The sequence below is a fragment of the Poromitra crassiceps genome, assembly GCF_964638095.1.
Source record: "Poromitra crassiceps genome assembly, chromosome: 7".
NCBI classification, from domain to species: domain Eukaryota; kingdom Metazoa; phylum Chordata; class Actinopteri; order Beryciformes; family Melamphaidae; genus Poromitra; species Poromitra crassiceps.
Window position 1 is genome coordinate 12,016,550 of NC_139628.1, and position 63,075 is coordinate 12,079,624.

Sequence of the window (63,075 nt, forward strand, 5' to 3'; positions counted from 1 at the left end):
TACTCCGTCCCAGCTCCGACGATCCGGAGCTCTCCGAAAAAGATACGCAAGGGTTCTATTTTTCACGGATGACGGAGCAAAGCCGCAGCAAGTTGGGCGGAGCCAGGCATGAAATCAACAGGGCAGAGGTGTTTACAGCATTCAATATCAAGCCAGAGGACAAATATGTATGAGGAAAAGTTCATAATTGAAGTGGAAAACCACAAAATAATATATGACACAACACATCCTTTTTACAAGGACAACACCAAGCAAGTCCACCCCTCCTCTGCTCCTCCAGTTGGGAACAATGATCTTCTGCCTGTTTGTCGTTGTATTTATCCCACATACAAATTGTCTCGCTCGATTTTACAGTGATAACCTGTCGGTCTCGTCACTCTAGCTGTCTGGCGCAGCTGATCCGTGACGTGCTCTACACGCAGCCAGTGAGTGTTGCCGCAGCACAGAGCACGGAGTAAAACCGGAGATCAGCCGCAAAGCAACGCAATGCAACCAGTGGAATGCCGGCGTCTATGGAATGCCTGATCCTGTGTGAAGTCAGTAGTTCCCAACCTTGGGCTCGCAACGCCAGGTGGGGTCACCTGGAATTCTAATGGGGTCACCTGAAAAAAGTCTCTAAGTCCCAACCTTGGGCCGCCTGTTGTTGCCGTTTTTTTTAACACCACACACAATTTAAAACTACCGAAGGGAATTGAGGGCCACATGTGAAAAAGTTATTTGAGTTCTGAGTTTAAGTCAGGATTCAAAGGATAGTCAGGATGCTGACAATAAAGTTAGAATTGTGAGTTCAATGTCTGGAGAAAAAAAAGAAAGAAAAAGAAATCATGCTACAAAACTAAAAACTCCCCCATGCAGCCATGTCCTTGTATGTTGAGTGTGCACAGTCAGGCGGAAACCCACGAAGGCATGTGTCTGCTGGTGTGACGTCACTTGGCTGCACGGACACGGTCCTTGCAGATGCATCAGGTTTGGTTTGTACTTTAAGGGGGTAGGCTACCGGGGTGAGAGTGATATCTGGCGTCAGCACTTGTCTCTCCTTTTAATCTCTTCTACATGTTTGTTGTCATTGTATTTTTCACTGTGGTTTTATCACTTCCCTTTTTTTACATTTGATCACAGTGCAAATAAATGACATTAAATTGGACTTAAGAACCTCTTTCCTCAAAGCTTCTGCAAAGAAAACCACAGACACCTTCTGGCATACCGGTAGTCACACATGCACAGGAAGGGGTGGTCTTTATTTGATGCGACTGGTAAATTTTAGTGTTCATCTCATATCAGCGAGCTGTGCAATGGAGAGTACATCTCTACAATGGCTGCTCTGTAAGTGTGTTTTCTCTTTTTTTCAAGGACAATTTGGTAACATTTTAAATTGCAACCATTAATTATGCAGTAATGCAGCCTAATGGATGTAACTAGTTATGACTGAGTATTAGTAATGACTTAGGTCAGTGGTTCTCAACCTGTGGTACGTGCGGTACCACTGGTGGTACGTGACGCTTTCATACTTTCATAAGATTGGTCATTTCTGAGGTAACCACTGGCTTAGGTGAATTACATTATATTGTATGTATGTATGGAAGTTATTATAAAAACAGATAAATTCTACTGCACAAATTTGAAAACAAACTTAGAAGGATGAGCTAGTTTAAAAAGGGCGAGACACTGATTAGAGAAAGTGACGACACCTATGCCGAAACAATCTGTTTTATCACTGGGGTTTCATTTACAAAATAGAAAACAAATAACTAAAAACAGCAGACGTATTGAGACTAGAGGTCGACCGATAGTGGAAAAGGCCAATACCGATAGAATAACGATAGTTTATTAATCAGCCGATATCATACCCCGTATAAATACCTCAATAAAATAAATACATAAATTACCGTATAAAAATAAAACAGATGAACATATATTAAACTAACATATTGTGTATGTTTCTATATTCACGATTTAACTTGGCCTTTAATATGGGGGGGGGGGGGGGGGGGGTGATAGTGGAGTTGTTTTCTTAAGATTGTTGTTTAAATAAAAACCCCTCAGATAGGCTAAAGTTAACAAATTATCATTGACGTCTCAGAAGCTCTCTAATGTAATTTATCAGTCAACATCAGTCACGTGGGGTCACTGGGGAAGAAAACAAACAAACCCAGCAGCGTGCAGCATGTAACAGCAAAGATAATTGAGAAGGCAAGAGCGACAATGTCTTTTTGAAAATAGCGCTGCGGCCATTTTGGCCTGTCTGCTGTTACATCTTTGCAATAAAAGGTCACAAAAGAGAAGACGACAACTACTTTTCACACACTCCGTTTTGGTGGATTAAAGACTTGATGACAAAACAGCGTGTGATTTGGTGGATTATAGCGTTCATGACAGAACAGGACACCGTGGATTAACGTTACATGGATGTTATATAATGAGCGACTTACTGCCACAGTCTCTATGGTTACTGCACGTAACGTTTCACTTTTATCCTCCATGCATATTCCTGGGAGTGCTTATTCTTTTCGTAAATGGATTTATGTTACGTCGCTGGATTATTTGAAGGGAAACAAGTTGGTGAGTAAAGTAAAAGTTTAATGGGTTTTCCCACGGGGCTCAATATTTGGCAGATTGCAAGTTTTAGTTGAATCGAATGCATTGCATTGAAGGTTTTCCATTGAGCGAACTGCTTTCTGAAAACATATAGTTATCTGATGTAGTCTACATTGAAAAACGTAATTAAGTCTGTCTAAGGTCAACTGACCCCCCCCCCCCCCCCCCCCCCACCGCAGCAGCATGCTCGCGCTAGCAAAACACAGAGAGCATATAACGTTATCTGATGTAGTCTACATTGAAAAGCGTAATTAAAAGTCTGTCTACATAACGTAAACTGCCTGCATGGCTGCCTGCGTTCGGTAAAGCAGCTTCTTTCAGTCTAATGCTAGAATAAGTCTTCTTCAGTCTGCATTAATACTGCCATATGATGAACAACAACCTTATCTTGCCCACAATTTACTAATAAGGCTGTCCTAAAGTTAACTTCATTTAAATATCGGCAAAATTATCTCAGGTACACAACAATGACATTACCTTGACTTCCTGTTTGGAGTCTCCATGCAGAACGGTGATGTGCGTCCTTGCGTGGCCAGCAGAGGCTGCTCAGGCATCGGCCGCTATCGGAGCCAACATCCGCCGATAACGATAGTTTGTAAAACATGCTATCAGCGCCGATTAATCGGCCAATCCGATTAATCGGTTGACCTCTAATTGAGACAACTCAGTAGAGTTGTCTTCTCTGGCTGCAAAACCTCAAACTAACCTGAGTCTCTTTTCTCTTCAGTGCTGACCATGTTGCTGTGCTGCAGACCCACACAAGGTTGGTACACTTCACCATGACTGTTTCACACAGTTATGGTGCCCTTTGTAGGAAACCTAGAGAGCTAGGGCTTTATTCTCACCCTGGCCTTAGGCACTAAACTAATGTTAAACGCAAAAAAACACGCTTTGCACCTGCCTACCCGTGACTCGGGAGGATACCATCATGTTTTTACACCCCGAAATGCGCTTTACGCTGAAGAGGCGTGGCACAGTGCCAGAATAGGCCAGTATGGGCGTTTCAGCCTTAAATAACAGCCTAAAGCGATCTTCCCAACTGGCGTTCATTTTGCGGTTAACGCTTTTCAAAACCAAGCCTTATTCAGTGCGCCAGCTCCCCTACCAAACGCCACACACAGACACACATGTGCATCTCTCCCAGCATGCATTGGGGCTTAATACATTTTGACAAGTTAAAGCAACCAAATCAGCCTAAGTAGGCTAAGTGGTAGATATAAATAATATTTATGTTAACACAACATGAAATTCTAGAACATTTCAATATTGGACAAAATAAAACATAAAAATCAAAACACAACTCTATGTGAAACATGTAATCCAGGTCGTATATATATCCGTCGCAAATACAACATGTTATAGTCGAGTGACAACCGTAACACGGTTGTACTGATGTCCGCTCCAACAAGACTTAGCTTACTTGGTGCCATGGCACTAGTCCGACACCTCACGAGTCCGAAAAATGACCATTGGACAGACGTCTCATTAGTCCGACAGCTCGTTAACCTGACAACTTGCCATTTTGCCATGCTGAAAATGGCAAGTTGGATTGTTGGAAACTATTTTCCAAGGGCATGCACTGCCGCTAGCGTGGCCCATCGCAATTCCACAATGGAGACCTGCACCACCAGACACCTCTCACAGAAGGGAGGGGAGGCTGGCCAGAGTACACATAAACTAACCATATAGTTGAACACTTCCAACCTGCGGCAACCAAAATCCAGCTTGGGAAGTGAGTTTAGGGAGTTGCGGTCAGAACCCTTACTCACTGTTAGGCTTTGTGTTTCAGACTTTCTTTGTAATGCTTTGGTCCAAAATGTAAAGGATCATGACTAACTTGACCTTCCTGTTGCCTCCCCCCCCCCAGCCTCTCTGACTGTGAGTCCCAGTAGATCTCAGTTCTTTCGTGGACAGTTCGTCTCTTTGAGCTGTGACGATGACAGCTCTGCTAGACTGAAGGTGAGGAGGACGACAACCTATGAAACAAAGTCTGAGTGTGTTGAGTGGGGGGAATCAACAGGTTCCTCCTGCAGCATCAGTTTCGCAGTCCAAATGGACAGTGGAGTTTACTGGTGTGAGTCAAGAGAGGGCGACACAGTCAACATAACTGTCACTGGTAAGACAATACAGCATTCACTCATGAATAACTTAATAACTATTCTTTATTAATACATATTTACTCATGCAATGCTTTTATTTGTAGAATTCTCCTCAACCTTTAATACAATTCAACCACATATTTTAGTGAGTAAACTTTACTGTCCACTTTTAATATTGACACTGGCATGGTGAAATGGATAATATACTTTTTAACATGTAGGCCCCAGGCAGTCAGGGCTAATGATGCCCTATCTGAGAAGCACCTGTCGTCCACAGGCTCACCCCAGGGGTGTGTCCTGTCCTCATTCTGGTATGTTTATGCCTCCGCCGGCGATAGCCAGGCCGGAGGCATCATGGATCCGGGTTGTCTGTATGTACGTACGTACGTACGTACGTACGTATGTCCGTACATACGTACCATGTTCATTAATGCGATATCTGAGGAACGCCTTGACGGAATTTCATCAAATTTGCCTCAAACATCAAGTTGGACTCAAGGATGATCTGATTAGATTTTGATGGTCAAAGGTCAAAGGTCAAGGTCACTGTGACCTCTCGAACGCCATTTTGAAGCTTGTTAACGCGATATCTCAGGAATGCCTTGACAGAATTTTATCAAACTTGTCTCAAACATCGACTTGGACTCAAAGAAACTGATTAGATTTTGGTGGTCAAAGGTCAAAGGCCAAGGTCACTGTGACCTCTCAAATGCCATTTTCAAGCTTGTTAGCGCAACATCTCAGAAATGCCTTGACGGAGTTTCATCAAATTTGCCTCAAACATCGACTTGGACTCAAGGATGAACTGATTAGATTTTCGTGGTCAAACTTCAAGGTCACTGTGACCTCACAAATGCCATTCCCAAGTTCGTTAAAGCGATATCTCAAAAACGGCTTGATGGAATTTCTGCCAATTTGGCTCAAACGTCGACTTGGGCGCAAGGATGAAAGGATTACATTTTGGTGATCAAAGGTCAAGGTCACTGTGACCTCTCCAACGCCATTTTCAAGGTTGTTAACGCCATATCTCAGGAATGCCTTGACGGAATTTCATCAAATTGGCCTCAAACATTAACTTGGCCTCAAGGATGAACTGATTCCATTTTGGTTATCAAAGGACAAGGTCACTGTGACCTCTCGAATGCCATCTTCAAGCTTGTCAACGCGATATCTCAGGAATGTCTTGATGGAATTTATTCCAATTTGCCTCAAATGGCGATTTGGAGCGAAACGGTTTACGGCAGCTGTAAACCGTTGCTAGGCAGAGTGAAACGGTTTACGGCCGTAGCAACAGACCCAAAACAGCTTTCCTTGCTACTTTCTGCTCTTGCGAACATCTCTCGTTATATTCTAAGAGTTTGTTTGAAAGTAATTTTGTAATTTTGTGGTTATGGCCGACGTTGCTGCCGTAAACCATTTTATTTCACTTCCTGATCTGCCCGGCCCGCACACAGACTATAATCATCAAGACAACACTCGCCGATTCACTCGGCGTTGGTCTCATCTACTATTAGAGGTAAGATGCGAGGCATCAATATTAAATTTAGACTGTTTAATAGCAATCGAAAATCTTGCTCGTAGTTGCTTTAACATAACATTTATTAATCATCTACAAATGTATATTCATGTTTTGTAAATGGTTAGTTCATCATTAACTTTTTTTAACACTAGAAGGGCCGTCAAAGGGGTCACGTGACCCCTGTGAGTTAAAATAAAATATATCTTTGCACTCGATCGAGTTCCAAATCCCTACTTTCTTGACTTTTCCTAAATATGTCTGTTGTACGACCCTGTGTTCATACATTTTCAAAATCAGACCGATATCATTCACTATCTACGCTTTGATGACAAGAGCACAAGGGCTGCCGGCCTTGTGGAGGACAAATTTGCCATGATAGCAGAGACACCTCCCCTCTCCCCGGCCAGTACATTTAGCATTTGAATAGAATTAATTTCGCATTTGAATAGAATTGACAGGGAGACTCCACACAAGAGGTGCAAATGCGCAGCCTCTCATTCAAATGACTAGGGGTCAGTCGACCCCTCTTCTGGCCCTTGTGGTAGGTAAAAATGTCCCGGCTTTGCTAGTGTTAAAGGCTTATAAATGACTTACAACTGAACATTATTATATTATTTCCATCATGAGAGGCCCGTCGGTAAGATTTAACAAGCGGCTTTATTTAGTAAATGGCAAGCATGGCAACTACTTTGGCGTATGACTCCCTTGTCAGGTGACGCTCCTCTTGAGGTGAGAGGAGGACATCTGAATTAGCCTGGTAAACCGCCCGTCACGTGAACTCACATTTCATTTGGTTCTCCGTGACGGTCTGGACCCGCACAGGCAGTTTAAGATGATTGGTCGAGCCATGCCGGGCCGACGAATCAGCGGCGGCCGTAGGCGGGCAGGCTCGTCTGGGCAAGTAGTGGGTACATGGTCTTTGTAGTTCTTTTCACTCGTCAACATCGCGGAAGTGACAGGCAGTCTGAATGAAATTGAATGTAATGTTCCCAATTCTATGTATTAAATTCTAAAAAACGACCCTCAACATTTGGGAAGGCTAAGCCACACAACTAGTTCGTTATAATCTAACTAAATGCTTCGAAGGTGACTTTACGACCGCGAGGACTCAATCAATGAATACCACGGAGATCATCCACAGGCACCTTCCGCGATCTGATTGGTTGAAGTTAACACCCACCAGCGGTGATAGACAGATGGGTCATCCAATCACCTGCCAAGTAGCTTGGACAAAGTGCCCGCCTCCGTCAGCGGGTCTGGTGACTTCAAACCCAGATCGACTGGTTTAGTGAAACCTATGTGGAGCTATACCGTCCATCTGGCAGCGTCAGGTTACATCTGAATAGGCTAGGATAGAGAATCCCCCCCGTGGGGAATTCTTTGGGAGTCAAGACTCGTTGGTGGTGGACTGGGGAGGTGGGTGGGGTGAAACGACAGCTTCAGAGGACAGCTTCAGAGAAGATGATCAACAGCCATGATGCCAGCTGCTGCTGTGACCCACCAGAGAGGGAGGTGAAGTAGAACCCTCGCTATATGTACTAGGATGAACTGACGTCATAACTGATGTCATACTTAAACTTGACTGACGTCACAGGCTGATCAGGTTATGTGAATATGGGGGCCTTCTGATTGAAATTTGGTATGAAACCTTACACGTGTTACCACAGATTTTCCCCTCGAGGGACAATAAAGATCTGAACTGAAATGAACATCTCTCTCTCTCTATCTATCTATCTATCTATCTATCTATCTATCTATCTATCTATCTATCTATCTATCTATCTATCTATCTAATCCGTTCAGATGGTGCTGTGATCCTGCAGAGCCCTGTCCTTCCTGTGATGGAGGGAGCTGCTGTGACTCTGACCTGTACACCCGAGACTTCCTCCACCCTCACAGCTGGTTTCTATAAAGATGGCTCTCTCATCAGCACTGAGTCTACAGGACAGATGACCATCCACCATGTTTCTAAATCTGATGAAGGCCTCTACAAGTGTACCATCTCTGGCCATGGAGAGTCTCCACTCAGCTGGCTGGCTGTGAGAGGTGAGGGAGTTATGACATAAATCTTAGCTTGGATGGTTTCGTTATTTGGTCCTTTGCGTTGGGACTTTTTAGAAGCACCTTTTCATCCCTGATTTATTATTTTTGTGTATACGACTAAAATATAAAACGTCATTTCCTGCATGGAGATTACAGTCTTTATAGGCCCTTATCTACCCGGTGCAAAATGGTGCAAGTTGCTAGTTTCAACCGACAACGCTCAATTTCATGACCAGCACTTTAAATAGTAAATGTACTTGCGCCTATCTTTGTTAAAATGAGGTGTGGTCGAAAATCTACACAGGTTACTGCACGTCATGTGGGAAAGTAGGAATAAGGTTTATCCCATAGTTGCCTTCTCCCTAGACGCAGAGAAGGCGTTTGATAAAGTTGAGTTTGACTTCCTTTTTTATACTTTGAAGAAATTTGGATTTGGCCCCTCCTTCATGCAATTGTTACAACTAGTCTATACAGAGCCAATGGCAACAGTTCTTACTAATGGAGTTATGTCGTCTCCATTTCACCTTACTCGTACTACTCGGCAAGGTTCGCCACTCTAGATCCCCCGGCAATTGCATTGCGTGAAAGCAAAGATATTCAAGGTGTACGAATGGGCCAGGAGGAACACAAGCTCTTTTTGTACGCTGACGATATTCTTTTAGTCTCGAGCAACCCGCACACAGCAGTCTCTATGATCTGTTCCATTATTGATTCATTTTCTGAAATCTCTGGTTACACAATTAACTGGGCTAAGTCAGAGCCAATGCCTCTTTCGAAAATATGTCCCCCAGCTATTAGAGAGTCATGGCAATTCAAATGGATGCCATTATGCTTAACATATTTAGGGATTAGATTAACACCGGGTTTGGAAAACATAATGCAAACTAATATCTCACCAGTTATTCAAAAAACTCAACCTGTCCTGCAAAACTGGGCTAAAATGAATATATCTTTATTAAATGGTAAATGGCCTGCATTTATATAGCACTTTTATCCAAAGCGCTTTAAAATCAGTAGGTACCTTCACCCATTCATACACCGATGGCGGCAGGCTACCACGCAGGGTGCTGGCACACCGTCGGGAGCAATTTGGGGTTCAGTATCTTGCCCAAGGACACTTTGACAGGCAGACTGGAGGAGGCGGGAATCGAACCACTGACCTCTTTTATCCAAAGCGATTAGTGGACAACCCGCTCTACCTCCTGAGCTACAGGTAGAATCAATCTAATGAAGATGATCATCTCTCCCAAGATGCAATATATTCTGTATATGCTACCTTTAACCTTTCCACCAAACCTTTTGAAATTGTATAATACTGTTACAGAGAGCTATGTGTGGGCAGGTAAAAAAACAACCTTTAACCATACTAAATGATATGCAGCTAAAGAAGATAGAGGGCTATCACTGTCTAAGATAGATTGGTAGCATTATTCATTTTCACTTTCCCAGTTATCTAAGATGAATATAATATAAATAATAATATCAGATGCCATCCTGGGTAAGGATTGAAGAAGAATTGGAAGCGCCAACTTCTATGGAGGCCTTCCTGACTCAAATGGGAAGGCCGGTTCCCTTTAAGAATCTGGTGTTATGTTTTGTTCAAGAAACTTGGACAAGGATGCACCAAATGATAAAAGCTAGTCTGTATCTCACCCCTAAAGCCTCGGTTTGGTATAACAAGAAAATATTGATAGGCAAGAAAACTATTATATGGGAGAAATGGGCCAGATCTGGAATCTATCTTCTCGGGACTTGTTTGGGGACAATGGAATGATGTCATTTGATGAAATTAAGAGGGAATACAATCTTGGTCAAGAGGATTTTTGGAAATATGTACAAATAAAGCATTGTATTCTGGCCAGTAGGAAAGACAATTTGTTTTAGTTTTTTTGTTTTTTTTACTTATTTTTTATTTCCTTTTCTCAAGTGCAATCATATTGTACATTCATGTTCACAGGTAAAGCATCTTACAGGTACATTTTTATGTCCTTTCAATATCTGTGGTTCTCAGATCACCTAGTGAAATAATAACATTATTTTATGAATACAGGGATACAAGACAAAACAAAACAAAACAACAACAAACAGAGGTGACTATATTCAAGAGAGGATGCACCTAGTTCCCATCAGTTAAAGAGAAAAAATAAGTAAAAACTGGGAACCATTTAGCCATGAATACATCTGTCCTTAATTGTAACCTTGCAGTTATTTCTTCCATTCGATAGACCTCCTTAACCTTCTCCCTCCATTGTGTTATCGTGGGGGGCTGCGGCCTCAGCCATGAGATCGTAATCATTTCCTTAGCAGTTAGCAGAAGAGCTCTCAGTATTCATGTCAAATTATTGCCCTCTACACCTTCTGGCAATATTCCTAATAAGTAGTAAGAAGGTTCTAAGGGCAATTGGAAAGACAATTTGGACCCTCAAACTGGGATTCAGGAGCTGTTCCACATAATGTGGGATAAAAAGGGTGGAGCCTCCATGTCCTATGGGCTTATTCAAGATGCACAATGACCCCCACTGTAAGGTTTGAGATTGTGTTGGGAAAAAGATGTGGGTGAAAACATTGAAGAAAGCAGATGGAGGGAGCTTGTTGCCTCTTGACATACATGTTCACGTGAAGCGCAGTCTCATCTTATTCAGTATAAATTGTTAAATAGAAGCTATTGGACTCCGAGTAAATTAGCCAAACTTAAATTAAGGAACAGCGACACATGCTGGAGATGTGAGAAAGAATGAGGTACTCTTGTACACTTGTTGTATTTTTGTGAAAGAATGAACACTTATGGGAGGAGGTCATCTCTGTCCCGAATAAATTATTTGAATTACAGATGACTAAATCTCCGGCTTTACTGGGTCTGTTGCCGGACAATATTGTTGTGAATAAACAAAAAGAGGCTATGGGTTCGTCTGGCCACAACAACAGGATGTAGAATTATGTTGAGACACTGGAAATCGTGTAGCCCATGTGATTTTAAAGAATTGATTGAGCTCATGACGAGAATGGCCAACTTTGAAAGGATTACATTACATTACATTACATTAGGTCATTTGGTAGACATTTTTATCCAAAGCGACTTACAATAACACATTTGTGTCAGCATGTCACGAATGAATGGAGAAACCCAGCGAGCGCAGAAAGCGGAAGTGCAAATTAACAGTCTATGGTCGGGGACCATCTTGTGTGAAATAGGCCTATTGCTGCCTGTACTGTGCATCTTGTTCTTTGTTTTATTATGTATTTCTGTCATTTGCTGTGTTGTGTACTGTGTATTCGGCTGTTTGTTACGTGTATTGTGAGTTTCATGTGTGCAAGCAAACCTGTGAAGCCAAAGACAAATTCCCACATTGTGGACAACAATAAATTGAATTGAATTCAAATCAATATAAAAACTTAAATGACAAAGGGAATGGGACATGACACTGATTGGCTGAGTTCATGTTGCGCCCAAATCACACTTGTGAATAATTAATAATAATAATAATAATAATAATAATAATAATACATCGGATTTATATAGCGCTTTTCCAAATGCTCAAAGACGCTTCACAATACAAAACAATATAATACCATAACTTAAGAATAGAGAAGAAAATAAAGAAAATAAATAAAAGGTGAGAGAGGAAGGAGTTCATGGGTTGAAAGCAAGGGTGAAAAGGTGGGTTTTGAGGGCGTGTTTAAATGATGACAGCGTGTCTGCTTGACGGATATGGCTGGGGAGGGCGTTCCAGAGGGTGGGGGCAGCTGCAGCGAAGGCCCTGTCACCCCAGGTCCGGAGCTTCGTTCTGGTGGTTTGGAGGAGGTTAGCGTCTGCGGACCTGAGGCGACGGGTAGGCGTGTGGAGGTGAAGGAGGTCAGAGAGATAGGAGGGGGCCAGGTCGTTGAGGGCTTTGAAGGTGATGAGTAATAATTTGAATTGAATCCTGTACGTGATGGGGAGCCAGTGGAGATCGTGGAGGATGGGGGTGATGAGGTCGGAGCGGCGGGTGGAGGTGAGCATGCGGGCAGCGGAGTTTTGGACGTACTGGAGTTTTTTGAGGGTTTTGGTGGGTGTGCCGTATAGGATGCTGTTGCAGTAGTCCAGTCGGGATGTGATGAAAGCGTGAGTTAGTGTTTCGGCAGCAGAAAAGGATAGTGAGGGGCGTAGACGGGCAATGTTCCTGAGGTGGAAGAATGACCAATTAACCAATTAAGGGATTTAATACAATGCCTTTGCACTTTGTGCCCAGATTGTGCGTCGTGCAACTACTGTACCAAAAGTGTCTTGGCCACACCCTAAATGCATTTGCGCCATGTGCTTAGATCATGCACTACAGATCGTCTAAATAGGGCAATTAGTTTCTGAAATCATTCAAACCTCAGACTGCTGAATCTTAAGTTACAGAAATGTTAAACTAGCAACAGGTGATCTATGCAATTGTTCAATAACCTACAAATTATAGACTGAACAACAATGAAGGTGTGAATGTATTTTTCAATATTTTAAGTTTTTGTCAAGGATTTTCTCTCATCCAGATGTTCACCTGTGTGCTTCTCTCCTTAGCCCCGCCCACTACTATAGCCCCGCCCACTGCCACAGCTTTGACCAATACCACAGCTCCAACCAATACCACAGCCACGCCCAATCCACCAGCTCCCCTCCTGCCTATTGACAGACTGGTCTGCCACCTAGTGGTGTTCTGCCCTTACTTCATCTCGACTCTCCTGATGCTGTCTTTATATTGTGACAGGCGTAGAGGTAAGAGACTAACTACTTACTGTAACTAACAAACTGCTTCTAATCATCATTCTTCTCCCGCATAAGCAACACCTCTATTGCCGAGAGTGTGAAGGTGGGCAGCTTTGAGATAAAACCATTTGAGATCAAAATGATAAATGAAGCCAGGAGTCAGGAAGTGTCTTATTAAAAATGTATTCAGCCATACAGCAAAGAGACTGCCTCATGATAGAAAGACAGAAATGCATAGTTGCAGGGTTCATGAGGTCAGTAAGCATTTAACAGTTGTTCAAACATCTATTACTGAGAGCACACAGCATGTTTTGGCTACCAGGAACAGAAGGGAGGGGGAGCCACACACACACACACACACACACACACACACACACACACACACACACACACACACACACACACACACACACACACACACACACACACACACACACACACACACACACACACACACACACACACACACACACACACACACACACACACACACACACAGCGTGAGAGAGAGGATGTAAGTAGTCTGTCACTGTGCCTCGCTCAGGGCCAGGAAGACAGATAGGCTGTTTGCCTGTCTGTACATCGATCAGGATGTATCTATGTGTATATGTAACCGAGCCAGGTAGACTCGGTCAATTGTATTAAATGTTGACAACGCCACCTTGGGACTTTCACCCAAAGACTGTATACTATATAAAGATCACTGTGTGACCACCTTAAAACTCAACAGGGTATTTACACCCGCACAGAGGAATCCACAATTTAAAATCAGAGACGGGAAAAGAGGGATTTCCAATAAAATGTGATTTATTCTACCAAGTAAAATAAGTGAACAAATCTTTTATCAGACAAGTTAAAACAACATGTTAATATCCAGGATATAAAAATGACCTAACAAAACTAAAAGCCAATCAATTGTTAAAATGGAGTGCTATAACCACGTTGCTTTTGGAGCAGCAATGTGGTATAAAAACACAAACACCATAACATTAGAATCACACAAAAGCACAATAAAACAAATGCATGTGCAAACCAGAAGGAACCACAATATGCTACCAACCTATACCAACATGGCGGAGCCACCTCTTTCCGTTTTAGACAAAGTTGACTCCTAACAATAATAGGCTAGTCCTCAGTAAAAGGTCATTAAAATCAACTGGGAAATAATTAAAATAAAACCAATAAAAGAATACAACTCAAGTGGCTTGGTTAATTTACAGGGAAAGCAAAGCAGCAGCAAAAACATTCATTAGTCCCGATAAAACACATACATTAAAAAATACCAGTATAAAAGAAAATGTGTACCTTGGCTGTGCACAGCACTGCCTCAAGCGGACACACACGTACGCTGGGGCTTCACACCGTTTCTAACTATGGGGCACAAGGATACAAATATACATGCATTAAAAACTGATGCCATTTATATGTGCACTATGAGATTGATCAGTCAAGTCTCAGACAGAGATTGTACCATGGCTGTACCACCGTGTTGAGCGGACACACACAGGCCGTCTCCACGCATGGTCGGGAGCCACGCACGGACAGGTCTAAAAGAATGTACGGCTTAACGAGCGGTTTGACAAGTGGGTGAACATATTCACAGACTAATAAGCGATCACTCGCCACATCCCTCAACAAGGAAAACGCCACAGCAGCTCAATGAGGGAGTAACCTCGCGTCACCAGGCTCTTCTCGGCGAGAAAGAGGCTGGCTTCCGCTCACAATTGATTTTGTCACCCTACCTGGTTCCGGCCTAGAGCCCGCCCTAGACCGGATGGGCAGCGTTTCTAGCTCGTCAAGTTTCACGTTAACTTGACAATTTGACCCAAGTATCAGAACGGCAAACAACAAAACAAAAGATGGACGTACCGAACGAAGTCTTTGAAGAAGTGATTTTGGAAACATTGCGGATTCACAATCTCACATCTTTTAAGCCAATACAGAAGCTTTGCATCAGACAATTAATCGAGGCAAGAGACGTCAAGCTAACGGCAACAAAGACGTATTTTGGCGCACTGCCTTCCGGTGTTCATTCTGGTTCCGTGGTTTACGCCCCATGACAAAAAGCGGGATGAAAGGTGCCCAGACTAATGAGGGAGTGAGGAAGCCACACAGCCGACAGCACCAGCTCACAGATGGAGTGAAAGGTGGGAGGACCCAGGTTGCAGGTATTTAATCCCAATCAGGGGAGCTGACTGGGTGGGCGTGACGAATGCCAACGACGTAACCCAAAGGTTACAATTATAATTAATAGCTTATACCAATAACTATGTGTATGCATGCAATTATGATTAGCTCGGCTGCTGTGTGGCCTCGCCTGCCCTATTGGCACACGGTTGTGTGTGTGTTGCTCACTACATTTTATTGCATCAGTGATGTCACAATGCCTCCTTGTGTGTGTGTGTGTGTGCCCCATTATGATATCACTGTTGACATCATCAGTGTGTGTGTGTGTGTGTGTGTGTGTGTGTGTGTGTGTGTGTGTGTGTGTGCCCTCATGACATTATCACTGATGACATCACATCATTAGCTAATATTAGCCTAATTAAAAAATACGGCTCTGTCAGGTCACCCACACGGTTGCCCTTTACACACGCTGAAGGTATCAGCCCGATCGCATGTAAAACAGCATAGCTGTGGCCGAACACAGAACTTGAAACAGAGCCCACATATTCAATTTTATATATACAGTAGATAGATGGACTAGGAATCTCGAGCGCTACGTGCCTACACATTGCATTGATATATTCAATCCAACCATTATTTCAGAATTCTTATATCGTTGCAAAGGCAGTAATTTTGCGTTAGTGCCCGTTTTGCGCCCGGATAGCGCCGCGCAAAGCCCTAAATGTGGGTGTGTCGGCCCGCTGCGCTTGGCATCACCTCGGTGCAAACCTCCATATAGGCATGTTCATGCCCAAAAGTATTCACAGGACAGTGTGATCATGTCCACCCCCTTAAAAGCCACAGCGTCATGTCAGCAGCTTCCTCCTCGCTGAAAGGGACAGAGTGAGAGAGAGAAAGAGAGGGGGCGAGAGAGAAAAGAGAGATGGGAGAGAGAGAGAGAGAGTGAAACACATCAAAGGGCTGCGCAGTTATACAGTGAATATCCCCATGGTGTTATATATGTCCCAAAGTGTGCGCTTACTGTAATTAGACGTCTTGTTCATATAGGCTATAACATACACATGGAAAAATATTTGTTTCTTTAATAGGGTGGGGATGTGTGAGATTTTAATTCTAGCCTATTTCAATAGCCTATATCAGAATTGTCCACTCGGGTTAAGCGGGGACACCCCGGCATTCCGAAATGTCGGCACTTCGAAATACCAGCATTCCGACAAAATTGTCGGAATGGAGATCTGTCTCGCCATTGCGAAAGAACCCTAACCCGGGGGACCGGCTGGAGCTAACCTCTCCCAGCCCCCACGTCTAAACCTAACCTCTCCCACCCCCATGCCTAAACCTAACCTCCTGCAGACCCTAACCCTAAACCTAACCTCCCCCAGAACCTAACCCTAAACCTAACCTCTCGATCTAAACACAGAGTCGCTGTGCAAAAAGGGTCAGCAGCGCCTTTTTTGTCTCCGGAAACTTGCCAAATTCCAGGTAGACAAGACCTTGATGAAATTGTTCTACAGCGCTTTCATTGAATCGGTGATCACCTTCTCTATTGCTTGCTGGTATGGCAGCCTCGACATCAAGAATAGGAACTCCCTAGGGAGAATCGTGAAAACGGCTTCTAAAATTGCCGGAATCCATTTTAGGAGCCTAGACCACATTTTCAACCTGCAGTTGCTGAAAAAAGCAAAGGCTATCTGCTCAGACAATGCCCATCCGCTGTGCTCTGAATATGAGCTGCTTCCATCTGGCCTTCGTCTTCGTGCTCCCTTGGCCAAGAAAAATAGATATAGGAATTCCTTTGTGCCTGCTTCGATTCGAGCTTTAAATGCTACTTAAGAGAACATACAGTAATGTAACATCCATTTGATGTTTTTATTTATTTGTGTTCTACCATACAATAGTTATATTGTAGCATTTACTTTCTGTAATATGTAGCGCTGTGTGGCTAAGTCTCCTTCTTAGACTGCCTTGCATTTTGCACTTATCGGTCTCTAATGCACTTTAAACTACACTGGCACTTTTGAACTGAACTTACTTTGCACTATGTCGTGGTCTATTGTGTCTCCATTTTGTTTTTATGGTTTTATGGTCTTTTATGGTTTTTATAGTTTTATGGTCTATTTGTGTCTGCACTTTGTTTTCATGTTTTTATTTCGAGTCTTGTGTGATTTTATGACTGTTTTGTTTTTTGCTCTGCTGCAACCCAAAGTGCCCTTCTGGGACATATGAATAAACTTGAACTTGAACCCCTGTAGGCTAAATAACTCAAGATGCTATGTCGGAATGGCGGACCTAATATCTTTCGCAATGGCGAAACCTTTTTTGGAGATAAAAGCATAGAAGTCAATGATCGGAATGCCGACACTTCGGAATGGTGAGAGGACCCCGGGTTAAGCTATTGACGGCGGTCACGCCATCCGCGCTGTGGAGAAGCGTGGTCTTCCATGCGTGTAATTGCAGGGAAAGAGGTTATGGCCGGCACAACTTTCTCAAAAGTAATCTACTGCTATACACCTAACACTACAGACCTGTATGGTCGGGAATTATGTAGCCTAATAAAACCATGACAAACAATTTCTCATTTTTAAATCAAGGTGTGTGTGTTTTTTCTACAATCTACTGTAGGCTATAGTTGAAAATCAACGTGGCATTCTGAGGAGGGAAGAACTTTCAACCAAGAGACTTGAACACGTTTTGGAAGTTACTCTTGTTTTATGTTGGAACATTGTCCACTGGACCTTTTACTTTGTTTGATTTGCTAATTATTTGATCTACCTACCTGACTTGACACTTACATGTTTCAAAATTGAAAATATATATTTTTTTCATATTAATTAATTGTGTTTTGTTTTGTTTTGTTTTGTTTTGAATTTGGGAAAAGGAGTAGTGTAATTGAAAGGATTTTAACAATTGAACTTTTTCATGAAAGACTTAGGGCTCTATCTTCCCGACAGCGGTAATTTTGCGTTAGCGCCTGTTTTGTGCTGGAATAGCGCCGCGCAAAGCCCTAATTGTGGGTGTTTCCGCCCACTGCACTTCACGTCATCTCGGCGCACATCTCCGTATAGGCGTGTTTATGCCCAAAAGCATTGTGGAGGTGTGGTCATGCCCATAAAACCACAGCATCACGTCAGCTTCCTCCTTCACTGAGAGGGACTAGAGTGAGACAGAGAAAGAGGGAGAGAAAAGATAGCCTAGATGGGGAGAGGGAGAGAGAGAGAGAGATGTGAGGCTGTCATGCATATAAATCAAATAACGTGCTCATTCCCACCTGTGAATCACCTGTGTATTATTGCTATTTCACACGCTGAAAAACGCCCAAACGTCTGTATGCATATCTCTTTTCGGGCTCTCTTCTATCTCCGCTGCGGTAATATACTGCATGCATAATTATGCAGCGTAATGAGAGCAGCGATGAGTGATGCTGCTCTATTTGAAGAAGTTGAATTTCGTTCCACCAGCACACATTTTATTAATCAGCTATTTTCTATTTGTTTCTAATAATATATATACATCGAATCCCACCAATTTAGTCTGTCATCATTTTCCCCTTGGCGCACATAAAGACACATGCTTCCGTCACTGTCTGCTTGATGGCGAGAGGGACTTCAGCTGCCATCCGCGCTGTGGAGAAGCTGGTCTTACATGCATGCATTGCCAACCCATTCTCACTCCGAGCGCGTAGCATATTGACGCTTTGTCCCGTCCCTTGTGCGCCGCTTGTTACTAACATGGTACCCTTGAGCGACCCATGAAAACCTAAAACCTAAACCTAACCTCCCCCCAGACCCTAATGGGGGAGCAGTTGACTAATGGGGGAGCAGTTAGGCTAATGGGGGAGCAGTTGCCATAAGCGTCAAAGATGATTTCCATGGGTTTACATTGAGTTTAGTCGGAAAGCCCAAGTCGTTTCATGGGTCGCTCAAGGCTACCATGTTAGTAACAAGCGACGCACAAGGGACGGGACAAAGCGTCAATATGCTACGCGCTCGGAGTGAGAACGTGTTGGCATTGCAGGGAAAGAGGTTACTGTACTGGCCGGACACAGGTGTTGTGCGAAAAAATTATGCGTTTTGAATTGGATTAGTTGAACGAGGGTCTGGCGGGGCGGGAGTCTGTGTGCGCCGGGTGCTGGAGGGGGCTCTCCCCCGAGAAGGTGGGAGCTGGACGGGTATGCAGGCTTGGTGGTGGGGTGGGTGTGGGTCGGTGCCCTGGGTGTTTTGGGCCGGCCAGGGTGGGGAGAGGCAGCTTGGCACAACACCGTCACAACTTTCTCAAAAGCAGTCTATTGTTACCTCACACCACAAACCTGTATGGTCGGGAATTATGTAGCCTAATAAAACCATGACAAACGAATTCTCATTTTTAAATCAAGGTGTTTTTTCTGCAATGTAGGCTATAGTTGAAAATCAACGTGGCATTCCGAGGAGAGAAGAGTGTGTGCAGGCGCGAGGGGAGAGTGACATCCATGCCGTGCGTAAATGGATCCAAGCAAGGATTTCCTGCACTGCACGGAAATGTGGAGACTGTCGGCGCTCAGGCGTACGTCTGCGTTTGCGCTAAGACCAGCTATTTTCTGGCATTAAAATTGAGAGCACCCACGGCCTTTCTAAGACATTGCGCTGGAACACCTATTTTGGAACGGGCAACTCCCAAACCTCTCTTTGCACTCGGCACATACCGATGGTATCTTCCCCACAGTGCTAAATGACACTTGCGCGAGACACATGATAGGCTAGAGGCCACGGACATGCCTGTGTCACGCCTACACCTGTGTCATCACAGCGCAAAACTGGACGGTGGAGGCAGACGATAACTTAGATGCTGGGAAGATAGCAATAAGAGGCACACGAAGGCAGCGCAAACAATAGCGCCGTACAACGATAGGGCCCTTAAATTCAAAGGTATTTTTATGATCATAATGTAACAAGTCTCCTAACAAGAAGTACATCTTACATTTTTGACCATAGCACAATATCTGGATACAACATCAGATTTGTTTATGTGGCATTCATAATACAGCATTATTTATTTGGGGAAAATAGCGTAACTCCACATTCTGAAATCGGTCCCAATCTGGGAATCAGATATGCAACAGATATAGGTCATAAACAGTTAGTATCCACCATCAGATTTGAATCATATCTGTGAATATACAATGTAAGGCAATTTGTGATATCCAAAAGTTTCCTGTTGTGGATACCCTACATATATTGCTTTCCAGATATCAACACACATGAGGCATATATGTGTAGGGCTATTAGTGATATCCCAATGTTTCCTGCAACCAATACCACACATATCACTTTCCAGATATTAACATATATGAGCTGAGATATTTGGGCAGAATAGTGTGGCATAACAACACCAGAACTGTTATGTGCTGGGGATTCAAAATATATAGCATTAGTCAAATGAGGAAAATATCAGGAATCCAGATTCTGTCAAATGAGGAAAATATCAGGAATCCACATTCTGGTAGTATGACACTTCCCATATCGAGTCAAGACGTGCTCCTGATATGAAATCTCCTCTGATCTGTGATCGGAGAGTATCCAACACAGATATCATCATATATGGGTGATGATTTGAAAAATCTGGGCAAAAACATCTCTGGATTCCGGGGTGTTTTGCACAGTGGTGTATCCACGTGCGAGGTTTTGGAGAGAGAGGGATTGATTGATTTATTGATTGATTTATTTTGGTGAAAAAGTCAACACAGATACAGGGAAAACAGACAGTTCACCGAGGATAAAAACACAATAAAGCCTTGCGGCTTATTTCCATGTGCGTAATGTATCCAAGCGAGGATTTCTCGCACTGCCCGGAGAATACTGCGTGCACTCAGGTGCAGTGGGGTTTTCCTAACAGTTAGCTAGTTTGTCATGGGCAATGCCCAAACCTGTGTTTACGCTCGGAACCTGGCGCTGGTACCTTGGCCAGAGTGCAAAATGACACTTGCGGGATGCAGACGATAGCATTTGAGGCGCGCAAATGCCAGTACTTAGCCCGGACACGCCTGGGCCACGCTTAGTACACCTGTGTCTTAGATTCCAGCACAAAACTGGATGCTGGAGGCAGACGATAGCTTAAGATGCAGGGAAGATAGCATAAGAGGTGTGCAAACTGCTGCGCAAATGATAGCGCCTCGTAAATAAATAATAGCACTCGTTCCACCATTGTGGTGTCAGGGACGAGAAGAGTCGTGATCGAGATGAGTCGCTCAGCTTTACAGTATATATATATATATATATATATATATATATCGTCGCTGTGCAATGAAAGCCACGTATCTCCAAATCGCCAACTTTTCAGGAAATGGGAAAAACCCCGTGCTCATAAAATACTGAACACCACGTTGTCATATTTGACACATGTCTTCATTGTAGACAGTTTATCGCTGAATGTGTCATTACATTATAAATATCTTACCTGAATAAGCTCAAATGCTGTTACAGGATAATCACACGGAGTCTGAAGCACTTTCTGGCGGCCAAACAGCAGCGTGTGGGAGCCTGCCTTTTAGAGCGCGCGCACGAGCCGCTGTGCTCCAGGCAGCGGGGACGCGCGGCCGGAGAGCTTCACTCTGCCAAGCCGAGGAGAGTGGCTCTGTCATGGGTTGAGCAGTCCCGGAGTAACGTGACATTATTCTTGTCAGAAACAACTGCGATTTGCATACTTTAAATGAGTTTGCAGCCCAAGGACAACCCGAAAACACCTTATTGATCTATTTACGTCAGACGATGACAGGATCACACAAAACCAAGCCGAACACAGCCGGCATTCGGGTCAGCAGCTGCCTGGTGACTTTTCCGGGGAAGTCCTCATGAGGTGGGGCGGAGCATGGAGGTCTGACTGTCACATACGTGAGGTGATGGGCGGGTCTAGCATCCAATGGTGGTACGTGTTACATACTTTACCCAGTAAAACGTGTTTTTATTGGTCATTTAGACGCCAAAACCTGCCAGTAGATGCAGGAGAATGGATATATTCCATTTATACCTACTCAAAAGTAAAAATCATAAAAAATGGACTTAGGTGGTTTTCATTGCACAGCGACGATATATATATTGTAGCGTTCCTGATATTTCATGAGGCAGAGGCTTCTTGCTGGTACAGGTTCTTTATTCACAGTTATTCATATTCACAACTCTCCGCTGTTGTCATGCTCATAGATAGCAGCTTCCCCCTAGGCAGTGCGCGGAGACTGACTGCACATGCTCAGTCTCCGTCCGGAAGTGGTCCCACAGCATAGTGCTCCCCAACATAACACTCCCCCACACAGTTCCTATCTGTAGTGGAGACACTACCATTGCTCACCACTATGTGTGTACTGCTGATTCGCTACATACTCCCCGCCCAACAAATAAGGTCAACGCCCACGTTGACACCACATCACACCTCCCCTGTACCAACACTCCCAGCATCTTTTTTTCTTTTTAACAGTTCTTTGTTTTTTAACCACATCTTATTTTTCCATCTCAGGCTTTTCCCACGTCTCCTCCCCACAATATCTCATGCCATACACATCATCCACTTTTCATTATAACACTTCCAACCACCATCTCCTCCTTATTTTTTTTTATTTTTTTTTTATTTTTTTAGTACAACTCGAAGTTGCTCAAATGTCCTGGAGCCTTTGGCTCTCTCCGTGGCCGTGTTAGTCTCTGTGAACCTGCCGGTGGGCCTGACCCCACCTGCAGTGTCTCTGGTGCTTCAAATCTCTGAGTGGGGCCCGCCCGGTCATGGCCGGACGCCCCTCTCTGTGGAAACCGATTCCTTCTTTCACTCTGTCTAAGTGAAACCGCTGGGCGGCCGAGATCTGGGGGAAGGGTGCACCCCCCCCGGTATGGGGCCAACCTGTCCCTGTGGAGTACCTTCTTGCCACCAAGTGGCATCTGCACCCGGTACACCACCTCCCCCATTCTCTCCATCACCCTGCATGGGCCTGTCCAGTGACAGTCCAGTTTAGGGCTACGCCCTTTTTTTCTCCGGGGTGTGTACACCCATACCAACTCCCCCCCCTGGAAATGGTTTCCCTTTGCCCTCACATCATAGTTCCTTTTTTGTCTCATGCCCGCTTTCTCTAGCTGGGTCCGAGCGAAGTTGTGAGCGGACTCTAATCGATCTTGTAGCCTCCTGGCATACTCTCTCCCCGGGGGAGCGTCCGGTGCATCCGGTGGCTTGCCGAACGCCATTTCTGCTGGTGTCCGCAGTTCTCGACCTAACATGAGCAGGGCGGGTGTGCAGGAGGTGGACTCGTGTGTTGCGGATCTGTAGGCCATGAGGATGAGAGGCAGGTGCGTGTCCCAGTCCCTCTGGTGCTCCTCCGTGAGGATGGCCAACTGCTTTTTCAGTGTCCTATTGAATCTTTCTACTAGGCCATCGCTCTGGGGGTGCAATGCTGTGGTCCGTGTCTTTCTAATGTTCAGTTTCTCGCACATGGTGGCGAACACTCGTGACTCGAAGTTTCTTCCTTGGTCACTGTGTAGGGTCTCTGGTGCTCCGAACCTACTGAACATGCCTGTGACTAGTGCGTCGACCACCGTCCCCGCCTCCTGGTCGGGCAGCGCGTATGCCTCTGGCCATTTTGTAAAGTAGTCCATAGCTACTAGGACGTATCGATTTCCACTCTCTGAGCGTGGAAACGGCCCCATCACGTCTACCCCTACCCTCTCCATGGGGGCTCCTGCTGCTAGCTGTTGGAGCGGGGCGCGAGACTGGTCTAATGGCCCTTTGTACGCCGCGCAGAGGTCGCAGCGCCGACAGAAGTCCTGTACGTCTCTCCTCATCCTCCCCCAATAAAAGCCTTGTCTGATGCGACGGAGGGTTTTGCTCACCCCAAAGTGGCCCGCCCCTACTGTCCCATGGCAACTCCTGCACACCTCATCTCTCAGTGTCGTTGGCACTACTTTTCGCCACTTGTTTTCTCCCGTTGCTGGCTCTTTCCAGCACTTCATCAGCACTCCACTGTTCAATCTCAGGGTCTCAAACCCTGCCCACAGCCCTTTGGTTGTGTCGGTGGCCCCCGCCACCTCCTCCCATTGCGGCTTCTGGCCCGCTTCTACCCACTGCAGCACTGGTGACAGCTCCCTGTCGTTTTCCTGGTGGCCCTTCCAATCTGCTGCTTCTGCCATCCGCAGTGTCTTGCACACTGGCCCATCTCCCGTGTGGTTAGGGCAGATTCTAGCGTCTTCTTGGAGCTCCCTCTCTCTCCCCTCTCTCTTCTCACAGTACACACACCCCCTTTCCGCGCAGGGTCGTCGTGACAGGGCATCTGCATTTACGTGGTGTCTCCCTGCTCTGTGCTCTATGGTGAAGTTATAGTCCGCCATTCTCTCTAACCAGCGGCACACCTGTCCCTCCGGCTCCCGGAAGGACCACAACCACTGCAGCGCTGAGTGGTCGGTCCGTATGGTGAACTGAGGCTGTCCCAGGAGGTAGTATCTAAAGTGTCTCAGTGCTTCTACGACTGCTAGGAGCTCCCGGCGTGTGACGCAGTAGTTTCTTTCTGTCTTATCAAACGTCTTACTGAAATACCCCACCACCTGCTCCCCCTCCGGCCCTGCCTGGGACAGCACGGCCCCCATACCTCCATTGCTGGCATCAGTGTCTAATAGGAACGGCAGTGCGGGGTCTGGTGCTCTAAGCACGGGGGTCTTGGTCAGCGCTTTCTTGAGGGTTTCGAACGCTAGGTGGCATTTTGCTGTCCAGTCGAAGTCTGTGTTCTTTTCTTTAAGCCGGAACAGTGGCTCTGCGATGTCAGAAAATCCTTTTACAAACTTCCTGTAGTAGGATGCTAACCCTACGAAGCTCTCGAGTTCACTTTTGTCTCTGGGGGTGGGCCATTCTGAGACTGCCCGTGTTTTTTCCTCTAGAGTGCGGATGCCCCCCTCGCCGATGCCATGTCCCAAGAACTCTACCCTCTTCTTCAGGAAGTGGCACTTATCTGGGTGTAGCTTTAGACCCGCCGCTGCTATTTTCTGTAGGACTTTTCGTAATGCTCCCACCGCTGCCTGAAACGAGCCCCCGTGTGTCAAGATGTCATCTAAGTATACGACGCATTCTGTTTGGGGAATGTCCCCCAGCAGTTTCTCCATTAACCGCTCGAACGTTGCGGGTGCGTTACACAGCCCGAAACTGAGTACTCGAAACTGCCACAGTCCTCTCTCGGTGCGGAAGGCGGCCTTTGGCTTGGCATCGTCGCAGAGGGGCACCTGCCAGTACCCACTGCGGAGGTCTAGGGAGGAGAACCAGGCTGACTCCCCCACTATGTCTAGTAGCTCCTCGATGACGGGCATCGGGTACGCGTCTTTTTTTGTCACTTTGTTCAGCCCTCTATAGTCTACGCAAAATCGCATCTTTGCGCTATTTTTCTTTTTTACCAACACTACTCCCGATGCCCATGGGCTCTCTGACGGCTCGATGATCCCTGCCCTCAGCATGTTTTCTACAGCTTCGTTCGCTATATCTCTTCTTGCTGCTGGAATTCGACGGGGATATGATCTGATGGGCTGCGCCCCTTCAGTGTCTATTTGGTGTTCTACCAGGTGAGTGCAGCCTAGTTCATCGTCCGTCATCGCGAAAATGTCTTTGTACTCTTCTAGTACTCTCCACAGTTCGTCGCTCTGTTGTGGTTCTAACCCCTCGCTCTGACGTTGGTGTAGTGTCCTGAGCATTTCTAACCTCTCTGTCTCTCCCTCTGCCTGTTGCATTGGCTGAGGGCAAGTGTTTGGAGGTGGGCTAGGGGCGTGGTTTTGGGGGGGGGTTGGGTCTGCTAGGTGGGGTTCATGCTCTACGGTGACGCGGTACACGGTGATGTTGTTAACGTTAGGCCGTTCCCTTGGAACGGTGGGCGGTTGGCTCATTTGGACTACCGTTCCTTCTGCAAATGTCAATGTGCTTCTTCCTAGGTCTACTGTGCATTTGTTCATCGTTAAGTAGTCTTCCCCCAGGATGCAAGGCCCCGCCATTTCTACCACCCACACCGGAAAGTCCACTGTCTGTCCCCCCACTGTTATCATTACGTGTCCCCTCCCCCTCATTGGCATTAACTCACCGGACACTGTTCTTAGCAGCTGTGCTGCTGGCTGCTCCAGGCGCATCCCCTCGGGCATCATGTTGACGTTCACCAGCGTCGCCGTACACCCCGTGTCCACCAGGGCGGCGCAGTATCTCCCTTGTAGGTAGGCTGGAACATGGCATCGGTTCATCGCGCGCGGCCCGCTCTGCATGTTGACAGCTCCGGCGATGTCGTCTACTTCGGGGCACGGCGGAGCCCCACCTCTCTGTTGCTGTCGGTGGGCTCCCTCCTGCGACGCTGTGGCTACGGGGACTGTGGCATCGTAGACCCGTCTCGCCCCATCTGGACGGGCCCCGTACCGTTTCCCTGGTTCCACGTTCTCCGGCGGCAGTCTGCTTCCCGATGACCGGGACGCCCACATCCCCAGCAGATCATGCTCCCTCTAGCCCAGCTGTTGTTCCGCTGGGTGGGCTGTCGAGCGGGGTTGGGCTGCAGGGTCGCTCTGCGGAGCAGTTGTTCTTTGAGTTGTTGTACTGACTCGGACAGTTCTTTCACCATGTTGCCTTGTTCTGCCAAAGCCGTCTTCCACGCTGGCTCTTCTTGTATCGGGCTTTCCGCTGCCATTCTCACTACGGGGACAGCTCTCCCCTCTTCGCTGTTCATGGTCCAGCCCTCTACTGTCTCTCTTTCAAACGCCAGCTCTAGCGCTATTTCTAATGTCTTTGGCCGTTGCAGCATTACTTGCTCTCGTAGCCCTCGCGGCGCGATAGCCTGGACGAAGTAGTTTCGGGCTAGCTCGTCCAGTGCTTCTGGCGGCAGCCGGCTGTATACACGCCGGCTGAGGATCTCAATGTCTGTGGCTAGCGCCCGCAGCGACTCCCCTGGTCGTCTACGCCTGTTACACAGTTCTGCGACCATAATGCCTTCTTCTTTGCATCGTCCGAAACGCCTCCTCAGGGCCGCCATTACCACGTCTAAGTCTTTGGTGTCTGCCATTGCTGCTACACATGTTATAGCTTCACCCTCGAGTGACATTACCAGATGACTGGCTCTCTCTCCCCTCGACCAGCCATTCATTTCCGCTGCTACGTTGAACATTGTGCAATATGGCTCCCATTCGCCTTTACCGTTGAATTTTGGCGGGGTGATTTCCTTTCTTCCTCGCCGCCCGCCGTCCTTCGTCTCCTCGACCCGTGTCTCGTCTTTGTCTCCGGTTCTCCGGCTAGCTTCACCGGGCCGTGGCACAGCCTCCATTGCTACAGCGGTGTTGTCAACCCGCTCGATCTTCACTCTCACCGGCCTCGGCTCTTCCGCTCTCTCCGCCGCCTCGTTAGCCCGCCTGCTAGCCTCTTTGAGCCGCGGGGTAGCTTCCGTGGCTACGGGGATATCGCCGTTTAGTTCGGATTTTATCATCACAAACCCCAGGCTTGCTGCTGCTATCCCCGCCTGGATCTCTGTGGTAGCGGCCGCGTCTACCCCGTCTTCTTTCTCCTCGGGTGCTTGGTAGTCCGCCCCGGCTCTTTCTCTTCCCGCCTCCCGCTTGAGTCTTTGCTTCTCTCTCTTCAGGAACTTGTTAACCATTTTTTGCCGATTCTGGAGGTAATTCACCGTTTTAAACTTCTGACGCCAATGTAGCGTTCCTGATATTTCATGAGGCAGAGGCTTCTTGCTGGTACAGGTTCTTTATTCACAGTTATTCATATTCACAACTCTCCGCTGTTGTCATGCTCATAGATAGCAGCTTCCCCCTAGGCAGTGCGCGGAGACTGACTGCACATGCTCAGTCTCCGTCCGGAAGTGGTCCCACAGCATAGTGCTCCCCAACATAACACTCCCCCACACAGTTCCTATCTGTAGTGGAGACACTACCATTGCTCACCACTATGTGTGTACTGCTGATTCGCTACAATATATTACATTCACCAGGGATTAGTCCTCTGCATCCCAACTACTTAGGAGTAGTTATTTATCTAATTAAAACATTGGTAAAAATATATGTAAACAAGACCATCAATTAACTCAACCATAATTGCACTCTGCTCATATTATGAGCAGAATGCAATTATCAAGACAGCTAAATGAGTTGGAATGTCCTACAGTTAGTTTAAACCTCATGACAGCCCCTTGTTGCAAAAGTGGATTTCACACCAGCACACTCCGAACCGAATAAAATCAACAATAAATAAATAAATAGATCATAAAAAATACACACGATAATTATTTCATCTTGTGTACATATCAATATTAAAATAATAGACTATGTATTAGACCAGGGGTGCCCAACCTTTTTTGACCCAAGATCTACCTTTCAAGTAGCCAGCCTCCCGAGATCTACCAGTCCAGTTTCAACATCGCAAAGCACACACATCGTTTCCAGCCTGCAGTAACTAACCTCACAACACTTTCTTGTTGTCCCACAACCACTTGACATTGGGGCTGTGAATCTTCACTGGCCTCACGATTCGATTTGATTACGATTCAGAGGGCTACGATTCGATTTGATTACGATTATCGATGCATCTTAAATCGATACATCACTTTTTTCCCCCCAATACATGATTTATTTTTTCTCACTTTCTTTTTTCTCACTGTGTGGCTACTTTTAAAATAAAAGTGCATTTGGAACTGCATTGTATTATGACCCTTATTTAAAATAAACAACTGCATGTACTTCCATTATATTTTATTTGATTATAAAAAATAAAATAAAAAATAAAAAAATAAAAAGATAATCGATTTTTGACGCGATCGACCTGGGGTCAGTCCACGGTCGACCAGTAGACCGCGATCGACTGGTTGGGCAGCCCTGTATTAGACTATTAACCTTTTTCGCTTCCTACCCAATTCACCCATTCTGTGTCTAAGATGCAGGAAGTAACACAGATGCAAGCAAATCTAATGAGGCCCCTGGCACTGGACCACCAAATTGATTGTTCTTCTTGCACCTGTGCCTTTTAGACACAAAATGGGTTAATTGGGTGGGAAGTGGAAAAAAAGCAAATGTATTGTAACAGAAAATAGTTTGATTGAGGCAGTGATGAATGCATTTAGGCTACTTGCGTCTTGTGTACATAATATGAATATTAAAATTATAGACTACTACGGTATTTATTATTTGATTAAATTTTCATCCAGGCTGAGGCCTTGCTGTCAGCGTCGACTTATTAAGGAAGCGCAGCCGGAGCTTGTCAAAATAAATACTTGTCCCATTGGCTCACGTGAGCATGGGCGCTTGGCCAATTCCGGCGCTTGACTGCTGCGTAGGCGAGCACAGGGCGGGGTCTGTCCAAAACCGCCGTGGGTTCCATAATAACGCCTGCTGCCCGGGTCTCATCTATCAAACCTTGCGTATAATCCCTACTAAGGATTCCTACGACTGTGTTGAGAAGAATGACTAACCTATCAGTGACGGCGCGCACACCTGAACGCAATTCCCCGTTACCAGCAGCTGCCACAGTGATTATGCACGGGGATCTGCCCCATATCCTGTCCCCTGCATACTCAAATCCAACCAATGGTCAATGCAAATCACAACATGAAGTTACAGCGCATATCCACCTTATTTTTGAATGCCCCACTGTACAAATAATTGTGGGTATAAGTTCCCGTTTAACGTGACTTATTGTTGCAGCTTGCCATTTCCTTTGTTATACTCTGGCTGCAGACCCGAATTATAAACCCGGAAACTGGAGTACGTTATAAAAGTTATAAATATAGTCACGTTATAAACAACTAACAAACGCTGGGGGTCCATATGGAAACTGTTAGTCGAAATGGTTAAAAGTTAAATCAATTTGGTCATTTAGTGGCGTTTTACTGCCATGTAACATAGCTAGCTATCCGCTAACATTAGCCACAGTAGGCTGCGCACTGAGCTCTTAAAGGGATATTTATCGACAAGATTTCTGCCAAGCTGGACCTGATTAGTGATTTGCTCCGTTCGCCCAGACGGGTGTCAAGCTGTCAGCAACAAGGCTGAGAGGATCACACCTGAAGAAAAACGCATAGGCATCATGGCCGCTAGAAATAAGGTGGATAAACGAGCCTGATTAACACTTCAAAAGAAAATGTAGAGTGGCAACATGTTGCTGGCTGTGGTTAATGCAGTGAGCGCAACAGAGGAAAAAAGAAAAAAGTGGTCCGATTTGGAGATGGAGGGAAAAAAGGGGGATTTGGTGTGATAATTCTCTACATAATTCTTCTTATTACATCATGCAGTTTTGAGGATAAAGCAGCATCTCCCTACAAGTCTGAGAACACAGGAAAGGTACAATGAAAACAATATAGCCTATGAAGGTTTCATTTCTCTTGCCTTTTATTGGGCCTACATTATTTTATTTTATTTATATATTTGTATCGTATTTTATTTTTTATATTTCGTCTTATTGTAGATAATTAGGCCTACAACTTTCACCTAATAATTTTCACTTTGATAGGCTATGGCATATCAGCATGTGTCTATTCAACCCGTTCTCACTCCAAGCGCGCAGCATATTGACGCTTTGTCACGTCTCTTGTGCGTTGCTTGTTACTAACACGGTACCCTTGAGCGACCCATGAAACGACTTGGGCTTTCCGACTAAACTCCAATGTAAACCCATGGAAGTCATCTTTGATGCTCATGGCAACTCAACACGCTGCCCTTGTGCGACGGATATAACGACTTGGGCTTTCACTAATTATTATTGTTTATTTTTTTCATTAGGGCTTTCACCAGGGGCGTATTTTCCACTGGGGAGAGGGGGGACATGTCGCCCCAACTTTTGAAACTGGTACCAATATGCGTCAATATGCTGCGCGCTCGGAGTGAGCACGGGTTGGTCTATTGGGCTAATTTTAACACATTCACTGCCAGCCGTTTTTTTTTTTTACTGTAGGTAGGTTCTGCCAGAGGGTTTTTTTGAGGATTCTGGCTCATCTTTCAAGACCCGAGGATTCTTTTCTGCTAAGATTTTGTGAACACACAATATCTCAAAAGAACTAATAGAATGTGTGCTTTCTCTGTCTAAAAGAGTTAGTTTGTAGAGTTAGTAGTTATGTAAGCATTAGCAGTTGAATACAGCATGGTTTCAGCGTCAGAAAAATTATTCTGAGATAAACGGCTTTTTGTGAAATTCGATAGAACAGTCACTTTAACCATTCATTTTTGGCATCAGTAAGACGTCAGACATCTAAACAATAGTTTTGAACAGTAATTTCCTCCATAACAGCAGGAAACCCCCCTCTGCTTCCAACTCCTCCCTCCGTGGGCGTTCTCCTCCGCCCTCCTTGGCTCTGCAGCGGGTCTGTGACAAACGAGTTGCTGCAGCCTGGCTGCTGCCTGGCAGTCTGGATGGGTTTCGCTCGTTTCTTGGCGGTCCGGTTGAGAGCTCTGATGAAGCTCTTGCGATTCTGGGCTTATTTATGGTGCGTGTTTCAAAGTGTGCATCCAATCTATTCTTGGAACCCCCCACCGTTGCCACCGCTGTGCATCAGCGCGAAAGTGAAAGCGTTTTCGCCATCAATTTTACAGTATGAGAACGGCTTCCTCGCGCTTTTCCCTCCAGTTTTGGGTCGCCTCTTTCTACTGTGGAGAGACATGTCGCCACTCAGTGGGTCGGTAAAATAGATTATACACATTCAATACCTCCAATTCTGGTATAGGAGACGTAAAAGGGTTAGATCAACGTCCCACCGTCAAAAAAAAAAAATCGATTTTTTTTTTACGTAAAAACACATCATTGGCAGTGAACGGTTGGATTTTGTTTGACGTAAAAACACGTCATTGGCAGTGAACGTGTTAAGAATGGTTTTAAATGTTTTTACAAACAAACTATTCATATAGACAGGAAATAAATAAATACATAAATACCATAAATGACCTTTAACAGCCCATTCATGACCACATGGATTAAAATCATTAATCACAGAGAGAGAGAGAAAAAGTGAAGATTCCAGTGTTGGCTGGTAGACTATGATTGTTCCAACATTCTAAACATTTCCAATGACTTGAGGCAGGGAGGTGCACGGGGAAAAACGTTAGGGTTGTGCTACAACCCAGGTTTTACGAGTGAGAACGAGAGCTCTGACTAGTGCCTAACACGCTGCGTACGCAGCCCTATGGAAGACTGTCATTTTGCTCCAAAATTACTTTTCATTAAAACCGACCAGGTGGCGTGGTGCCTCCCTGGGGCTGACGTGGATCCACGTGACTACGTCACGTCCTGTCAGTCCAGGGAACGTCACTCATCCTTCCAGCCAGCTGAGATCCGACGCCCCCAACGACGCATCGACGCAGCAAGGCTGGGTAGTGAGAGCTCTCGTTCTCACTCGTAAAACCTGGGTTGTAGCACAACCCTAACGTTTTACTTCGTTTCGAACTCAAGCTCTCACTAGTGCCTTAATTCAACCGACCTTGCTGCCGGGAGCACCCCACAGGGCGACCCGAAAGGCATCGGTGAACCACGGCCGTATGGCAACGTTCATGCCTGACCGTCTGACATACACGTCGAGACTGTAGTACCCGACAAACGTGTGATGAGAGGACCATGAGGCCGCGGCACACATGTCCTCCACCGAACACCGCGCAACAACGCAGAGGATGTCGCAACACCCCGCGTAGAGTGCGCCTTGATACCCTCCGGGGGTATCTTACCCACGGCAGAGTATGCCAAAGCGATCGCCTCCACTATCCAGTGTGATAAGCGATCCTTGGAAAGGAGCCCACCCTGGGCCTTCTGCCCAAAGCAGACCAACAACTGGTTTGGAGTGCGTAATGAACGCGTCCTGGCCACATAGGCCGAGAGCGCCCTTACTGGGCACAGCATGAGCAAGCGTCACTCCTCACCCGAACTGAACGGCGGGGGACAGAATGCTGATAAGTTTATGACCATAGACCTAAAGCTGACATTAATATTCTTAGGTTGGTAAGCCGGGTTAGGTCGCAACGTAACCCTGCGCCCATCATTCCCAAAACCATACAGGCCTGCTGCACCGAGAGAGCAATCAGGTCACCAACTCTCTTTCCTGACGACAAGGCCAGCAGCAGCGCGGTCTTTAAAGACAGAACCTTTAAATCGGCGGAGTCCAAGGGCTCAAACGGATGACCCGTTAGCCCGTCCAGCACCGTAACCAGGTCCGATTTGGGAAAAAAACGCATTGCGACGGTGGGCGCAGTTTACGCGCCCCCTTCATGAAGCGCGAGACCAAAGGGTACGCCCCCACGGGGCTCCCTTCAATTCCCATGTGGCAAGCAGAAATCGCGGCTACGTACACCTTAAGCGACTGCGGGGACTGACCCGCGTCAAGCAGGCTCTGAAGGAAACAGAGAACTGGTCGCACACTGCAGTTCACTGGATCCACGCCCTTACTTGCTGCATAGTGCATACCACATTATCAGGCAAGCCCTGGGCTAGCAACTGGTCCCGTTCAGGAGCCAGACTGCTAGCTTCCACCTGCCTAGGATAGGAGATCGGCCCGTACCGGCAACGCCCAGGGCGGATCTTGCGCCAGGGAAACCAGGTCCGCAAACCATGTCTGCCTGGGCCAAAACGGAGTAAAACAAGCCGGAGGCGCTGTTCCCTCACCCTGTCCCACACCTGACGGATCAGGGGGGTCGGGGGAAACGCATAGAGCCCCTCCCTCGGCCACGCGTGCTGACCTAACGGGCGCGACCAAACCTGGCCCAAACCTGTTCCATCACCCGAGGGTGGAGGCACCACTCCGTATAACGGGGATTGCCTCGAGACAGCAGGTCGGTCGTAACTCAGCCGTCCCGGCAAATAGACCGCTGACACTGAAAGGAGACGGGGATACACCCACAGGTGAATCCCCGCTATGGTTCAGCGCCCCCCGACCGCACACCGCCCTGTTTGTTCAGGTGGGCGATCGCTGCCATATTGTCCGAGCGAATCAGAACATGGTGCCCATGTGTGAGCCGCTGGAAGTGTTACCTCCGCAGGCTGGGGGGACTGCGGAGGCAACGTTCTCTTTCGAGTCTGGCCGCACGCGGACTTGTCCGGCAGTGCGGTCCCCAGGAGAGCTCCCAACCAACAATGGGCCCACGGCGCCATTGATGGTGGGCTTGTCCTGAAGCAGAGCCAGGCGAATCGCCTTCAGCTCTAGCACGTTTATGTGGCGAAGCTCCTGAGCCTCCCACCGGCTGTTCGCCGAAAAATGCCCGCAAATCGCACCACCTCCCCAGAGGGAGGCGTCTGTGTGAATCACCATCCTGAGCGGGACAGGGCCCAACCGAGTACGTCTCGAGAGGTAACGGGGTCCGCCCATATGGCCAGCGCCTGCCGGCCTGACCTGTCAGAGGAACCCTGCGATGACGGCCGAGTCCAGGCGAAGCCTGAGAAACCAGATTTGGACCACGGGAGCATGTGTAGCCTCCCCAGCGGGAGCACATGCAGTGCTGAGGCCATCAGGCCCAACATCACTGTGCACTGATGCACTGACACCGAGGGCACAGACCTAACGTCCTAGGCTTGCTGTCTGCACCGTGCGAGCCTGTCGCTCTGGCGAAAGGCTCGCAGGAAGTCTAGCTCAAGCCCCAGGAAGGTCGCCGCCTGCGCTGGGACAAGGCAACTCGTCGCAACCCGGAGGCTAGCGAACGTGCGCGTGCAACGGTAACGTAAGCGGCAATAGCCCAGCCCGAAGGGGAGGCAACAATACCCACAACCTGTTAACCCGAGAGAACAGGCGTGAACAAGCCACTAGCTAAGCTAGCGTAAGCACTGAGAGACAAGCGTGCGCTAACACAAGCCTGCGCACAAGCCGGTGCAGCGAGTCTCTACCCTGAGTAACACGGGGAAGCAAGCGTGACCGTAAGCAGAGGCCAGCGGCCCGCGAAGCTAGTCAATCTCAGAAGAAACTCCTCGGAGGGAGTTACAATCTAGTAGATGCTATTTGCACGAGGCAAGCAACACTTAGCAGACAAGCAAGCTGGCTAAGATGGCGTAAGTACTGAGAGAAGCGAGCTAGCGTACTCGCTCAGCTAATATCTCAGAGTGCCCCCTTCGGGGCCGACGCCAGTAATAGCTACACTACAAGCAGTATGTAGGTCCCAGCAACGCCTGTGCAGCGTGCTCATGCCCTTAGGCAGTGCACACATTCATTTCATTGTGCTGGTCGTAACCGGCCAGCGTAGCCTCACAGCTAACACAGCACCTAGCTGTTCCCCCCTCTCTCTGCTAACAGGAAATAACGGGGTTACCGTGTAAGCTATAGCCTGCAACGGTAAGATAGCTGGAGTGCTACACAACACTAGATACTGGCTGCACGGGAGCAAGCTAGCTATCTAGCTAACTGAAGAGCATGGCTTCTAGCTACTACACTCGCTTAACGCGCGCCCTACACAGAGGTAGCTGGCGCCTAAAGTACTTAGCACACAGACACTAACTGCACGTGTGCACGCTAGCTATCTGCCACAAAACTGGGTGCGTTACCCTGTCTGGGGACGCAGCCAGATAGCTGGAGTGCTACAAGCTAGTCCAAGCTAGCTGCACTGAGCAACTAGTTAACTATCTATCTAACGTTACTCGAGTAACGTGCGCGCTCTGACAATATAGCCGGCGCCTAATAACAAGCACACGGACGCTAACCACACGGGTGCACGCTAGCTTATCCGCAAGAACTGGGCTAACTAGCCTATTGTTCTAGTGCTACACTGTAAGCTAATCGCACGTATGCAACCTAGCCTAACAGTTTTGAGCGCGGACCTTAGTCAGCCCTCAATCCGATAACGCTGCCCCAGGCGGGGAACGTTAAACACACCTACACGGCGGTAGCAATAAAACAGTTAACTAAAAGAAGACACTCTTAGCTTTTAGATGACGCTTTTAGATCCGACGCTGCTGGTGGAGAGAACAGGATCGGGTCCCCGAAGCCTGCTTTACCTCGTTCCACGCAAACCTCTTCAAGGTGGGCAAATAAGACGGAACGAGCCTAGTATCTAAAGCTATGTTAAGAGCGCTAACTCAGAGTTAACCGCGGAGCTTTAGAAAACACGTCTTCTCAGTGGCTGGAAAAAACGATAAGTGACGTTCCCTGGACTGACAGGACGTGACGTAGTCACGTGGATCCACGTCAGCCCCAGGGAGGCACCACGCCACCTACGGGTGGGTGGTCGGTTTTAATGAAAAGTAATTTTGGAGCAAAATGACAGTCTTCCATAGGGCTGCGTACACAGCGTGTTAGGCACTAGTGAGAGCTTGAGTTCGAAACGAAGTAAAACAGACTTTATTGACACAGACATCATTCAAAACATTTTTTTTTACAACAAAATACAGGCCCATAGGTTAGGCCTACATATAAACACATGCACTGCAAACAACCATTATCTCCGCTTGTCACAACAGAGGGAAACGGCACTTCTCAGTGACTTCTCTTCGCCACTAAACCTCTGGGGGCACTGAACTTAAGGCTGGCTTTACACGGTGAAACTTGCACGCAACTTTAGTTGCATGAAACTTAGGTGAAACCAAGTTGCGAATGAATTGCATGGTATAAATCCTTTTGCAACTCACTTGAAACTTCTGTGAAACTCAGCCGCGACAGTTGCAAAGCTCTCAACTTTGTGGAACTAGTTTCATGCAACAGCCAATCAAAATGCTGATAACCAGTCAGCTGATCACGTAGGCTCTGGCTGTCTGAATCAGTGCGCAGGCTCAACAAACACACACAAGTACATGCCATGGCAGGACGGGACAGGCAGCGAAAATGCACCAAATAAAACCAAAGACGGTCTCTTGAAAAACCGATACAACACCTCCGAGTCCGAATTTATATTTTCCAGCAAGAAAACGATATGAAACACGATACAAAGATGCAGAATGACAATTCTCACTTGAAAAAAGAAGAAAACGATACAATAGATGAAAAATGACCAATCTAGCTAGCTAGTTTTGCTGGAAGAAACTGCCAAGTTGCACGAGACTTGATTATTTTTGAATTGCTTTGTGTAACTGTGAAGTTGCATGGAAATTGGGTTGCATGCAACTTGCAACCTGCAACTAGTTGCGTGAAAGTTTCACCGTGTAAAGCCAGCATAAAGATTATTTGCATAAGTTGTCTTGTTTACTTTTGAACCGTTTTGTTGTTTTGTTTTTTTCATCTATACGTCTGTGTATATACGAAAACTAAGAGAATCCATCCATCTATCTATCACTCACTCAAATACTATCACTGTTTATTTTGGGGTCATCCCTATGTTCCCCGGGTCCTATGTTCCCCGTTTTTGTGGGACCGGGGGACATAGAACCCTTTCTATGAAAAAGGGTCCTATGTTCCCCGCTTTTCCCAAATAGGGTCCTATGTTCCCCGCTATGTTCCCTGGTCCGATGTGTCTCCCGAAATGCCAAAAACAGCCTACCTCATATGATCGCGTGATTCAATCAAAAGACAACACTCTCCGATTGAAATCTGTTGTGGGGGAATCTCACGGAGGAGCAGGCTGCTCGCGCATCCATTCGACCACTGCTTCAGCCTGATGCGCTGAAAATAAGTCTGAAGTTTATTGCACAGGCCATGAGAACTGATTTGAAAAATACTCTTTCCATAAGGACACTGTGAAACGCGCCTTGCAGACAGCAGGAGCAGACTTGTTCCCTTATTTAGGCTAATAGGACTAGTTGAGTGAATAAAGTGGATTCGATTAGTAGCAAAACGAAAGAGGAGTTTTTTTAATGGGTGGGGGATATGGGGAAACGAAACCTAATCCTCATCTATATATTACGTGCCAGCGCCCAGCATACGCAGGCAGGCAACAGAAGGCGCAGACAACACTCACATAATATTTAAAAAAGGCCTGGTAATCCCCGAGACAGAACTCAGAAATGATGGTGGGAAAAAAAATGACCTAGTCGGCAGGTCCTTTCCAAATGTTACGGAGAGTGTTGTCTGCGCCCATATGCATTGATTGAATCACGCGATCATATGAGGTAGGCTGTTTTGGGCATTTCGGGAGAAACATCGGACCAGGGAACATAGCGGGGAACATAGGACCCTATTTGGGAAAAGCGGGGAACATAGAACCCTTTTTCATAGAAAGGGTTCTATGTTCCCCGGTCCCACAAAAACGGGGAACATAGGACCCGGGGAATATAGGACCCGAGGAACATAGGTACGCTCCCATTATTTTAACGGTCAGTTGATTTCAGATCACTGAGATTAACTGTTTGTCTGTTAGCTGTAAATAAAAATCTAATGATCTAACTGTTCCTTGAACTCTGCTCTGACTGCAGGAAATGTCCCGCCTATCACCATGGCCCCGCCCAACCAGGCTGCTGAGGGACTGGATGATGACAATGATGATGTCATTGATACTGTCACCACTTTGCATCACTTCTGAGGTGAATGGACGAGAGAGAGAGTGAGAGAGAGACGGCAGGGGGAGAGAGAAACTGATGTCTTTGTCCAGCATGTGAAGTTGCAGCTAAATTTGTGTTACTATCAAAACTTTCCGTTATTTTGTCAGCTTGTAGCTTTGTCTACTTTAATTGATTCAAAAGTTAGTTAAAGTTAGCTATCTTAAGTTAGCTGTTTATATGAGCACAACAATGCCACCATTGTGAAATAACAGTGACTAACGCAATAGTCTCCCCATAATATATTGAATATTATGAGTACTGTATAATTTAGCTCCGGTGCACAAATTAAAGTCCTTTGCATTTCTTTGCTCTGTTGTTGTCATATCATTGTGATGTTATCACTTCTCAATTCTAAGTTATAATGTGGAGGAACTCCCCCCCCCCCGCCCCCCACCACTAGTTTAAAGTTGTTTTAATATTGCCTATTCCAAGTATAACTGACACACAGTGACAGTCCCCGAGTGTTTCACTGTGTGTTTTCATAGAAGTGCTGTGTGTAGTCCTCCAGGGACCTTTTTGCAGAGTTATTTGCCTTAACCACTAGTTTGCATTCTTGACCCAATAGGTGAGAGGGGGGTTTACATAGACCTGAAGTGCTTAGGTTGGGATTAGCATTGGACCAGTAGATTGTTGGGGGGAATGGCTGTATAGGTGTCCAATTTTATAGAGAGCCGCAGAAACGAGTCCGGAAATCATCGATGCTAACAGTCCTGGTTCTTCACTGTTTTCGCCTATGGGAGTTTTGAATGGGTTTTTGGCGCGATGCTTCTAATAATCTCTCTCGGCAACGCTGGCTTAATCAAACGCGAACCAGTGTTTAGTAATATCATCTTCACACACGAGGACCACTTTTACGAGTTTTGAAGCTTTTACGTGCCGTTAAAAGGGCGGCTAGCTAGCAAACGGCTAAATGAGACTACACTCTTGAGTCGATGGGGATATATACGTCTATAACGTCACCACTTCAAAGGACGAACACGGAAATTCTCTTTCCCTCACCTGGTTCAGCCCCGTTCAGCCCGAGGTAATCAAGTGCACACATCAACAACAGTCCAGGTTGAGTGCTGACGTGACGTGAAGCCTATGCGACAGTGTGTAGTTCTGGATTAGCTTAGCTCAAGCTTTTTAATTCTAGGGCTCGCATTTATGCTACAAAACTCATGAAAGTGGTCCTCATGTGTGAAGATTATCAGACAGAACTCTGGTTCGCATTTGATTAATCTTGCGTTTCCCAGAGACCGTATTTGAAGCATTGCGGCAAAAACCCATTCAAAAATCCCATAGACAGAAACAGTGAAGAACCAGGAAGTCCGGGACTTCCGCGTTCTGACTACAAAAATATGTCATCCATGCGGCTCTCTATTGTCCAATTTTATTCAATTGTGTGTAGCACTTTAGTACCCCCTAGTGGTTATGATGCGTAGTGCTCCTGAGTTCTTAACTCTATACTCGTATGACAAATCCCTCCGAGATTTGCTCCCCCGCCAATCAGCAAAAAAAAGCATCCCCACCTCACGGGAGCATACTTGTAATCATTTATACAGAAATCTAACTGTTTAAAAGTGATATCATTGTCTGGTAGACGTGACCTCCCTGATTTCTAAGTTAAAACAGCCCCGAAATATGTTGGGGATGCAATTCTCGGGCCGGGATGCGGAAACGTTCACGGCAGGTGTCGCAAGCGCAAATTAGAGCCATGTCAAAATCATCTGCGCCCCAAAATGCCTGTGCAAACGGGATTTGTGCGGTCTTAACTACCAGAATTATTCACAGGCGTGGCCAGGCAAGGCTGGGCATTACGTCAATCAAAACCAATCAGATTCCTGTCTCGCAATGGTTTGTTTGCACGAGGCATGCAATATGCTATAATTATCTCCATGCGTAAGTGTACTCACTCGTGCGAGGACAGAGAGAGCTTATTGACAGATCATCTGTGGTGCCAACGACCCTCCGGCTTATGAAGGTAAATAGCCTATGTCCATTGTCCAACAAGTTTTCTCAATTCATTTCCCTCTTTGCGATGTGATAAAAGTTTCTCAGTGAGTTATAGTTGATTGCCTCGCTGAATTATCTGCTAATACCCAATTTTAGCAGCATAATTTGATGTCTTGGCGTGGCAAGGCTGTGCGTAATGACATATCCAAAACGAATTCCACTTTCCACTTCGCAAATACCTCTCTGCGCTGGGAGCGCAATGGTAATCTCCGTGCAGCGCACCCAGCGCAGAGAGGTATTTGCGCGTAAGAGGTCCTTTTCAAAGCTCTTAGCGCAAAGTAATTGCACGCTGCTGACGATAGCATAATGCCATCTATCACCACATTTTAGCGCTGAAACACCTGCTTTGGCTTGTGGCAGCCAATGCCCAGTACAATTATCACAGGCATGCGATTGTGTCCGCCCCCAATTTGCATTGTGCGGCGTTAAACGAGCGCAAACGCTAAATTAGCGCTTTTGGGAAGATAGAGCCCAAACTCTCCAGACAGAGAGAGGACAGAGAACAAACTTTGCCCACCTTGCCCCTTCATCAGCAGCCATGTTTCCATTTAAAATGTGAATTCGTTTTTGCGAATCTTTTTGAAATTTGCAAAAACTAAATGCGAATTAGGTGCGTTTCCATCAGGTTTCCATTAAATGGGTTAAAGCGCAAATAAACAATGCACGTGCATACGTAGGTGAATATGTTTTGTTTTCTCCAGATAGTCCTGTATTCTGGTTTAACACGCTTTCTCTAACTTGGCCCAGTTGTCATTGTGGCCGCTGGTAGATGCGTTCCATAACACACAGTCAGAATGTAGGCTATTCTGTTACATACTGAATGACTGTTACACACTGTTAATGAGTTAATTGTAGCAATATACAAGTTCATATTCTCGGCTTGTAGCGTACAAATCGGGGACTGTAAACAGAGATCAAAGAGGCTGGATCAGGTGAGCTGGCGCTGCGCATTTACGCACAGGGGGAAACCACGGATTCAAGCAGATGAAATATCATCAAAGTTGACAATTGATTTGTACTGCCGCCACCCACGGCTCATCTAACGGGGGTTTCTGCACTCCTCCATATGACATTATTCAGGTGTTTGTTGTTTTTCTTCCTTGGGCATTTTAAGAGAAGTTCAGTCATCAAGCCTTATTTCCTATTGACTTGAGTGATGAGCTGCGAGCTTCTGGGAGGTTATAGTGGACAGACATTTCATCAAGTCATATGTCAGATTTGTCAGGCCTGACGGATCTGACAGGCCGGCCACGCCTGCTCAAAACAGCTGTTGACACGTCATCAGCTGTCAATGGATGCTTCTGAGGAAGACTGCAGATGCAGTCAAAACTCTGAAGGTAAAAATCAAAACATCTATTACTCTGTCTGATTAAAAGAAACAAAAAACAAGCATTTGCCGGCAGTCACGGTTGAACTCTTGTTTATTCGAAAAATGTGTTTCCATTTCAGATTATCCGCATTAACTCTTTTTCGCATTAGTCTAAATCCACCTCAAATGTGCGTACAACTTTTTTGCGAATCAGAGGATTTTTATTTCGAATTCGAGCGTTTCCATTACCTTTTTTGATAAAAACAGTCAAATGGAAACGCAGATAGTGATGTCATAAGAGCAAGTGAGCCCGCACAGCGGCAGTAGTCGGGTTTCCATCCACCTGTTTTTATGCGAAATTTAAATTTGCACATAAAAAAACTGAGTGGAAACGCTGCCTAATTCTCAAAAGCCTCCAAATATCGCAAAAAAGTTTTCATGCTTGAGGGAGGAAGCATTTCGATAAAAGGAAAATGCGATACGAGCAGTGGAAACAGCGATATTCCATTGTCTCTCCATTCAAAAACTGGTAATGGTAAATACTCAGCACAATACCTGCCATGGTAAACAGAATAAGACTGGGATATTAACTTTAAGGCGACTCACTTCTAGAATTGAATGAAATTGTATTCACTTCTGCTCCTGCTCCATGGATTAGGCTATAACGTTATGCTTGCACAGTCGCACCTGGTAATCCAGAAATGCCGTTATAGTACCTTTGTCTACTTGTAGATCATCAAGAAACTTTAAATGAATAACGTTAGATGTGTTTAACAGAGCTGTATATCGGGTCTAGCAGCTGATCAGCAGCTCAGACAGCCTCAAACACGAGGTGATTGACAGCTATATAATTCGCATAATAGCAGTGGATGGAAACGCGCATTATTTCGCATTTTCTTTTGCTGAATTTCTGAAAATTCTATTAAAAGTTGCGATACATTTGGATGGAAACCCAGCTAGTTATGCATGGCGAACTGCATGGCGAGCTGCATGGCATATATATATATATATATATATATATATATATATATATATATATTAGGGCTGTCAATCGATTAAAATATTTAATCGCGATTAATCGCATGATTGTCCATAGTTAATCGCGATTAATCGCAAATTAATCGCACAATTTTGTATCTGTTCTAAATCTACCTTAAACTGATATTTTTCAAGTTTGTAATACTCTTATCAACATGGGAGTTGACGAATATGCTTGCTTTATGCGGATATGTTTATTATTATTGGAAAAATGACAAATACTGTCCAGAATATTCTTCAGAATAACCTCAAGGGTGTGCATGCTGAACCATACTGTATAGTGAAGTAGAAGCATATAGGCTACTGTAGTAGGCTGCATAATTAGCCTACTGGTTCATCTGAACAAAACAAACTAAGCACAGCTTAGAATTGCATTTATAAATGTATTTTGTTATAGCAGCAGTGTAGTAGGCTAGTGAAGACTACAGTCAATATCGGCAAATGAAGACTCAGGTCGGTTTCACATATAAGCTGGTGGACTCGGTGCGATTCAGGGGGGTGAAGTTGCAACATTGTTGCGATTGGTCTGGTCTGGTCTATTGGACAGAATAGAGTCATGTGTACACTGACCATGACTTGAATCTTCTCTCTGTGCCTCTTCTTTTCAGTAGCACAGTCCACTAGGGGGCCCTCCACAATTCAATACCACACAGTAACAGACCTTTTGAGCATCTATTTGGTCATGCCAATTAACAGAGTGTATGTGTATCTCTTTCTCTCTCCCCCTCTCTCACTACACACCTGCTATGTTCGGCAGTCCAGTGTAGGCCAGTGCACACTGGCCCATTTGTGTTAAATGTGTGTGTGTTCAGGATCAATTTCAACATGACCATTATCTTAACTGCTTTTTTTTCTGTCTGTACCATACACATTTATGGGGCCCTCGGTGTTTAGATTTATTTGTATATTTGTATATTTTTTAACTTTATATATTTTCTGATGTTCACTTAATTGAGGTGTCCCACCTGACCAGGTCATGTGACTGAGTCAGGTGGGTATTTAAGATGGCGTTTTCTCCTTTGTCAAACTGTCTGAACATTACCCACGGTGTTGCAATAAAAAACCTTATCACTGTAAGTTCTGCACCTGCCCTATAGGCTGGGATGTGCGTGTCTCCCGTCTACCACAGAATAGAGAAGGGAAATCTCTCCTCTCTTCAGCAGGCTTCTTACCTGGCTGAGGGCTGACTGAACAACACATGTGAATCCGCAAAACACAAACCATGGAGCAACACCACCTGCGATATTGGGATTTCTGGCTTTACTTTGGTGTTACTATCAAATAAATATTTTACAAGAATGTGCCCAATATGAGCAGCAGATGAGGCCGAAAGCTGCATATGAGACGAGTAGCCTACGTACCAAAGGATAGCCAAGCCAGCTGTTAGAGTGTTGTTGACGACTACATCACACGGCGTGCAGGTACTGTAGTACACCGTGCGCACCGCAGTGTTTGTTTTGCTCCCTTCTACAGTCTTCTACTCATGACATCTGCTCACCCTACTTGAAGCTGAGCCTGCCATTAATACCCTTTTCTTCCTCCTTTTCTGCTCCTCATGGAGATTTATTTCTGCTTTACTTCCTGAAACCGCTGCGAACGGCTTGACTACAATTACGGGTGCGACGAATGGACAAAATAGCGCATGCAATAAAAAAAAATAACACGTTATGGTCGGCCCTTAATCACATCGCGATTAACGCGTTAAGGCCTTGGCCACACTGATCTGTCAGAAAATGGACAGAATTATTGAACGGACAGATGTCTGTCCGATGCATGAGAAGTTTGAGAACTGAGTCTACGTCAAACCCCTCGCCGAAAGCGCCGGGGCTGCTCCGCGGCCGGCGAGCCTGCCTGCGCAGCCTGCGTGCAGCTCCTTGGAAATGTGACTCGATGCAAATGACATGAACAGCGCAAGTATAATATAATGTAGATTATGTGCAGATAACCGGAGAGAAGTATATGCACTACATTCTCCCCTTGGACTAACGTCTAGTCACTGAAATCCTAGTGAAATCACACAATTTTACTCATTTTGCTGGGGAATCCCTTATAGCCTCCTTCACCGCCTCGGCCGCCATCTTCTTTGAAAAGTTTAAACAAATCTCGGAACGCCTCCTCTCGAGACCTCGACTCTGATTGGCTAAACGGACAGTGACTATCCGACCATCCGATACGTCCATCCAGAAAAAGTTCATCCCTCTTCAACTTTCTGTCCATCAAAACGTATGCAAATTTTCTGGATACGAACGCTTCTGAGTGCTCCACGGACAGTCGGACAGCTGACATTGAAAATTAATGGAAGTGAACAGAGAAATGAACGCACACGGACAGACACCACGGATCAGTGTGGCCAAGGCCTAACGCTGACAGCCCTAATATATATATATATACATATATATATATATATATATACACACTATGTATATATATATATGGGTTAATGCACAACGAGGTGTCCATTATCAGAAATTGTTTGGACGACGTGGAGGCGTGAACCGTCCGAGGCGAAGTCCAATAATTTCTGATAATGGACACCTCAAAGTGCATTAACCCGCTTATACCATGGTCACTTGCCAAAGAAACAAAACAAGACCATGAATTTATATTTCCATGCATTTTGCAATCGAAATGTAGTTTTCATAACCTTGAATATGAGTTGAGAACCAGCGAGACAAAATAGTCCCCTCGGCTGCTCAAGATTAGGCTATCATTGGATAAAATGGCCGCTTAGTGCCTGCACCTGGCACCAGGGGCGGTTTTAGCATCAGAGCTCAGCCCACCCAAAGGTCATGGACCACTGAACCCCTAGGGGGGTCCGGGGGCATGCCCCCCCGGGAGAAAATTTTGTACAGTTTCAAGTAAAAATGGATCAAACTGGCGCACTTTGAGATCAAAATGAAGAGACTAGATCTATGAAGAACTACACACATCAATATCTTCTTTACCATTCTGTGGTTTTACAGCAATGAAAAAATAATTGTTTCCCTATACTATATATATTCTGCATACAGGTTACTATGATAGAATTATGCTTGCATAAATAATCCCAAAATCACTTCAGGGGAGTTTCAAGTAAAGTAACATTTTGCTTTGTAGGCAAAACAAAAGTAAAATTAAATCAAAAGGGAACTTCCTAACTTATTGGCTGGAATAATATTCCGACAAGATAATAATATACTGTAAGCACGAAAGCAGGAGTTTGCAGTCAACTAGTTGAAATTAATATGTGGCAGTATTTGTGGGGGTCAAAATCTATGTAGGGTGTTACCACCACAAATAGATCAGTGTATGGGAAACACTGACTATTAAATTGTGTGACTAGAAAGACACCAATAAATCTGAGAAAATGTACTTTAATTTTGAACAACAGCACTACAACGGTGGCATTACAAATGGTATTATGAAATTATTGTGGGAAAAAACAAGAATGCCACTTTTTTTCATGAACTTTAAGCAGAAAATTAAAAAATAGTTTTAAAGCAAAAATAAATAATAAATAAAGATAGTTTTAACATTGGCTCAACCAGCCCATCTTACTGACCACCAGGGGTCCTGGTCCTTAATCCCTTTTTATTACTACCATGCCACTGGTACTGTACACAAACAAGGCTGTTTAAATATCTGCCTTGCACTCCCTTAGAGGGAAATAACAAGCCTGTAAGAACTTTTATTGAGATACTGAACTAACATCACAGCAAGACATAAGTGATGCCATGCACGCATGTTACGCTATCGTCATCATCACATCAGACAGGCTGTGTAAAGCAGCCACTTGCGATTCTGAAGGGCTTAATTTCATTCAGATAACAAGGGACCCGTTTGAAAATGTTTGTCACTTATGCCATATGTTTCTCAAAAAACATCACATCCATTTACACCCGCTTACTGTGAGCTAGCATGACATGGCTGGCTGGTGCCATGGTAGCCTACCTACCTTCCTCCAGTCCACCTGTTTGTCTGGCAGGCACAGCGACAAGTTCTTTTGTTTAGCCTACGAAACAACGTTACGCGCTAATTTGCATATCAATATGCGCTAATTAAGTAACTACTAACGACTCTGACTGCTCAATGCTCACCTCACAGTTTCATTGATCATGAGTGGGGAGAACGATTGTGTGGACTGTGGAGGACCACTTCGCTGCTGTACTGTGTGTGTGACCTGTGTGAAGTGATGTGGGATTAGGCAGATAGATGGAGGAGGGAGCGCCTGCGCAGCCGCGGTTCTAGAAACTTTTCGGGTGGGCTGAACCCCCCTAAATTTTTATCTCAGCCCACCCTAAGAACATAGGGGGGGGGGAAACATGCACACAGCGCATTGAGTGTAGTCAGAAACTGCTACTAATGACCACCATGGATTTGGAGAGGAGGGGAAAAAAAAAAAAATGTTTTTTTGCCTCTATTTTTTTGGGTGGGCTGAGACTATTTTTGGGTGGGCTAAAGCCCACCCAAAAACGGCCTAGAACCGCCCCTGCCTGGCACAATTCTAGAGTCAAGCTAACTAATAATTTGGCCAATTGTATGTAACAACATACAAAATAAGAATGCAACGCCATGTAACTGGGTCGTTTAAACTCGCATTCCAGGGAATTACGTTAACGTCTGCGGGTCTTATAAGACGTAAATGGCGCGAGGCTGGAATAGACTGAAAACCATTTGAAGCTTTCAGTATGTTGGAGTCCAGGTATGTTTTGGACAAGGATGTCTCTCAGTGTGTTGCTGTTAACTGCCCATTTCGTTGTTTTCTTTTTGTTGATCTCGTCTTTTTCCTCTTCGACTTGATTTGTATCAGTGATAGAGGCAGCGCACGCTCTCCCAGAGCACCTGGCTGCTGCTCGCTGCAAGTTGTAAACAGAGGGTTTGACAGTTGACAGCTGAGAGCCCGGCTTCTGTCAGCTGACCAGAACGAAAATCTGATTTCTAAATAGCCGTTATTTTAATAAACTGAGCACTCAGGGGTAATCTAAATAGTTACTTTGACTGACATTTTTTTTCTAAACTTATAAAAGCGCCATATTATTATATAGTAAGTTATAACTGTAATGGGCTAGCTGATGGTAAAAAGAGAAGATCGATTTTTACATGGCTGAAAGAAAAAGACTATGCCATCTATTGTTTACAAGAAACTCATTCCACCTCAATGGATGAAATAACATGGAAAAAAGAATGGGACGGAGAAATATTCTACTGTCACGGGCAAAAAAACTCTAAAGGGGTGATGATTATGTTTAAGAAGGATTTTGATTATGTTGTGCAGGATGTCAAATTAGATATACAAGGAAGATGGATTATGATGAATCTGATTTTGGGCAACCAATACATGTGCCTTATTAATCTTTATGGTCCAAACAATGATGAGCCTCTCTTTATTATCAATATCTATGAGAACCTAATGGCCATGCAGGATATAAAGGAGCACATTATTTTGGTTGGAGATTACAACACAGTGCTAGAGGCCTCAATAGACCGCAAGGGAAATCATAATATAAATTATCACCCTCAAGCGCTCAAGGAAATAAAACACATTATGGATACTTTGGATTTGGTTGATATCTGGAGACTTAAAAATCCAGAGTTAGTTAATTTTACGTGGAGGAGGGGCCATCAAGCTAGTCGTCTAGATTATTTTCTTGTACCTTTCTCTATGGTGCCAAAAGTTAAAAAAGTGACAATAGATGGTAGGATGTTATCTGACCATCATCTAATTGGCCTTTACATCACTTTGACTGATCTTCCACGTGGGAGAGGCTACTGGAAACTAAATCAAAGCCTACTAAATGATGATTCTTATAAAAAAAAGACAAGTGACTTTATAATAGAATTCTTTAGACACAATGAAGGAACAGCTGATCCACATATTGTATGGGATGCTTTTAAGTGTGTCTTTAGAGGACACTCAATACAACAATCCTCTATCAAACAAAAACAGTTTAAGGAAAAAGAGAAGCAACTTGTGGCAGAAATAGAACAATTGATTTTTAAGCTGGATCAAAGTAGTAGTGGTGATATAGAAACCCAACATTTATTAGAGAAAAAACAAAATGAATGGGAAGAATTGGTAAAGGAACGTTCAAATATCATGTACTATAAAAACAAAGCTAACTGGATGAAAAATGGTGAGAAATGTACAAAGTTCTTCCTAAACTTGCAAAAAAATAATGCCTCAAAAAAGAACATACAGAAATTGGTCACAGATGATGGGACAGTTCATGTTACTCCAGGGGATATTTTGAAAGAGGAGGCAAAATATTTTAAAAACATATTCACGCTTGAATTGCCCCCATTCCCTGCTGAAAAAACCAGCATAGACCAGCATGAATTTCTTGCTGGTCTATGCTGGTTTATGCTGGTTAGTGCTGGTCTGATGCTGGTCTATGCTGGTTAGTGCTGGTCTGATGCTGGTGGACCAGCATTACCTTGCTGGTCCACCAGCTAACGCTTGCTGGTGAAGCTGGTAAACTACCATGGCCTTGCTGGTGAAGTTGCTGGACCAGCATGGTGAAGCTGGTGGACCAGCATGGTGAAGCTGGTGGACCAGCATGGTGAAGCTGGTGAAGCTGGTGGACCAGCATGGTCATGCTGATGAAGCTGGTGGACCAGCATGGTGAAGCAGGTGGACCAGCATGGTGAAGCTGGTGAAGCTGGTGGACCTGCATGGTGAAGCGGGTGGACCAGCATGGTGAAGCTGGTGAAGCTGGTGGACCTGCATGGTGAAGCTGGTGGACCAGCATGGTCATGCTGATGAAGCTGGTGGACCAGCATGGTGAAGCGGGTGGACCAGCATGGTGAAGCTGGTGAAGCTGGTGGACCAGCATGGTCATGCTGATGAAGCTGGTGGACCAGCATGGTAAAGCTGGTGAAGTTGCTGGACCAGCATGGTGAAGCTGGTGGACCAACATGGTTGTGCTGGGGATTGCTTGACCAGCATGGTCATGCTGGTGGAGGAGATTGTGAAGTGCTCCACAATGGAAATGACCTCCCCTGTACCCTGCTGGTCCATGGCATGGATTTAATTTTAACTTTCGTGTCCAGGCCAAGCCTAGGTCCCTTTTTGGGGTGTTTTACAAAAGTTAATTGTGTTAGTGTGTGTTAGATAAGCAAATGAAAATGTAATTAATGTAATGAGAATATAATTAGGCCTATCAAAATCTTGGGGACAATTTTTGCCCCTTGATCATGTTTTTTTGGTGCATTCTGAGATTTATTAGAGCATATTTGGCCTTGCCCCTGGCTAATTTCCTACACTGGATCATACCATGAAAACATACAGTAAGGGGTAGACATCACCTTTTCTGTCATCATGTTTGGTTCAGGAGATTTGATGCAAAAATAATTAGGTTATAGTGGAAAGTAAAATGGCTGCCATGGCAACCATGAGGAAAACATCTAAAAGCAAAAGTTTTATTGGATGGGGGACCCTGGCACAAAATTGGGGGTCTGTGGTCTAGTTTAGGGGACCTTCATGTGAAAAAGTTTGGGAAACAATCTGGCCCATCACCCATCCCCTATGGGTTATAGGGTGGGTTATATTAGCCTGGGTAAACCCAGCCTCCACATGACCTGCTCTCAGACCTGCTCTCAGTCACTACGAGAGCAGAGCAGGTCTGAGAGCAGGTCACGTGGAGGCTGGGTTTACCCAGGCTAGGGTTATATGCCTTCTTTTTTATATTTTGTATCGTATTCTGGCCTCCATTGACAGCTTGCCAGATAAAATAAATGGTACAGGGCCAAGTTATAACATAAGCAACAAATAACGCAACACACAAGAAAAAAGTTTTAACCATGCCCAACAAAACACCTTACAGGGTAACAGGCTAATATAACACAATACAAGAGGCTAATGCAATTCTATATCAAGCATAGTCCTTTAAAATAACATTACACATGAATGTATTATTATTATTATTATTATTATTACCTTTATTGTTATTGTTATTGTTATTATTATTATTATTATTATTATTATTATTGTTGTTGTTGTTGTTGTTGTTGTCATTATTATTACTATTATTACTTTCAAGCTATGTTATGTTTTCTACTGTAACAGAGGCTTTAATTAATATAAACTCTAGGTGGCCGTGGGTCAGACTCATTTCTGAGGCCAGTTTTCCCATATAGAGGGTATGCACGTGATGTCACAGGCAGAAGTCACTGCATGGTCACGCCCACTGAGTGACAGCAAGACTGATTTTGAATGCAGTAATCAGCCTAGATTAATGACACCTGCTGCTCCAAACAACAGAGAACCTGCTGAATGTTTTGCCCATAGGTTTTAGGTTTTGCCAGTCCCGATTGAGGGGGCATGTTCCAGTGGGAAAGTGACGTCCGTGCTGCATACCCTCCATTCAATTGGAACTATTTTATGGAACTGAGTATCACTACGCCTCTGATATGCTGCGCGAGACCATCTCCAAACTTTCGCGCGGCTGGACCTGTCTGCACCATTTGTCAATTGTCAGTACAGCACTCACTGCTCCGGTCTTCAAATAAACTCCAGAAACAACGAACCGGCGGCTTGAAGCAGATTATTTGTGGAGGTGAGTGAAGTAGGCTTAACTTGTGTGTTATTTACTACGACAGAAAGAGGTTATTCACGTTAGTCAATTACTTGTAAGAAGGAGAGGGGCCGCTGATTATGGAAGCTGAGGGGGGAACACGTTTTTACCGTGATAGATCGCTGCTCTCACCTTCAGCTCTGTGTGTGTGTGTGTGTGTGTGTGTGTGTGTGTGTGTGTGTGTGTGTGTGTGTGTGTGTGTGTGTGTGTGTGTGTGTGTGTGTGTGTGTGTGTGTGTGTGTGTGTGTGTGTGTGCGTGCGTGTGCGCGTGCGTGCGCGCGCTTGTGGTGGCGTTATGGCTCAGGCTGGGTGATAATTCTATATTGTAACAGGCTAGTATTTTGGTTTAGTATTTAGTTTAGTATTTTGGTTCAGCTGTCAATCAAATCTTCATTACAGGATCATTTTCTCTTCCAAATGAAGGCGAAAATGGCGCCTAGTGCCTGTCATCTGGCAGAGTTTCTAGCCCATAAACTAACTACTAACTTGAGCAATTATGCAAACTAAATCAAACGGTAATGTCTAAGAATGCAAAGAAATGTAACTGGCTCGTTAAAACACGCATTCCAGGAATATTATTTACATTTATAACGATAATGGCGCGCGCCTCCGAGCCTGACAGCCTCCCTGGCTGTCAGGGGTCGTCTCTCGGAGATTCCAGGCGGGCGGGCAGCACCTATGAATCGGATTGTCCGCTCTCCCCGCACGAAGCAGCTGGCTCCCTGGTACTCTGCGGATCCCACTCGTGTAGCATGACAACAGGCTGAATCCCACTGGATTTGCGGGTGGAACACGCCAGGATTGGCCAATCCCAAAGCCAGTCCTCAGAATTGTCAAATCAAATCATCGACACGTATATGGTCCGCCTCTCAATTCGTTTTCAGTGTCTGACGCTCGCGCTGGTGCATTCCGTTCCGGTTCACTTCGACTTTAATGGTGGAGCTGATTTAATTACTGTATAGTCTCGCTAGCCAGCCTCTCTTCCTTTCTGTCAGAGAGTCTGGCGTCGCGGAAACAGGCACGGGGATCAGCCCGCCCCTGCTCTAAAGCTGCTCTCCCATTCGAGCGGCTGTTTCGGTGGCAGCAGGATATCCGCTCCCCCGCTTGCAAGCTCTGTCACGCTCTGTCATTAGCTCCGACCATATGTCAATCAGAGCGGCTTCCGCTCCCATGGCATGTGTGTCGCTGTAATGCTCCCGGCCGCCGAACAACGCTAACTAGCTAGCGTAGAAAGCTAACGGCAGAAATCTATGGGCTAACTCGTTGCTACATGCTGAAAATGGCAAGTTTTGAAGAAGATATGGATTGTGCAATAAAGAAGGCCTGCTCGGCACTTTCGGTGGATGGTTGTAAAGATATCCAGAGAATATGTTTAGAACATTTGCTGTCTAACAGTCTAACAGTCTGTCTTTATGCCTGTGCGCTCTCCTCCCGTCTAAATGTTCCGCCGACACAAGTTCCACCCCGAAACTATTTTCCAAGGGCACTAACGTTAAGCACCGCCCAAGACGAAGCTGATTGGTTAACCCAAACAGAGCATTTTTTTCGCAATCCCACAATGGAAACCTGCGACGCCAGACTCTCTGACAGAAAGGAAGAGAGGCTGGCTAGCGAGACTAATTACTGTATAAATATGAAAACAGGGGGAAAGCTCTACCTTACCTGGTATTTGTGATGTGTAAAGTAAAGCTAGAGAAACTGACCCAGACCTTTTTCGTTGGGTTTCACTTTTCAATTGTGCAAATATTACAGTCACTAAACTGTTTCCCTGTAATGCTCTGTAGATCTTGGATGTAACCATATTGAGATTTCCATCTCTTTTTCAAGTGGGCCCTGCTCGCACTCACACACACATTAAGGGGTTAAGGGCCTTGCTCAAGGGCACCTCAGTGGTGGTAATGAGGGAGGGGCAAGTGCTGCTTTTCACACATGCTTTTCTAATGGACACTGTCTCTTTGTCTATATACTGTGTGTGTGCAGGTTTTCGATGAGATATCATACATTGAGGGAGAAACAGCCAGTGGAGGACACACATTAATCTGTTAAGTAAGTTGAGAACTTTTCTTTTCTCCAAAAACCTATTCCTGTGGTCCTCTAGGCCTACTTGCTTTTTATCCTTTCTGGAAAGGATTTTATTTTATTTTATTTTTATTTTTTGTGTGTGCTTTGAGCACCACAACATGGCCGGTGTCTCCAAAACTCAGCAACTCACACCAAAACGATCTAGATGGACATATCCTGTGGGTGGCTGTAGTTTTAATTAAAGGTGACTGGCTTGTTAAATAAATGATTTGTGCACATAGCTGATGCCATGATCCCATGGAACCTAATGCATGTGTCACTGCATTTGGACTCTTATTTACCAAATTGTAATGTGTCTGGAATGGATGAGCTGTTTTACCAGGTTCCAAGGTGGATCAGAAAGGTGCGATTTAACGCCCCCACTTACAGTATCTGACTTATCAACTTCAAGATGAATTTTAAAATGTGTTGGGAACTTGGGACCAATCGGGCTGTGAGCCAGAAAGGTCTTTGTACAGCTAGACCCTGGGCAGACAGTACAGTGAAATAATTTTTAAAGTAGCTCATGCGTCACTTTTGTGTAGCACTTTTTCAAATGGCAGTTGAAATATTGACCAAAGAACAGTGTTACTCTGCCACTAATTTATCTCTGTTTGCTTTTCAGTTTGATACAAAGAATGGCTCCAGAACCAAAACCTGGGTGAAGCAGATGTGGAAGCTCGAGTGGGGAAGCCTGGATGGTACATCACAGAGAAAATAATGGACATAAACAAACAAGCAAAGAATAGCACTTGAAGGGACACTCCACCGAAAAACAATGCTGATTTATTTTGCACATAATCTCACACATATCCAAAAACTGTAAACCGTTTTGCAGGCATTCATTTAGTTTGACAGTTATTGAGAGTTGATTTAAGTTGTGATTTGTGAATGACATCACTGGTCCACGACTGAACTCAAATCAACTCTCAATAACTGAAATTAATTAATTACGGTAAATGAATGCCTGCAAAACATTGTTTTTTTCCATAAAGTTTTTAGGATTGTGAGATTTTGTGCAAAATAAATCTGCATTGTTTTTCAGTGGAATTCTCTACTTCTGATTTGACTTAAGGCCTTTGCTCCTCAAGGGAGCATAGGCTATTGACAAAATGTCGGTGGTTGGCGGTTCTTCCCTGTTCTCCCCAATTGAGCCTGCTCCCAGACATTTCTGCCTGCACACCTCTTCTCCAGCTGTTCCTGGGGTGACCTCTTTTCTTGTCGGGTGATGTTGCCTGTTTGTTGTGTTATTGTTAATTAGTCAGTAGTTTTATTATTTAATTGAGTTTAATTGTAATGAGTCTTTAATTGCCTTCAGCACATTAATTGAGTTGAGTCACACTTTTACTTTTAATACTTTTGACATAAAGACAGGTACAGGCTGACTGTTCAGGTGCACTGCTGTATGTGCGGTTCTCTCTCCCACTCCCTCTCTGTGTTGCTTTTATTTAATAAATAATTATATTGTTATGTAAACCTGAAATAGTCTTCATTTAACTAGTTCAAGAAAGATTACTTTTGTGATGTTTATCTGGTCTGACTACTCTCAGCATGGGGTGCTGGTTAACAAGCATTCAACCATAGACCAGCATGTTGTGTTTTGACACCAGAATAGCTGGTGTATGCTGGTCACACCAGCACACCAGCATAGGTGTACTGGTGTATGCTTCCCATGCTGGTCACAAGACCAGCATATGTGACCAGCATCCCATGCTGGTCACACCACCAGCATACCAGCATCATCGCATGCTGGTCACACCACCAGCATCCCATGCTGGTGGTGTGACCAGCATGGGATGCTGGTCACACCACCAGCATACCAGCATCATTGCATGCTGGTCACACCACCAGCATCCCATGCTGGTCACACCACCAGCATCCCATGCTGGTCACACCACCAGCATCCCAGCATCCCATGCTGGGATGCTGGTACACCAGCATAACTTGTTGTGTTTTCAAAACACAACAAATTTACCAGCATCCCAGCATGTGATGCTGGGATGCTGGTACACCAGCATAAAAAGCTATGCTGGTGCATGCTGGTTTTTTCAGCAGGGTTGTCGGTTAACGAAAATCAAAATATTGACTATTTCCCCAAAAATAACGCCAAATTAACAAGTGAACAAAGAGAATTATGTGAGGGGCTTATTACAGAAGACGAACTATATAATGCAATTATATCTTTCCCAAAGGGTAAAACTCCAGGTTTGGACGGTTTACCAGTGGAGGTTTATCAGACTTTTTTTGAGGTACTAAAAGAGCCCTTGCTGGCTAATTTCAATTACTCATATCAAAATGGCAAACTATCAGCCACACAACAAGAAGGTCTAATCTCCTTACTACTAAAACAACAACCAGGGGGCGCATATAAAGACCCTGTTCTCCTGAAAAACTGGAGGCCCCTTACATTACAATGTTGTGATGCAAAAATTCTGGCTAAATGTATAGCACTTAGAATAAAAAAAGTAATACCAGCTATAATTCATCATGACCAGACTGGCTTTTTACCTGGCAGATACATTGGAGATAACGGGCCCTATTCTCCCACAGGCCTTCGGCGCTAAAACGGGCCTTAAACGCAAAAAAACGTGCCTTGCGCCTGTTTTGGGACGATATCAATATGGCTTTACGCTGCCAAATGCGCTTTAGGCCGAATGGGCGTGGCGCAGTCCCAGAATGGGCCAAAGTGGGCGTGTCGGCGCTAAATACCTATCTTCCGAGCTGGCGTTAATTTAGCGCCTTGCGCCTTTTAAAAGCAGGCCTATTCAGTGGGCCAGTCCCTCCCCTCTCTCCTCTGTCATCCTTCTCTGTGTCACTCTCTCCTTCTCTCCTACTGACAGGAGCAGGCATTGGTGTGCGTTTACCAGTTTATTGTGAAATAAATCCTTCCGCGTTGAGTTACTGTCACAAGCCTGTGTGACAACGCGTCCAGCCTGGGTAAAACAACTCCGTGTACCGCTTTGAGGCTGCAGGCAGTCTGACAGGCACAATACGGCTGTCTCTCTCTGACTGCCTGTGAATGCCCCAGCATGCAATTGGGTACTCAATTTCGCTACTAAATAGCAACCAAATGAGGCGAAATAGATATAAAAGGTCGATCTAAAATAATGTGTAATGGTAACACAGCCTGCAATTGTAGAACATTTCAATATTGGACCAAATAAATCATCGAAATTAAAACACCACCCTAAGTGAAACATATATGTCCTCCTGGGCCTATATATATCCTTTGTCGATTTAACGTCATTTAGATAAGTGTCAGCGGAATGCGCTTCAGAACGCGCTTCTACTGTCATGTGCTATACTGTGATGTCCGCTCCAATAACTTTGCCCAACTTCACATTTAGTTTTACAATAAAAACACATTTATGCAATGACTTTACATAATGTAGGGTATATTTATGTGCATCATTCTACCTGCAGCAGGGGAGAGAAAACGATATCGTTCTGAACAAACTTTCACCAATATAAAATTAATCTCATCATATAGGGATAGGCTATATTTTTGTAGCTGATGCCTTTAGAACATTATTTTCACTTTGATCTTGCTATAGTGTAGCGTATTTACATGCTTGCAGTATTGAAACTGCAGTTAGATTGGTTTGAGAAGCATAATAATATGGAATAATAGCCTATAATGCAGACAGACAGACTGGATGAAGGGAGGGGGGGGGGGGCAGAGCGTTTGGCTTTGGTCTGGTTTTGCGGGATCACTGGAATTGGAGCTAAAAAGGCAAGCGTGCGATTCGTTTATTGCAGTTATCCAATGAGCATGACGGTGCATAATTTTACGCTTAAAAGGTGTGGTTGTAATGGTTGAGGCTGCATCTAGCGCCAGCACGACGATATCAAGTGCGCTGGTCCACGCCCACTGATTTGAGCTGCGCCAGCCGCTCGGCCTAGAAACAGCGCCGATGCAACGATAGGGACCAACATCCGTCAATTACTAGAAACAATAGAACATTATGACACCACACAGAAACCTGGGTTAGTTTTTATTGCAGATTTTGAAAAAGCTTTCGATAAAGTTAGATTAGATTTCATATATGAATGTTTGAAGCACTATAACTTTGGAGAATCTCTTATAAATTGGATAAAAGTGATGTACAGCAACCCACAATGTAAAATAATAAATAACGGGTACTTCTCTGAGAGCATAGTACAATCACGAGGGGTTAAACAAGGTTGTCCTCTGTCTCCATACCTATTTTTATTAGCCATCGAAATCCTCGCTAATAAAGTAAGAGCAAATAAAAATATCAAGGGATTGGAAGTAATGGGTTTGGAAACAAAAGTGTCAATGTATGCCGATGACTCAAATTTCCTATTAAGTCCAGACAAAAAATCCCTTCAATTCCTCATAGAGGATTTAAATATATTTGCAAAGTTATCTGGACTGAAAGCAAATTTTGATAAGTGTACAATACTGCGTATTGGGACACTGAAGGATACAAGTTTTACACTTCCTTGTAATCTACCAATAAAATGGGCAGATGGAGAAGTGGATATACTAGGAATTCATATCCCCATGAAAAAACTTGAATTGGCTAAAATAAATTTCAATAGAAAAATTGAGAAAATTGACAAAGTGTTGCAACCATGGAGACGGCAACATCTGACCATCTATGGTAAAATAGTAATGATTAACTCATTGGTGATCACGCACCTCACTCATTTATTTATGGCATTACCAACCCCAGAAGAATCGTTTTTTAAAACCTTTGAACAAAAAATATTTCAGTTTATATGGAATGGTAAACCAGATAAGATAAAGCGTGCTTATCTATATAATGAATATGAGTATGGAGGGCTGAAATTACAAAATATTAAAGCATTAAATCTCTCATTAAAGGCCTCGATTATTCCAAAGTTATATCTGAATCCCTGTTGGTTCTCCAGTCGGTTACTTAGGCAGGCCCATCCCCTGTTCACAAAAGGCCTTTTTGCATTCATGCAAATTACAGAATCCGACTTAAGTTTATTTAACTATGGTTCCTTATTTAAAATCTCAACGTTTCTTAGTCAAGCACTACAAAGCTGGTTATAATTCCAATTCTATCCCCCTGAAAAAAATGAACACTATTTACAACAAATGCTGTGGTTAAACTCCAATGTGCGTATAGATAGAAGGCCAGTCTTCATGGAGGAATTGTTCTCAAATGGAGTGATTTTTCTTAATGATATTGTATTGCTGGAAGGTGGCATTATGAACTACACTCAGCTTGTTGAGATGTATGGTGAGATATGCACAGTCCAAAAATATAATCAATTAATCTCTGCCTTACCTCAGAAATGGAAAAGAGAAATTGCAAAAATAGGAGATACAAAACTGGTATGTCAACCCCACATTAAAACTCACAAATGGTTAACAAAAAGCAATATTAATAGGAAAATATATTTTTTCCACTTACAAACTAAATCCCTAACAGCGGTGCCATACAATATACAGGATAGCTGGGAACAGATGATAGACATCCCTATCCCTTGGCACAAAGTTTATAGTTTGATATACAAAACAACGGTTGACTCATCACTGCGCTCTATCCAGCTTAAACTATTGTATAAAATTATTGCCACAAAGAAGTTGCTTAATATTTGTGGCATAGAAAATTCTCCTCATTGCCGTTTTTCATGTAAGGAGACAGAGTCTATTGACCATCTCTTTTGGTACTGCCCCCTGGTGGCTGTTTTTTGGTCACACATACAAAGATGGCTAAAAAATCACAGCATATTGGTAGACCTCTCACTGCAAATTGTACTATTGGGCGACTTAAAAGTGCAGGATAACTTCATAAATAATATAATAATACTTTTGGGGAAAAGTTTTATCATTAGGTGTAGACATTTAGAAGATTTGTGTTTGGAAAGATTTAAAAATTATGTTAAACACTATAAAAAGTTGGAGGACTATATGTCTCAAGAGGGCCTACAACGGTTTGTTCAGGAGAGATGGGCTACTTTGGGTGTGCGGGAGGACTGGGTATGAGCAAGTTATGTTGGTGCCCATTGCTGTTGTTTTATGTAATATGTTGTGTATGTAATATGTTTTGGATGTGTGTTGATATTTTTTTCTTTCCCTTATATATTGCATAGTACTATGGGTATATGTAAGTTTAGTGACTATGAGTGCATTATCTAACTGTTAGGTCAGATGTACTTCAGAACTTGTATCTTTTTTTCTGTCAAATCAAATGTAATGTAATAATGTAATGTAAAAACAAAGTATGTCCTCCAAAAGTGGGGGGGTGGTGGATGGGTTTAAAAAAAAAAAAAAAAAAAAAAAAAAAGCGCCATATTAAGCGTTAATGGTGGTATAGAGCTCAAACGGCTCTGTCGTGATCCTGGCGCATTGATATGAACGGTGAACAGACCATTTAGCTAGGTGTACATTATCACTGTACATTATCACAAATTAATGGACCCCTTGCAGCCAATCATAATCGAGTATTCCCCCAGACCATGGTATATATTTCAATCATGAGAGACTAGTAGAAAGTTTAAAGCTTTAATGATACAACAAATTAATTTTGGCGTATGACTCTGATATGACGCTCTCCTGAGATGATGAGAGGGCATCGTCAGTGAAGAGGGAAATCCCCCATAGGGAATTCTTCAGGATCAGGAGTCATGACGATGGTGCTGGTCATGGGAGGAGGTGGGGCGAAAACAACTGCTTCAGCAACTGCGAATGACACATGGCACATACACGGCACATAGCAAACAGAGGAAAACATCATGGACTCTGATATACTACGCTGATTAGGTGATTGGGATCAGCTGGAAAGGAATAGCTTGGGCTGATTGGTTATTGCCATGCAGCGGGGTAAACTGTGAATGGATAAGGAGACAGCATCAATGACTATATATATATATATATATATATTTATATTTATTTTGAGAAAGAAACCTTGTTTATAGGACATTTTATCTGCCAGGCCTGGGAACAAAGGCAAATGATCTGTTTTGTTGCTTCAGGAGTATGTTATAATGTGATTTAGTTGTACCACTACAGCGCTGGCTTATGGTGTATTGTATATTTTGTATTTCGTATGTTTTGTAAAGCCCATGTGGAATATTGTGTGATATTACTATGTAAACACCGAACACGCCCAAAGAACGATGAGACTCTATTGTATCATCAGCAAAAAAAAGTTTATTGATATCATTTTGGGCACATTCTGGGCACTGTCAAAAGTGCATGACACAATGAATAAAACAAATAAATCAAAAATATATATAGCCTATATACACATATACATACTGTATATATTCAGTATAAAGACAATTGTAAAGTTGATTTTCACCAAATAAACACAGTTTTAAATAAGTATTAGGAAAATAAAATAGGACTAATCCAAATGAGTTTGGTATATCAGTTAGACAGAATACATAAAAATAGTATTAAACAATAATTATACATGTCATCATGTTCACAATCACCAATCAATAGAATTGTGAAAAAGGGTCATTTAAAATGATTAGAGAAGATTTAAAAATTTGTTTAATGTCAAAGTCCAAGTTCATCCCATGAGGTTTGTTTTCAATTTATGGATCCAGAACATATCCTGTTGCTGAACCAGTCGAGTCCAATCCCCCCTCTTACTTATTTGACTGTATTTGTTTATCTGATAGGGACAACATCAAACAAGATGTAAATATGACAGATTTAACAAGGATGCTAATTTCCACCTGTAGTCCCCTGGCAGGTAACAGAGAAAATATAATGCACAAAATAACACAATCAAACAAGGTGGAAGAATGCAGTACAGTCAATTAAAACATAATACATAAAAAGAAGAAAATACAATAAAACACTTAAAAGTGGTCGCAGTTCTGATCTGCCTTGAGGCCTTGTTTGAGCTGGGTCCTAAATGTAGGATAAGTAGGTCATTCCAGAGTTTACCACCCTTTACTGAGAACACAGTAAATATAAAATTCCACAACTGCCGTGTGTTGTGGGTAAGAGTATAGTTTTCAATCATCATGCTGCTCAATGCCAGATTTTCAGAGTTCAAAGTGCTGCTTGGGGACCCCTGTTTTAGTTGAATAGTAGGCTAGGCCATAGTATGCTATAGTATCTAGTAGGCTATATTATTACTATATTATTAGCACATATTAATTTATTATCATACATTAATGGCCAGATACATACATTTCCTCTGCCAAGTGCTGCAAAGACAACAGGTCTTTTTATAGGGTTTACTGGATTCTTATTCTTTAAAGCCCCAATCAGTAAGATTTTTGACATTTTTTACTGTAATATATCAGCTTTTTATTCACTGGACATGGAAGATTGACTTGTAACAGGGAGACCCTCGTCTTTATTTATCCCACACCGCCCTCCATTGGCCAGCACTGGGACTAAGCAGTTTGTCTGCCATGTCCCGTAGCAAGAAAAAGAGAAATAAAAAGCATGCGCGCATGCGCTGTACAGCGTAAGCGCTGTCTGCCTGAAAGCAAGGAAGTAACTCGATTCGGATTTGCTACGAAAATGATGTTTCACGGAACTATGGATTATTATTTCATCACGTGGTGAGTACCCGATGTCACAACATGTACATAGAGCTTTCTGGCGCTGTGTTTTGTTGACTTTGAACGGCGATATCGTTATCGATAGTAATGCACGCAGAGGGCGCTTGGAAAAGTTACTGAATGGGGCTTTAATGCACCAATTTCCCCACGCCGTATCACCCTCTGCCCTGAAGTCTGGGCTGCCCTGGCTCCAGTATTCACAGACATTTTTAATTCCTCACTCGAGACCTGCCACGTACCAACATGCTTCAAAACATCAACCATAATCCCCCTCCAAAAAAAGGCAAGGTCCTCGGCACTTAAAGACTACAGACCCAGTCATTTGAGCGCCTTGTCCTGTCCTACCTCAAATCCATCACAGACCCACTCCTGGATCCCCTACAGTTTGCCTACAGAGCCAACAGGTCTGTAGATGATGCAGTAAACATGGCCCTCCACCACATCTTCACACACCTGGACAATGCAGTAACCTATGCCAGGATCCTGTTCGTGGATTTCAGCTCGGCGTTTGACACGATCATCCCAGCCCTGCTACAGGAGAAACTCTCGCAGCTGGGCGTGCCTGACCCCATCCGCAGATGGACCACAGACTTCCTGACTGACAGGAAGCAGCACGTGAGGCTGGGTAAGCACATAACTGACTTTCGGTCCATCAGCAGCGTTGCTGCCCAGGGCGGTGTCTTCTCTCCCTACTTCTTCGGTCTGTACACCAACAGGTGCACCTCCAGTCACTAGTCTGTCAAGCTCCTGAAATTCACTGACGATACCACTCTCATAGGGCTCATCACAGACAGAGATGGGTCTGAATACAGACAGGAAGTTGACCATCTGGTGGCTTGGTGCAGTTAAAACAACTTGGTGTTGAATGCTTAAAAAACAATAGAGATGATTGTGGATTACAGGATGAACAAAGCCCCACCTTCCCCCATCACCCTGGGTGACTCCCCAGTCAACACTGTGGAGTCCGTCTGTTTCCTGGGGACCATCATCAGCCATGACCTAAAATGGTACAGCAGAGGATGTACTTTGTGCGGCAGCTGAAGAAATTCAAAGTGCCAAAGGCCACGATGGTGCACTTCTACGCGTCCATCGTTGAGTCCATCCTC

General features: G+C 44.7%; 1 protein-coding gene across 1 annotated transcript; it reads left to right on the forward strand.

The window, feature by feature from the left end:
• Window positions 1-4,206: 4,206 nt before the first annotated feature.
• Window positions 4,207-38,463, forward strand: LOC310779407 (Fc receptor-like protein 5; the record flags this gene model as incomplete). Its single annotated transcript, XM_083639942.1, has 5 exons — window positions 4,207-4,261; window positions 4,463-4,711; window positions 8,017-8,259; window positions 12,800-12,994; window positions 38,357-38,463. The coding sequence occupies 5 exons, from the start codon at window positions 4,207-4,209 to the stop codon at window positions 38,461-38,463; spliced, it is 849 nt and encodes a 282-aa protein (XP_083496068.1).
• Between the last annotated feature and the right edge of the window lie 24,612 nt (window positions 38,464-63,075).